The sequence below is a fragment of the Bos mutus genome, unplaced genomic scaffold (genome assembly GCF_027580195.1).
Source record: "Bos mutus isolate GX-2022 unplaced genomic scaffold, NWIPB_WYAK_1.1 CTG218, whole genome shotgun sequence".
NCBI classification, from domain to species: domain Eukaryota; kingdom Metazoa; phylum Chordata; class Mammalia; order Artiodactyla; family Bovidae; genus Bos; species Bos mutus.
In genome coordinates, this window is record NW_027219635.1 from 272,606 (window position 1) to 344,694 (window position 72,089).

General features: G+C 40.5%; 2 pseudogenes; both read left to right on the forward strand.

Annotated features, from left to right (window-relative positions):
- Positions 1-339: 339 nt before the first annotated feature.
- Positions 340-4,234, forward strand: LOC138986864 (melanoma antigen preferentially expressed in tumors-like; annotated as a pseudogene).
- A 15,910-nt stretch (positions 4,235-20,144) lies between these two features.
- On the forward strand, positions 20,145-34,422 carry LOC138986859 (heat shock transcription factor, Y-linked-like; annotated as a pseudogene).
- Positions 34,423-72,089: the final 37,667 nt, after the last annotated feature.

A 72,089-nucleotide genomic window follows, 5' to 3' on the forward strand; every position in this document is an offset into this window, starting at 1 on the left:
GCCTAAGAAAAGTCTCTGAATTCCTCCAAACACAACACACGTGTCTTGGGTAGTTTCCTTGGTTTCACTCTAAATGTCTGGTCCTTCTGTTCTCCTGGCCAGGTCCCAGGTGTCATTTTGATCTGACCAGTTCCAGGGAAGCCTGGACCCTCAAAATCTGGAGGACCCACCACCCCTCCATTACACCTCTTTCCCCATGAATGAGCACATGAGTCACTGTCTGGCGTAATGTGTAAGCAACAGTATAATACTTGGGAGTCTTACTCTCTTTCTGTTTCTTCTGGGGTGACACCACCATCCTCACAAAGCTGTCTGAACGTGAACATTTGGGTGATTTTGATGTGGCCCAAAGTCCCCCAATGAATGTACCTTCAGGTTGGTTTTCTTCTTTTATATTTTGCTTTTGTGAACAGATGGAGGATTCCATCAGTTGTACGTAGTGAGAAGATAAAAACCCCACTCAGCCTTTAGCTGGATGGAGATCTAGTAGTAAGATAGCACTTTTGCTGGAAATGGAAATTTCAGCCAGAATCTGAAAAGCGTGTCCTGGAAGGAGAAGAAGGATTCAGGCCTGAGCACACTGTTCCACGCTGGAGTCTCAGGTTCTGACAGCTGTACCTGCCAGGGTATTCATGGGACAGGCCACACAGGCCACAATCCTGTAGAGAATTTTCTTTGCCTTTCCATTCACCTTGGCAACTGCACACTTTGCCTTTGCTTCTGCATGCAGTTTTACGTTTATCCCAGACAGTTTGGTTTCTTCTCTGATTTTCGCCACTTATACAGACCATTAACAACATTTCTTAACCAAATAGGATTTGGTAGAGGGTGGAGCGGGAGGGATGGGGTAGCACGGGGTGAGAGTGAGGGCATTGGGCCACACTGAACAGCATCTGGGGTCCTAGTTCCCTGATAGGGATAGAACTTATGGCCCTGCAGTGAAAGCACGGAGTCCTTCTCACTGAACAGCCAGGGACGTTCCTGGAATTGATTTAATGAAAGACATCTAATTAGGAAGAACTTTTGAGTGACATTTTACATTTTAGTGTGTGAACAATGATTATATTTCATATCATGTTACAGTTTTGTGGTTTAACTAGCTTAAAGGATATTGGGGGTTTCTGTTTGTTTTAAAAGGTCGAAAATCTTTTTAAGTCCATGGAATATAAAAAAACAAAATCTGTAGAATATTTTAAAGAGTGGAGGCTTTTTTTCTGAATGAGAGCACTTTGCTCCACTGAACTGAATGGTAATAACATTTATAAAAGAGACACACAATGAAAGGTATGTCTTTTTATTGAGTGACATGACAGCACCCATTGTGTGAGTTATTGGCTGGAGTTTAGAGATAGGCCATGTTGAGCTAAATTCCTTATTGCTATTTTCAGCCCTTGAGTAATAATCAGAAGCTTTCTTTGAAGAGAGTGGGGTCGCTGTCAGACTCCTATGTATCTACCAGCCAGCAAGGCTGGGATTAAATGCAGCAGCCAGTAGATACGGGTTGGGGCAAGAGGTCACCTTGTCCCTTTATTGCTGCCGGGAGAGAGGCTTGTCCTGGTGCCAGTGGGGCCAAAGCTGTGACTTGGTAGCCAGAAGATGTCACTGACCCTGCCTTGGGTTCCCTGAGGTTGGAGGGACAGCAGGGTCTCCCCCATTCCTTGGCCAGAAAAGGACCCACCCCAATGCTCTCTGACATCCCCCCAGGATGCGTTCCAGAGTAGGTTCCTCAGAATAGGCGTCTGGGCCCCACCCCAACTCCTGGAGCTGGCTGGCCAGAGCCTGCTGCAGAATGAGGCCTTGGCCATCGCAGCCCTGGAGGAGCTGCCCGTCGAGCTCTTCCCTCCGCTGTTTACAGCGGCCTTTGCCGGGAGGCACACCCATACCGTGAAGGTGATGTGCAGGCTTGGCCCTTTGCCTGCCTCCCTCTGGGCGCCCTGATGAAGGACCACCAGCCTCATCTGGAGACCTTCCAGGCTGCGCTCGACGGCCTGGACCTCCTGCTTGCTCAGGAGGTGCGCCCCAGGTAAGGTCGACCTGGCAGAGTGGTGGGGCCTAGGGGTGTGAGCAAGATGCAGCCAGGCCAGGAGGATCATCTGGGAATAGGCATTCAGGTGTACAGGACTGAAGAAGGCCAAGCAGAGGAGGAGCCTGCTGAACCTGCGCTGCCAGAGCTGAGAATCTTCACCATCCCCGTGCAGAGCATCAGGAGGATCCTGAAGCTGATGCAGCTGGACTCCATCCAGGAGTGAACTGGAGGTGAACTGCACCTGGAACCTGACCATGCTGAGCAGCTTCCTGCCACACCTGGGCTGGATGGGCAACCTGCGCTGGCTGCTGCTTTCACACATCCACGTGTTGCCACGCACCGCCCCTGACCAGGAGGAGCACTGCATGGGCCAGCTCACCACCCAGTTCCTGAACCTGCCCCACCTACAGGAGCTCTACCTGGACTCCATCTCCTTCTTCAAGGGTTGCCTGCACCATGTGCTCAGGTGAGGCATGGCACCAGGTCCACAGACAGACCTGGCCTCTCTCATTTCGTGCCCGCTGGGAACATTGTTAGGGTGCACGGGTTGCTCAGAAGTCCTCACGATGCCGCCTCTCTGTCCACGGGCGTCTTGTCAGGTCACCTCCCTGGTCAGGGTCAGAGGCGTGGCCTAGGTTAGATGTTGTCAAAGGGGACATCTTGCTGGCAGTCCACATAGTGGGGGACAGGTGTGATGCCCATGGGCATTCTTTCCGAGAGAGTGATGTCTTAGCGGAGACGATGACAGAGAACTCAACGAGAAGGATGTTGGTCCATCAGGCATGAGGTTAGAAGTCCGAAGTGCTGTCTCTTCCTCCCACCTTCCGCTTCTGTCCTGAGCTGCTTTAGGCTGAGGGAGAGCTGTGGAAAGTGGGTGATTCTGGAGATGACAAGGAGGGATCAGGAGGGGAAACTTGTGGCTCCTAAGCAGTCCAGAGAAGAGAGAAAGTCAAATGAGCATCATTGTTGAAGTGGCTCCATTCTTTTCATTCCAAATTACAACTATTATTTTCCTTTCAGACTTCTGAATACATAGGAAATCCTCAGTAACAGGTTATGACTCTGCCTTGAACACAGTGATAAAAGCTAAGAGGATGCAGCCTAGTTTGGCTGTATGAATGAGTTGCATTGATTCCCTTTTTGGCAGCTGCAAACTCCAAGCACTGGTGATAAATATGTTCACTGAGAAACCAGAAGAAGGAAAGAAGAAAAAAGAAGGTAAAAAAAGGATGGAAGGTCTAGGAACCCCAGGGGATATTTGGCCAGTGATCGTGTGTAACCCCAGCCCATGTCCACTGCGTCCAGCCTGCTAGTGAATTCAACTAGTTGGGTTTTGTAAAAACATCTTAATTACTGCTAACCAAATACTAATAAGCTGAAATAGGCAAATAACATTTGTTTACTGTTTGTTTCCCACATTGAAAATAGTTCATCATTTTGTGCAGGGGAGGTCATACCCATGTGAGCATGACCACCTCCCCGGAAGACCCCCTGCCTTCCAGTCAAAAAGGTTAGAGGCGAGCTCCAAGCCATTGAGATGCCCTGCATTCCCGGTGAAACAGGCCTCTCCTCCCCACATCCCTCTGCCCACCACCTCTGCCTCTAGGAGTGACTGCCCTGTCTCTCTCCAGGTGCCTGAAGACCCCTCTGGAGACCCTGTGCATCACCAACTACCTGATTTCAGAGTCAGACCTGGTGTACCTGTTGCAGTACCCACGCGTCAGCCTCCTGAAGGACCTGGGCCTCAGTGGGGTCAACCTGACCAGCCTCAGCCTGGAGCCCCTGCAGGTCCTGATCAACAGGACCTCGGCCACCATGCAGGACCTGGACCTTGGTGAGTGCGGCATCATGGACTCACAGTTCAGCTACCTCCTGCCCTCCCTGAGCCACTGCTCCCAGCTCACCACCTTCCACTTCTGCGGCAACATCATCTCCATGACCGTGCTGTAGAGCCTGTTGCACCACACCGTGGGGCTGAGCAAGCTGAGTCTGGTGCTGTACCCCACACCCCTGGAGAGCTATGAGGATGTGCCTGGCACCCTGCACCCGGGCCTCCTGGCTCAGCTGCACACCCAGCTCAAGCAGCTGCTGTGCGTGTCTGGGCGGGCCAGCATGGTCTGGTTCAGCACCAACCCCTGTCCACACTGTGGTGACAAGATCTTCTATAGCATCGAGCCCATTCTGTGTCCCTGCTACATGCCCGCCTAGCCCAGGTCACGAGTTGCAGGCTTTGTCCCCAGCACTGGGACCCTGCCACCCAGACCACAGTGCATCTAGAAGGAAGACAAACCAGTTTCAGGCAATTGTTCAGTGCATGCGGGAAAAGGAAAGGTGATTTAGAGTCAGCAGGGTGGGGGAGGGGTTGGTGGTATTTTTTTGGAGAGATGTGTTCCTACAAAGCTGGAAATGTGAATCTGAATTTTGGAGGGGGAGTTTTGGGCTTGGGAGTTTATTGGCATCGTTATCCCTGTGTTGGATTGTTAACAAAGAAATAAAGGGAACTTCAGTGTCAATCATTTGGTGTCCTCTGTGATCTGTGACCATGATTTTCCCCTTTAAACTCTTGAGTCTCCTGTTAGTGGTTAAATAAAGGGCATGAGCATGAGTGAGGCCTAGATGCTCTCCGATAGGCAAGGATCGGCTACAGGAATTCAGGGCACTATTTACCCGCTCCCTGTGGTTCTCATTTCCAGGGCATCCACCTCCTCACTTATTTTGGAGGCTGTTCAATCTGTCATCATATACAAGGTGCGTCCTCAGGGCCTGGAATGAACTTAGTGTCCAGGAGCGAGCACTATAGGAGGGAACCATTTTCCACGGGCACTCCCTGCTAACCCCACCCAGGCCCTGGACTCCTGCATTTTCCCCAGTGGATCCAGCAGATGTGAAGCCTCCATCTCAGACCCCGGGCAGTGCCAAGACAGGTTCACTGTGCAAAGTCAGGCATGGAGTCCTGGGGATATTCACCAGCAGACCGTCTGGAGCTTCTGGGACCCAGCAGCCTGTTCCCACCTTCCCAATGCTCTGCCATATCTGACACTCTGGGACTCCATGGACTGTAGCCTGCCGGGCTTCTCTGCCCATGGCATCCTACAGGTGAGAATACTGCAGTGGGTAGCCGTCCTCTTTTCCAGGAGATCTCCCCAACCCAGGGATTGAACTTGGGTCTCCTGCATTGCAGGCAGATTCTTTACTATCTGAGCTACCAGGGAAGCCTCCAGGTTCTAAGAGACAACCCAATATCCCTGAATCCATTGTCTATATGTGCTTTTATTCCACTAATATCCCTACAGGTTTTATTTTGTTTTCACATCAATAAAAATTTTCACACACAATTATTTATTCAAAATCTGAAGGAAACCATTCCCGATTGTCAAAAAAGTCACCTCTAAGTTCAGTATTTCAGTGTTGAGTGTAACGTGGCATTTTTCTCCTTGGTGTGATTCATCTGTGATTTTTTCTTTTAAACCTTAATCCTTAAGTTTTTTACCTTAAGCCACATGCTAAAGATAGAATGTCCTTCAAATCCTGGTTCTCTGCCAGTCTGGCAGCACTAGGCTCTTAAAGCACTAGGAATGTTACTCATTCTCTTTCCCACCAGAGCTCTTTTCTGAGACCAAGTCCTCTAAGATTCAAAGCATATTTAGCAGCTAAACAAAATGACAGCACCCTTTGAGAGTGGAGGGATCCAAGTATACCCGTTCATATGACAGAAGGAGCTGGGACCGGCATGGACCACCAAATTTTGGTTTAGGAATGTCCTGAAATCAGAATCACCTTGATCTTCGCTTTCTGGTGGCTCAGATGGTAAAAAGAATCCACGTGCCATTCAGGAGATTCAGGTTTAGTCCCTGAATGGACAAGATCCCCTGGAGAAGGGAGTGGCTACCCACTCGAGTATTCTTTCCTGGAGAATTCTATAGAAGAGCCTGTCTGGCTACAGTACATGGAGTCACAGCGAATCAGACAAGACTGACCGACACTTTCACTTCCCCTTTAATACTGTGGCTAAGCAGGTGGTGCAGGTGGTCACTGATTGAGTTTTTCAATGTGTCCTAGTCCCTTATATTTTGGTCCCTCTCTGTCCCACCCTTGCATTTAAACTGCAAAACCAGCCTTTTGTGATTTCTTACTCACGGAATTAGAACTGAGAGCAGAAGTATTAGGAAGCCAGACACTGCACTGATTAGGTGAGGAAAAAGGAGAGTGAAAGAGGCAGCTTAAAACTAAGTATTAAAAAAACTAAGAATGTGGCCTCTGGCCCCAACACTCCATGGCCAATAGAAGGGGAAAAGGTGGAAGTACTGACAGATTTCCTCTTCTTTGGCTGTGTACAATCACTGCAATTTTGATGGCGACCATGAAATCAAAAGATGGTTGCTTCTTGGCAGGAAAGCAGTGACAACCCTAGACAGTGTGTGGAAAAGCAGCGACAAGTTACTCTGCTGACAAAGGTCTGTTTAGTCATGGCTATGGTCTTCCTAGTATTCATGAACAGCTGTGAGAGCTGCTGCCCAAGGAAGCAGAGCACCAAAGAATTGTTGCCTTCAAGTTGCGGTGCTAGTGAAGACTCCTGAAAGTCCCTTGGACAGCATGGAGATCTAACCAGTCAATCTTAATGGAGATAAATCCTGAATACTTGGTAGAAGGACTGATGCTGAAGCTGAAGTTCCCCTGTATTGGTCATGTGATGTGAACAGCTGACTCCTGGAAATGTCCCTGATACTGGGCAAGACTGAGGGCAGGAGGAGCAGAGGGTGACGGAGAGTTAGACAGCTGATGACATCACCAATGCAATGGACATGAACTTGGGCAAACTTGAGGAATTGGTGAGGGACAGTGAGGTCTGGCACGCTGCAGTCCATGGGGTTGCAGATACAACTGTGCATATGAACAACCGTCTCTTGAGATAAAGCTGTCCCTGGGAGAGTAGAAAATGCAAAGGTTTGTGAGAACAACGGGGCGCCAAGCTGTCCCAGAGAGACATAGGAGGTGGGTAGAACCTGGCCACCTGGATGAGTGCCCGCTTGAATGGTGGGCCTTCTGGTCACCTTGTAGAGTCCACTTCTCACACAGCCCTGATATGTAGGTCAGCAGGCACCAGCCTGTGTCCTCGGGGCCTGATCTCCTCCTGGGTACCAGGTCAGTTGGTGTGAGATGCCCAGCCCTGTTGGTGGACACTCAGGCTGACCACATGTCACTCCATGGCCACAAGCCCCAGAGAGCTTCCTCCTTGAGCACAGCAATGGACCTGGACTGGAGTTGGCCTTGGGGTTGTCCATGGAAGGAAAGGTGGGAACGGGTCATATCTGTATTTCTGTTGTTGTTTCTTAGGTGGCCTGCCAATGCAGCTTGCAGGATCTTAGTTCCTCAACTGAGGATAGAATCCACACCCTCAGCAGTGAAATTGCAGAGTCCTAACCACTCCAGGACTACCAGAGAGTTCCCAGTAGGTCATTTCTTGAGCCTGGCAGATGGCCCAGAAGTCTAACGTTGGCTGCTGAGAGGCAGCCTTCTATGGGTCAGGCTTTGATGAAGTCACCAAACATTCCTCTCTCACTGACCTCTGGGAGCCCTGTGACCATGGTCCATAGCATAGAAACTTCTGGAGGGAGAGAGAACTGAAGGATGACACACCCACCCCCACCACTCATATTCCTTTCCTTGCTACATACCCAAATGCCTTCCAATAAATTCATCTGCTCTCAATCCATCAACACAAAACATGCTGTCCTCCTTCCTGGAAACCTTCCCAGCAGAAGAGGTTGAACTAATATCCTCCTTCTTCATAACTTAACATAGGAAGGTTTTTCTATACATCTGTTGTGAGTACATCTCTCCATGGATCCATCAGGCATACACCTTCAAACACAGAATAGTAATCAGAACATCAGCTGAAAACAGACAGGAGTACCTGACCAGTGGAAAAGAATATATAGAAGCATGCAAAACTCAGTAGGATGAAAGAACTGGGGGTTAAAAACAGGAGTGTTAGTAGGATTGGATCTGCCCTGAGTGCGTGAAGGAACTGAAGAAGTGGTCTAATCCCACAGTGGGGAACTGTCTGAATCATAGAATAAACATAAGCTGAGAGTGAAACAGCTGATCTGTGGAAACCTAGATGCAACGAGAATCAGAGAGTCCTTGCTATAGCCGTACATACCCCAGACAAGGGCATGTGTCCCCTGAAAGGCACAGTGGCTGGGAGCTGGAGTTTAGGTATTCTGGAGCAATTCCTGGGTGAAGGCTGCTGTTTACTGTGGAGAGATGGAGAGAGGGGTTGTGAGGGAGGAGACTGTGGTAGGATACACCTGTAGAGGAAAGCCAGGCAGCCATGGAAGCAAGGCGATATCACTGAGTCACATGTGTGGGGTGAAGCAATCACCATAGCCTCTCTCTCCCCACATGCTAGCATCAGCAGTTACTACAATAGTGAGGCTGATCCATCAAATGCTTAACATACTTAAATACAGAGCTGGACACCACCATGGGTGCTCCTTTAAGTGCCTGATGCACAAAACTAGAGTAGAACCCCACTCACGATACTCCTTTAAGTGCCTGATGCACTGATCTACAGAGTAGGATCCCAGCCAAGGGCGTCTCTCTATGTGCTGACACATTGAACAACAGGGAAGGATCCCAGGCAAGGAAGCCTTCTAAGTGCCTGAATGGGTGGAACTAGGGAGAAGGATTGGCCAAAGAGGGCTTCTGATCACCAGCTACAAGAAGCTCAAAAAGACTCTGATAGGGCCATAACTCCTGTGGTCTAATCAGTCTGTGTCCCTGCACCCTGTACATTTGGTGCCACCAGAGTCCCTGAAAGCAAAGCACCTGCTCCACCTTCACAGTTAATTCTCACTAGAGAAAAAGCTGCCACAGGTTAAAAAAAAAAATCTTGCAACTACTGCACAAGATTGCTTCAATCCTGTCTAACTCTTTGTGGGACACATTTCACCGCTACAGAGAACAAGCTCTAAAATACATATACTGGAACAACTGACCTTTTCCAGTCTTGTTGCCACTGATATGTTTTCCAATTTGCTGGCAGATTGAATTCAGCACTTTCACAGCACTATCTTTTACGATTTGAAATCACTCAACTGGGGTTCCATATCTCCACTAGCTTTGTATTGATGCTTCCTAAGGTTAGGGCAGACAAACTGAAACCATACTCACAGAAAACTAGTCAATATAATCACACTAGGACTACAGTCTTGTCTAACTCAATGAAACTAAGCCATGCCTGTGGGGCAACCCAAGATGGGCGGGTCATTGTGGAGAGATCTGATAGAATGTGGTCCACTGGAGAAGGGAATGGCAAACCACTTCAGTATTATTGCCTTGAGAACCCCATGAACAGTATGAAAAGGCAAAATGATAGGATACTGAAAGAGGAACTCCCCAGGTCAGTAGGTGCCCAATAGGCTACTGGAGATCAGTGGAAAAATAACTCCAGAAATAATTAAGGGATGGAGCCAAAGCAAAAGAATACCCAGTTGTGGATGTGACTGGTCATAGAAGCAAGGTCCAATGCTGTAAAGAGCAATATTGCATAGGAACCTGGAATGTCAGGTCCATGAATCAAGGCAAATTGGAAGTGGTCAAACAAGAGATGGTAAGAGTGAATGTCGACATTCTAGGACTCAGTGAACTAAAATGGACTGGAATGGGTGAATTTAACTCAGATGACCATTATATCTACTACTGCAGGCAGGAATCCCTAAGAAGAAATGGAGTAGCCATCATGGTCAACAAAAGAGTCTGAAATGCAGTACTTGGATACCATCTCAAAAACAACAGAATGATCTCTGTTCATTTCCAAGGCAAACCATTCAATATCACAGTAATCCAAGTCTATGCCCCAACCAATAACCCTGAAGAAGCTGAAGTTGAATGGTTCTATAAAGACCTATGAGACCTTTTAGAACTAACACCAAAAAAAAAAGATGTCTTTTTCATTATAGGGGACTGGAATGCAAAAGTAGGAAGTCAAGAAACACCTGGAGTACCAGGCAAATTTGGCCTTGTAATACAGAATGAAGCAGGGCAAAGACTAATAGAGTTTTGCCAATAAAATTCACTGGTCATAACAAAAACCCTCTTACAACAACACAAGAGAAGACTCTACACATGGACATCACCAGATGGTCAACACCCAAATCACACTGATTATATTCTTTGCAGCCAAAGATGGAGAAGCTCCATACAGTCAACAAAAACAAGACGAGGAGCTGACTGTGGCTCAGATCATGAACTGCTTATTGCCAAATTCAGACTTAAATTACAAAGTAGGGAAAACCACTAGACCATTCAGTTATGATCTAAATCAAGTCCCTTATGATTATACAGTGCAAGTGAGAAATAGATTTAAGGGCCTAGATCTGATAGATAGAGTGCCTGATGAATTATGGAATGAGGTTTGTGGTATTGTACAGGAGACAGGGATCAAGACCATCCCCATGGAAAGGAAATGCAATAAAGCAAAATGGCTGCCTGGGGAGGTCTTACAAATAGCTGTGAAAAGAAGAGAAGTCAAAAGCAAAGGAGAAAAGGAAAGCTATAAGCATCTGAATGCAGAGTTCCAAAGAAAAGCAAGAAGAGATAAGAAAGCCTTCCTCACAGATCAATGCAAATAAATAGAGGAAAATAACAGAATTGGAAAGACTAGTGATCTTTTCAAGAAAATTAGAGATACCAAGGGAACATTTCATGCAAAGATGGGCTTGATAAAGGACAGAAATGGTATGGACCTAACAGAAGCAGAAGATATTAAGAAGAGGTGGCAAGAATACACAGAAGAACTGTACAAAAAAGATCTTCATGACCCACATAATCACGATGGTGTGATCACTGACCTAGAGCCAGACATCCTGGAATGTGAAGTCAAGTGGGCCTTAAAAGCATCACTATGAACAAAGTTAGTGCAGGTGATGGAATTCCAGTTGAGCTATTTCAAATCCTGAAAGATAAGGCTGTGAAAGTGCTGCACTCAATATGCCAGGAAAACTCAGCAGTGGCCACAGGACTGGAAAACGTGAGTTTTCATTCCAATCCCAAAGAAAGGCAATGCCAAAGAATGCTCAAACTACCGCACAATTGCACTTATCTCACCTGCTAGTAAAGTAATGCTCAAAATTCTCCAATCCAGGCTTCAGCAATATGTGAACCATGAACTTCCTGATGTTCAAGCTGGTTTTAGAAAAGGCAGAGGAACCAAAGATCAAATTGCCATCATCTGCTGGATCATGGAAAAAGCAAGAGAGTTCCAGAAAAACATCTAGTTCTGCTTTATTGACTATGCCAAAGCCTTTGACTGTGTGGATCACAATAAACTGAAACATTCTGAAAGTGATGGGAATGCCAGACCATCTGACCTGCCTCTTGAGAAATCTGTATGCAGGTCAGGAAGCAACAGTTAGAACTGGACATGGAACACTTACTGGTTCCAAACAGGAAAAGGAGTACTTCAAGGCTGTATATTGTCACCCTGCTTATTTAACTTCTATGCACAGTACATCATGAGAAACTCTGGACTGGAAGAAACACAAGCTGGAGTCAAGTTTGCTGGGAGAAATATCAATAACCTCAGATATGCAGATGACACCACCCTTATGGTAGAAAGTGAAGAGGAACTAAAAAGCCTCTTGATGGAAGTGAAAGTGGAGAGTGAAAAAGTTGGCTTAAATTTCAACATTTAAAAACAAAGATCATGGCATCTGGTCCCATCACTTCATGGGAAATAGATGGGGAAACAGTGAAACAGTGTCAGACTTTATTTTTCTGGGCTCCAAAAAACTGCAGATGGTGACTGCAGCAAAAGAAATTAAAGACACTTACTCCTTGGAAGGAAAGTTATGATCAACCTAGATAGCATATTCAAAAGCAGAGACATTACTTTGCCAACAAAGGTTTATCTAGTCAAGGCTATGGTTTTTCCTGTGCTCGTGTATGGATGTGAGAGTTGGACTGTGAAGAAGGCTGAAGAATCGATGCTTTTGAACTGTGGTGTTGGAGAAGACTCTTGAGGGTCCCCTGTATTGCAAGGACATCCAACCTGTGCATTCTGAAGGAGATCAGCCCTGGGATTTCTTTGGAAGGACTGATGCTAAAGCTAAAACTCCAGTACTTTGGCCACCTCATGCAAAGAGTTGACTCATTGGAAAAGACTCTGATGCTGGGAGGGATTGGGGGCTGGAGGAGAAAGGGATGACAGAGGATGAGATGGCTGGAATGCATCACTGACTTGATGAATGTGAGTCTGGGTGAACTCCAGGAGTTGGTGATAGACAGGGAGGCCTGGTGTGCTGCAATTCATGGGGTCACAAAGAGTCGGACATATCTGAGCGACTGAACTGAATTGAAAGAAGGTTCACTTGACTTCATGTTCCAGGATGTCTGGCTCTAGGTGAGTGATCACATCATCATGATTATGTGGATCATGAAGATCTTTTCTGTCGGGTTCTTCAATCTTTTTCTGTATAGATTCTTGCTATCTCTTCTTAATATCTTCTGCTTCTGTTAGGTCCATACCATTTCTGTAATTTATTGTGTCCATCTTTTCATTAAATGTTTCCTTGGTATCTCTAATTTTCTTGAAGAGATCACTAGTCTTTTACATTCTATTGTTTTCCTCTATGTCTTTGCATTGATCACCGAGGAAGGCTTTCTTATCTCTCCTGCTATTCTTTGGTAAACTGCATTCATATGGGTATATCTTCCCTTTTTCTCCTTTGCCTTTCGCTTCTCTTCTTTTCTTAACTATTTGTAAGTCCTCCTCAGACAACCATTTTGCCTTTTTGCATTTATTTTCTTGGGGATGGTCTTGATCACTGCCTCCTCTACAATTTCATGATTCTCCATCTCTAGTTCTTCAGGCACTCTATCAAATCTAATACCTTAAATCTTTTGTCACATCCACTGTATAATCATAAGGGATCTGATTTAGGTCATACCTGAATTATCTAGTGGTCTTCCCTACTTTCTTCAATTTAAGTCTATAGCATTAGTCCCACAAATACTGAGCTTCCACTCTGAACCTTCCTTCTTACCAGTATTTGTCCAACATTTTAGAGAACTTTTGCTGCACCTATTTATCTTCACTCTGAAACACATGTACCGTCACTCCTGAAAGGATGCTCAAGTGCATGCATTTAACTCATACTGAGCCTATGCTCCAGAGTAGGCATCCCAATCTACTAAGCTTGCATTCTGCCACATGCATCTTCCACTACTTAGACTATGATACTGAGGTCATGCTCCAAATACATAGTTGCAATCTCAAGCTTATCTTCTTTGACTTTCAGCTTCTACACCAGCACACATGTTCTGCCCCTCCTAAGCCCACTTTCTTGAATAGGTATGAAACAACTGTTGAGGTTGTGTTCTAGAGCTTGTCATTGCTATTTCTGAATGCATTTTTAAAAAATTTCTTCATATTTCTTTTAAAATGATTTATTTTAATTAGAATAGAATTACTGTGTATTACTGTGATGGTTTTTGATATATACATCAACATGAACCCGCCACATGAAAACATGTGTCCTCAATACCTGAACACAACTCAAACCTCCTGTGTTACCCCATGCTTCTGGTTCTTCCACAGCACAAGCGCTGGGTGCATCTTTCATGCATTGAACTTGCACTGGTCGTCTCTTTTATATATGATAATGTACCTGTTTCAATTCTATGTTCTCAAATCATCCCATCCTTGAACTCTCCCATTGAGTCTGAGTCTGTTCTTTACATGTGGATCTTCTTTACTAGCCTCCATGTAGGATCATTGTCACTGTCTGCCTAAATTCCATTTATATGCATTATATATGCATTAATAAACAATATTTGCCTCTCTCTAACTTTTTTCACTCTGAATAATAGGCTGCAGGTTGAACTGCCTCATTAAAAGTGACACAAATATATACCTTTCTGTAACTGAGTAATATTCCATTTGTACATATACCACAACTTCCTTTATATATTCATCTGCTGATGTGCATCTAGATTACTTCATGTCATAGCTACTGTAAAAAGAATTGCAATAAACGTTTGGGGTACATGTGTTTCTTTCAATCCTAATTCCTCTGGGTATATGCAAAGAAATGGGTTTGCTGGGTCATATGACAGTTCTAGTCCAAGTTTCTCAAGGAATCTCAAACTCTTCTGCATACAGGTTGTACCAGTTTGTGTTACCAGCAACAGTGTATTAGGGATAACTTTTCTCCACACCCTTTCCATGATTTCTTTTTAATTTAATTTAATTTTTAACTTTACAATATTGTATTGGTTTTGCCAAATATCAACATGAATCCACCATAGGTATACATGTGTTCCCCATCCTGAACCCTCCTCCTCCCCATATCATCCTTCTGGGTCATCCCAGTGCACCAGCCCCAAGCATCCAGTATTGTGCATCAAATCTGGACTGGTGAGTCATTTCATATATGATATTATACATGTTTCAATACCATTCTCCCAAATCTTCCTATCCTCTTCCGCTCTCACAGAGTCCAAAGTCCAAACACTGATGTTTTATATATCAGTGTCTCTTTTACTGTCTTGTTATTGTTACCATCTTTCTAAATTCCATATATATATATATGTTAATATACTGTATTGGTGTTTTTCTTTCTGGCTTACTTCACTCTTGCTTGTAGAATTTCTGGTGGTGGCCACTCTGAACAGTGTGAGATGAATACTCATTTCAATTTTAATTTATCTAATAATGAATTATTTTTAGCATATTTCATGTGTTTATTAGACATCTGTATGTCTTCTTTATTTATTTTTATTTAATTTTATTTAACTTTACAATATTGTATTGGTTTTTGCCATATATCAAAGTGAATCTGCCACAGATATACATGTGTTCCCCATCCTGAACCTTCCTCCCTCCTCCCTTCTCCTCCCCATACCATCCTCTGTATGTCTTCTTTAAAGAAATGTCTGTTTAGGCTTTTGTCCCTTTTAATGATGCTGTGAAAGTGGTGCAGTCAATATGCCAGCAAATTTGGAAAACTCAGCAGTGGCCAAAGGACTGGAAAAGGTCAGTTTTCATTCCAATCCCAAAGAAAGGTAATGCCAAAGAATGCTCAAATCACCACACAATTGCACTCATCTCACACACTAGTAAAGTAATGCTCAAAATTCTCCAAGCCAGGCTTCAGCAATACATGAACTGTGAACTTCCAGATGTTCAAGCTGGTTTTAGATAAGGCAGAGGAACCAGAGATCAAATTGCCAACATCTGCTGGATCATGGAAAAAGCAAGAGAGTTCCAGAAAAACATGTATTTCTGCTTTATTGACTATGCCAAAGCCTTTGACTGTGTGGATCACAATAAACTGTGGAAAATTCTGAAAGAGATGGAAATACCAGACCACCTGGCCTGCCTCCTGAGAAACCTATATACAGGTCAGGAAGCAATATTTAGAACTATGCATGGAACACATACTGGTTCCAAATAGGAAAAGGAGTACATCAAGGCTATATATTGTCACCCTGATTGTTTAACTTATATGCAGAGTACATCGTGAGAAATGCTGGGCTGGAAGATGCACAAGCTGGAATCAATAATCAAGATTGCTGGGAGAAGTATCAATAACCTCAGATATGCAGATGACACCACCTGATGGCAGAAAGTGAAGAGGAACTACAAAGCCTCTTTTTTTTTTGGGGGCGGTGAATGAAGGAACAATATTTATTTTTTTCTTTTGTTATAACATAAATCTTACATTAAAAAAGAAAGTTAAATGACACAGGTGTCAGACTCATTTTGGAGTGGCAAGTGATAGTGTTACCCATTAGGCTTTGATGTCAAAGTAAATTTTAAGTTTACCAGTATTTATACTAAGATTTTACCTCTTCAAATATTCTGCCAGTGAAAACTTCAATCTTTTGACTTTTATATTAAGATTTTTTTTTTGTTTTATGCAACTTTCAAAGGTTACACTCCATTTACAATTATTATAAATTGTAATTTTGAGTATGGCTATTTCTCTCTGTGGTACAGTACATCATTTTTAGAGTGAAAAGTTGGTTTCAAGCTCAACATTCAGAAAGTAAAGGTCATGGCATCTAGTCCCATCAGTTCATGGGAAATAGATGGGGAAACAGTGGAAAAAGTGTCAGACTTTATTTTCTGGGCTCCAAAATCACTACAGATGGTGACTGCAGCCATGAAATTAAAAGATGCTTACTCCTTGGAAGGAAAGTTATGACCAAACTTGATAGCATATTCAAAGGCAGAGACATTACTCTGCCAACAAAGATCCATCTAGTCAAGACTATGGTTTTTCCAGTAGTCATGTATAGATGTAAGAGTTGGACAGTGAAGAAAGCTGAGCATGGAAGAATTGATGCTTTTGAACTGTAGTGTTGGAAAAGACTCTTGAGAGGCCCTTGGACTACAAGGAGATCCAACCAGTCCATTCTACAGGAGATTAGTCCTGGGTGTTCTTTGGAAGGAATGATGCTAAAGCTGAAACTCCAGTACTTTGTCCACCTCATGCGAAGACTTGACTCATTGGAAAAGGCTCTGATGCTGGGAGGAATTGGGGGCAGGAGGATAAAGGGATGAGAGAGGATGAGATGGCTGGATGGCATCACCGACTCAATGGATGTGAATTTGAGTGAACTGCAGGAGTTGGTGATGGACAGGGAGGCCCGGCTTGCTGTGATTTATGGGGTTGCAAAGAGTTAGACATGACTGAGCAACTGAACTGAACTGAATTGAACTGAACTGAAGCAACTGACATAGAATTAATCTCAAAAATAGATAAGCAACTCCTGAAGCTCCTTCCAGGAAAATAAACGACCCAATGAAAAAATGGGCCAAACGACTAAACAGACATTTCTCCAAAGAGACAGATGGCTAAGAAACATGAAAAGATGCTCAACATCACTCATTATCAGAGAAATGCAAATCAAAACCACAATGAGGTACCATTTCATGCCAATCAGATTAGTTGTGCTCCAAAAGTCAACAAGCAATAAATGCTGGAGAGGGTGTGGAGAAAAAGGGACCCCTCTTACACTCTTGGTAGGAATGCAAACTAGTACAGCCACTATGGAGAACACTGTGGAGATTCCTAAAAAAAAAAAAAACCTGGAAATAGTACTGCCATATGAGCCAGCAATCCCACTGCTGGGCATACACACCGAGGAAACCAGAATTGAAAGAGACACGTGTACCCCAGTGTTCATCACAGCACTGTTTCTAATAGCCAGGACATGGAAGCAACCTAGATGTCAATCAGAGATGAATGGATATGAAATCTGTGGTACATATAAACAATGTAGTATTATTCAGCCATTGAAATGAATACATTTCAATCAGTTCTAATGAGGTGGATGAAACTAAAGCCTATTATACAGAATGAAGTTATCCAGAAAAAAAAACACCAATAGAGTAAACTAACGCATATATGTGGAATTTAGAAAGATGATAACAATAACCATGTATGTGAGAATGCAAAAGAGACACAGATGTATAGAAACAGTCTTTTGGACCCTGTGAGAGAAGGCGAGGGTGGGATGATTTGGGAGAATGCACTGAAACATGTATAATATCATATGTCAAATGAACCGCCAGTCCAGGTTTGATGCATGATACAGGATGTTGGGGCTGGTGCACTGGGATAACCAGGAGGGATGGTAGGAGGAGGAGGGAGGAGGCAAGGGGTTCAGGATGGGGCACACGTGTACACCCGTGGCAGATTCATGTTGATGTATGGAAAAACCAATACAATATTGTAAAGCAATTGGACTCCAATGAAAATAAATATATTTATATTAAAAATTAAAATTGTGTCCAACGTGAGAAGAGCAACAGCTTTCTTTGAACAATATCTCTAAGTAAATGAGAGTTGTGATTTTATGGGTTCAAGGTGTCCTCATAAGTATGAGCCTTACCTCTTATTACAGAAAGAATAGTGGAAGATGAGCTAGATTAAAGGAGAGCTTTTCAGACACAGGATCTGAATGGTTTAGCAAGAAAGTTATTAAGTAATGTAGGGCTTTTCAAACAGTTCATTTAAGATCTTGGGAGCAAGCAATGAGTTTGGTCACCTAAATAAAGATGCCTAAAATTATATTTTGACATATATACACCTGTGTGTGCGTGAGTGTGTGTATAAAAAAAAGTGCAATGGCTTTTAATTCCTGTTAGGTATAATAGAAATGGAAAAAACTAAAAGCCAAATGTAGAATGATTCAAAAGTCTACTGTTTGTTGAATATATGTAAGTGGAAATACTTCCAAATATGTTTTCTTGGCTGCATGTAAAATATGAGGACTGTTTTATATCACTCACCTCTCTGCTTTTAATAAAGATCTACCAATTTTCAAATGTTTGTCCAGTTTATGACAAAAATAGGCAGATATAGAAATATATATATATATATATAGATATATATAGATATATATAGATATATGTTTTCATATCAGAAAATATTGATACCAAGATTAGATTCCAAAATTATTTCCAACTCCATGGTCCAGCTCAACAGGAAATAGCCAAAGTTGTTGCTGACTCAAACACTCCAAGAGCTGGGAAACCTGAAAAAGAAATCGAACCTGCAACTGAGATTTTCTGTCACATTTATGATCGAGCTCTAAGTCCAACACTTTATTTCCTCTCCTGTTCTAAGCAGCCCTTCTTAAATTGAAAAGTATGAAAAGTGAGAGAGAGAGGTAGGAGATTGTAGATTTCCTTGTGTTCAAAAGTAATTTTAATCAGCAAAGCTATAAAGACAGAATCTAGTGATTAATCAAGTGATAGAGAATAATAATGATTTAGCCATTAAGCAAATTCAAGGGTCTTTAGTTCCTCCTCAAGGGCCATCGATAACATCCTGAGCAATATCCTGTGAACAGATTTAGAGATGCTGAAGCCCCAAGCAGGCTGAAAGTTAAGTACATAGACCACAGAGTAATTGAAACCAGGCAGTTGATAGATTTTATTGCACAGAAGCCAGTAGACCAAGTTTGCTTGGCTAACAGTACTGAATATTAAGAATGTGTGTATAGAAGGGTGATGAATCACCTTTATTTCAGAAACCAAGTAGATTTTGATGTGATTTTTCTGTGTAAAAATTCTTTAGGAATGAGATTTTGCATGCTTCATGGTTTTGGTTACTATTTCTGTAAGCAGGCTGTATTTTTAAGTTGATGCTGAAGTAATGTTCACAGGTTGAACATTACCCTTCAATGGCTAGGAGACCAGTGACTTTGTGATGTTACAGCTACCCTTTGATGTAGCTAGGAGACATCACAGATTTTGTGATGTCACAGCTTTTTTTTTTTTTTTTTTTTTTTAGAATGCATCAGTTTATTTCTCAACATTAATTTAATGCTATTTACTTTTTTTTTCTAATTTTATTTTTTAAACTTTACATAATTGTATTAGTTTTGCCAAATATCAAAATGAATCCGCCACAGGTATACATGTGTTCCCCATCCTGAACCCTCCTCCCTCCTCCCCTCCACATACCATCCCTCTGGGTCGTCCCAGTGCACTAGCCCCAAGCATCCAGTATCGTGCATCAAACCTGGACTGGCAACTCGTTTCTTACATGATATTTTACATGTTTCAATGCCATTCTCCCAAATCTTCCCACCCTCTCCCTCTCCCACAGAGTCCATAAGACTGTTCTATACATCAGTGTCTCTTTTGCTGTCTCATACACGGGTTATTGTTACCATCTTTCTAAATTCCATATATATGCGTTAGTATACTGTATTTATGTTTTTCCTTCTGGCTTACTTCACTCTGTATAATAGGCTCCAGTTTCATCCACCTCATTAGAACTGATTCAAATGTATTCTTTTTTTAATGGCTGAGTAATACTCCATTGTGTATATGTACCACAGCTTTCTTATCCATTCATCTGCTGATGGACATCTAGGTTGCTTCCATGTCCTGGCTATTATAAACAGTGCTGCAATGAACATTGGGGTACACGTGTCTCTTTCCCTTCTGGTTTCCTCAGTGTATGCGTTGACTTTGAGGTCCTCTGTGATGGTCCAGAGAGTTTCTCTCTGTAGGCCAGCCAAGCAGCATTTGAAGTTTCAGTGTGTAAAATCAGACAAATGAGAAAAGTATCTGAAGAAAGATTTCTCTGAGATGGTACATATTCCTTCAGAAATTCAAGATGGGCCTCTAAGGATGAATCAACTGATTCAGAAGCCTCTGTTAGATCTTCTTTGTATGACTATACACTTACTAGGGACCCAGTTTTGAGATCAATGATTGAAGAATATGCTCTTCAGACTTTGTCTGAGGATCTTGTGATAAAAAGTCCATGCTACAAATATTCTGTCTCTGAAACAGATGAGGTGAAAGATTTTTTTTCACTCACATTTCCACAAAAACTTTGGAATATAGTTGAAAGTGATCAGTTTGAATCTATTTGTGGGATGAGAGAGGCAATGTATAGTGATCAATGAAGAACTCTTTAAGAAAGAAGTCTTGGAAAGAAAGGCATCTTTAGAAACCAAGAATATGAAAAGTTTAATTTGACAGCTTAACCCTTACGGATTTAGTAAAAAAGCGACAAACTTTTCAAAGATCAGCTGCACTACCTGTCTTTCTGGAAGAAGAAAACATCTCTCTTTTGAGTAGGGTATTCCAACATTTTCACTTATTGGCAATATGTAAGATTAAATCATGTGACCTAGAAAGCATGTTCACATATGTAGCTAAAACAAAATTTAAACTTGAGCTAACAAATTGTTGAAAAGTTTTATTTTTTGAAGTTGAGAACAGCTGAAGGTTAAAATATTGAATGCTTAAAAAGCTTTCCTAGCAATATGAAACCAGATACAAGTCCTAAAGCTACTTAAAGTAGTATGTACTGTATATATACAACATATTTTTAGTTGAGGAGCATATTCTTTCTAACATGTTACCTGTTAGTTTTAAAACTACTAATGGAGGTGTTTTATTTGATGCTATTTAATTGACTTCATTAAAGGAATACATTTTTATAACTTAGCTTTGCTTGTCAGTTTTACCTTGGTTTATGAAGAAACTAAATAATTTAATCCTTTGATTTTAGTTACAGACCTACTATAATCCAAATTTCAAGAGATCATCCTCAACTTTTATTAAGAATGCAAAGAAGAGTTTGGGATTAACAATGTGTCTCCAATATCTTCATTAGTTCAAGTTAACAAGAAGCAAGTTAAAGCAAGTGTCAACAAAGATGACTGTAACTCTGAATTTCTTCCAGAAACTAGTGGAGAGAGTGCATTTTCAGCCTCCATATGTTTAAGTGTGCCTTTCATACAAGAGCCTCATACCAGCCAGATAGTCACTAATACAAATGCCCTATCTCCATGTGACTTACCTAACCCATCACCAATATTAGTTAGACAAACAGACCAGATTGTGGTAGATCAACCTGCTGTTTTAAAAAAGTTGAGCATTTTTAATTGGTACTCACATAGCAGCCACACTCAAGTAAATGGCCACGTTGAGCACTTTGCTACAACAGCTACATCTACTTCTCAGAATCACTTTGTATCCCCATTACAGAGCAGTTATTCCAGACTGATGGTTGAACCTTCTAAATTTCCAGTCAGGCATAGCGATATGTCAGGCCATGACAGTCCTTTTCCTAACCTGCAAGAGAGAGGCAACTCATGGTTCTCAGTGCCAACAACTGCCTCTTCTCTTTCAAGTCAGCTCATCAACAAGCATTATATGAAAACCATGCTAATTAAAACTGACCTATCAAATACATGTCAGATTATGGAGCCTAAGGAAGATTGAACTTTTACGTTGGGAGATGTCAACAAATACCTACAATTCCTGTATTTGAACAATAAATTTACATGTTCATCTTCATAGTTTCATTTTCTCTTTTAAAACAAAGAAGAGTAAAATGAGGCTTTAGTTCAATGGTAGCCTATTTTACTGCATGGTTTTCCAAACTCTTCAGTTCAAGAAAACATTTGTTATGCATCCTAGGTAAATGACACCTGATATAATATTTGTAAGCAAGAAAATGAGAACCAAGGGAAAAGAGGTAATGGATGAGGTAATGGATGTAAAGAGATTTCTGAAATCATCCCTGCTGAAATGAAGGGGTGTCTAAATTATCATGGTATGGGTGAAGAAAAAGATGCAAATAAAATTAGAAAATGAAAATACACAGTATGAACTTCAGTGCATTCACATATTATATTCTATTAGTTACTGGTAGAGTCTTAAAAGATTGGACATCAGATTGTTTCATTATAGAAATTCATTTCATCCTTGAAAATATAGATATTGTAGCACATCCAAAATCATGATCACAATTATACCATCACTGTGATACCAAAGATAGCATGACATTAGCAGTGACTGGCCCATGGTCAGCACAAGATATGTACTTTACAAGTGGTATTCTATAGGGTCATTTTTGCTCTGCTGTCCTTAAGGCACATCTTTATTTCCTGACACAAAAATTCCACCCTGTAATTCCAAATGCATGTTCAGATGTTGCTTATCAGTCCCCACAGAGACAGAATAAATTCCTGCAGCACATCAGCATGGTTAAAAAGTTCTTGGATGATATCTGTTTCCCTTAGTAATTTCATTATCTTTCTCTTCTGAAGCTACAATCACACATATTATTTTCAGTCATGCTAAGTCCCTTCTCACAACTTGGTCTCAACTCTTCCTTGGGGTTGGAAGGAACTTCTGTTTGCCCTCCTACGAAGGACAGCACAGATATCTTCAATGTGTTTTGGGCCTACCCTCTTTACTTTATGTATCTTTCGCAACAGCTGAAACATAGAGCCTGCATATGACACATTTTAAGTGCTTACTGAATTATCAATAAAGAAATGTAATAACCAATCAAATGCTCTACACGTTACTCAACAACATTCTATAACCTGCACTACTATCATAATTCACCTTTTCTACTTACTGAGAAATTTTTCCAAGTTGATAAATATTTATTATATTTACATGGATGTAAGATATCTCAGGAGGCATGTATTCCCATGTTTTGAAGAATATTCCACGTTTTGATGTGATTTTTTTTCTTGTGTCGTTTTGTTGTGTCAATCAAAGTCTTTGGCATAGTCAAATAGGACTAGCTGCTTTCCTGGAGTTCTCTTGCTTTTGGAGGACCCAATAGGTGTTGACAATTTAATCTTGGGTTCCTCTCCCTTTGTAAACCCAGCTTGAACATCTGGAAGCTCATGGTTCACATTCTGTTGAAGCCTGGCTTGGGGAATTCCGAGCAGTTCTTTGCTAGTGTGTCAGATGTGTGCAATTAAGTGGCAGTCTGGACATTCTTTGGATTGCCTTTCTTTGTGGTTGGAATGAAAACTGACCATTTCCAGTTCTCTGGCCACAGCTGAGTCTCCCAAATTTGCTGGCATATTGAGGGCAGCACATTCACAGCATCATCTTTTAGAATTTGAAATATCTCAACTGAATTCCATCACCTCCACGAGCTTTGTTTGTAGTTATGCTTCCTAAGTCCCACTAGACTTCGCATTCCAGGACTGCAGGCCCTCAGGTAAATGATCACACCATCGTGCTTAACTAGGTCATGAAGACCTTTTGTGTATAGTTCATCCATGTATTCTTCCCATTTCTTCTTAATAGTTTCTGCTTCTGTTACATCCGTAGCATTTCTGTCTTTTATTGTGTCCATCTTTGCATGAAATTTTCCCTTGGTATCTGTGATTTTTTTGAAGAGATCATTAGGCTTTCCAATTCTATTGATTTGCTTTATTTATTGGCATTGATAACTGAGGAAGGTTTTATCTCTCCTTGCAATTCTTTGGGGCTCTTCATCCAAATGTGCATAGTGTTCTTTTTCCCCTTTTCATTTAGCTTCGCTCCTCTTCTCAGCTCTTTGTGAGGCCTTATAACTTTACTATTTTGCATTTCTTTTTCATGTGGATGGTCTTGATCACTGCTTTCTGTACAATATCACAAACCTCCATCCATAGGTCTTCAGGCACTCATCTATCAGGTTGAATCCCTGAATCTATTTATCACTTCCACTGTATAATCATAAGGGTTTTGATTTTACATGTGTAAAATATATTAATTCCTATGTCTTGTAGGGAAATCTTCACCCAGATTTTCATCAAAGAAATAACAGAAAACCCCATATGTATTTCCCATAGGTATTGGGAAATACCATTTCCCATAGGTATTTGGGAAATACATGAAATACAGCTGTTTGATGATTGAGGTTTAGCTCAGATGTTAATTTCTGAATCATGGAAAATTCTCTTTCCTGTGTACAAATCTGGAAAGTGTTTCACATGTGAAAATTGAGAATTCATATTTCATATGAGAACATTTCTCCCCAGATTGTCAAATGGGATATACACAGAATTCCAAATCTCGTATCAGAAGACCTTCCAAACATTCTTAATGAAAATATAGAGAATTTAAGAGCCCAAGCATGAAAATCTGTGGGAAAATTCTATATTTCTTGTAGGAAAATTAACACAGGTTTTTCAAATGTTAAATAGACAGTATTCAATATTTCATGAAGGAAAGACCTCACAAATATTTTCATATGACAATTATGAAAAAATTCCATGTTTCATGTGATCATGTTTGGATATGTGAAATAGACATTTTTGTATTACCTGTCAAACACTTGTTGAAGACACCCGCAAATGCTGCTGAGCCCACATCTCGGTCCTTGCACTGAAATAGGCTGTGTCCTGCCCTTGTTCAATCCCCTGACAAACACTCCTGAACTTGCATCTCGGTCCCTGTACTGAACTAGGCTGGGTCCTGCCCTTGTTAAAGACCCTGACAAATACTCCAGGACCCACATGTCGGGCTCTGCACTGAAGCAGATGGGTCCTGCCCAAGTTCAAGCCCCTAGAAATACTCCTGAGCCCACATTGGGTTCCTGCACTGAAGCAGGTTGGACCTGCCTTTGTTCAAGCCCCAGGCAAACAATCGTGAGCCTACAATTTGCTCCCTTACCATGAACTTAGGTATGTCCTGGGAACCCCACTCCAGTACACTTTCCTGGAAAATCGCATCGACAGAGGAGCCTGGGGTGCTGCAGTCCATGGGGTCTCTAAGATTGGATACGACTGGGTGACTTTACTTTGACTTTTCACTTTCATGCATTGGAGGAGGAAATGGAAATCCACTCCAGCGTTCTTGCCTGGAGAATCCTATGGACAGAGGAGCCTGGTGGGCTGCCGTCTATGGGGTCACACAGAGTCGGACACGACTGAAGCGACTTAGCAGAAGCAGCAACAGCCCTTGTTCAATCGCCAGGAAAATATCCTGATCCTCCCTCTCACTCACTGCATTGAACACGCCTGGGTCTTGCCCTTGTTCAAAACCCCGAGAAATACTCCTGAACCTACATCTCGGTCCTTACACTGAACCAGTCTAGGTCATGCCCTTGTTAGATCCCCCAACAGATACTCCTGAGCCCACATATCAGTCGCTGCACTGAACTAGGCTGGGACAAGCACTTGATGAAGCCACCGGCAAATGTTCCTGAGCCAACATCTCGGACACTGCACTGAACGAGTCTAAGTTCTGCACTTGTTAGTGGCCCAACACATACTCTTGAGCCCACATCTCGGTCCCTGCACTGAACCAGCCTAGGTCTTGCCTTTGTTACATCCCACAACAAATACTCCTGAGACCACATCTTGGTCCCTGCACGGAAATAGGCTGGGTCCTGCCCTTGCTCAAATTCCCTAACAAACGCTCCTGAGCTTGCATCTCGGTCCCTGCACTGAACTAGGCTGGGTCCTGCCCTTCTTTAAATCCCTGACAAACACTCCTGAACCAACATCTCTGTCCCTGCACTGAACTAGGCTGGGTCTTTCCCTTCTTCAAATCCATGACAAACACTCCTGAGCCAACATCTCCGTCCCTGCACTGAACCACGATTGTTTCTGCCTCTGTTCAAGCCCCCGACAAACAATCTTGAACCGAAAACTCACTCCCTGCCCCTGAACTAAGGTGAATCCTTCCCTTGTTCAACCCCCAGAAACACTACTGAGACCTCATCTCACGCGCTGCACTGAACAAGGCTGGGTTCTGCCCTTATTGATATGCCCGAAAAAACTTCTGACTCTACATCTCAGTCCCTGCACTGAAGCAGGCTGGGTACTTTCCATGTTCAAGCCCCCCAAAAATACTCCTGAGAGCACCTCTCAGTCCCTGCACTGAAGCAGGCTGGGTCCTTCCCATGTTCAAGCCCCGAGAAGCACTCCTGAGCCCACATCTTGTTCCCTGCACTAAATTAGGCTGAGCCCTGCCCTTGTACAACCCCCTGACAAACACTCCTGAGCCCGCTTCGGTCCCTGTGTCCTGCGCTTGTTCACAACCCTAACAAATACTTCTGAGCCAACATCTCGGTCCCTGCACTGAACCAGCCTAGGTCTTGACTTTGTTAGATCCCCCAACACATACTCCTGAGTCCACATCTCGATTCCTGCACTTCTCCAGTCTAGGTCTTGCCCTTCTTATATCCCCCAACACATACTCCTGAGTGCACATCTCAATCCCGGCACTGAACCAGGCTGGGTTCTACCCTTGTTCAAGACATGCACAAACACTCCCGAGCCAACATTTTATTCCCTGCACTGAATGAGGCTGGGTCAAGCACTTTCTGAAGCCAGCAAATGCTCCTGGGCCACATCTCGGTCGCTGCACTGAAGTAGGCTGGCTCAAGCACTTGAGCAAGCCACCAGCAAATACTCCTGAGCCCATATCTTGGTCCCTGTAATTCAGCAGTCTAGGTCTTGCCCTTGTTAGAGCCCCCAAACACATACTCCTTAGCTCACATCTAGTTCCCTGCACTGAACTAGGCTGAGTCTTGCTCTTTTTCACACCCCCAACAAACACTCCTGAACCTGCCTCGCCATCCCTATACTGAACTAGGCCAGGTGGTGCCCTTGTTCAAGACGCTGACATACACTCCTGAGCCAACATATTTTTCCCTGCACTGAACTAGCTGGCTATAGCACTTGCTCAAGCCCCCTGAAAATACTCCTGAGCACACATCCGGGTCACTGCACAGAACAAGTCTAGGTTCTATCCTTGTTAGTCGCCCAACATATACTCCTGAGCAGACATCTCTGTCCCTGAACTGAACCAGTCTAGGTCTTGCCCTAGTTAGATCCACAAACACATACTCCTGAGCCCCCATCTCGGTCCCTACACTGAACTAGGCTGGGTCCTGCCCATGTTCAAGCCCCGACAAATAATCCTGGACCCACATGTTGGTCCCTGCACTGAACTAGGCTGGGTCCTGCTCTTGTTTAAGACCCTGACAAATATTCCTTGGCCCACATGTCAGTCCCTGCAATGAACTAGGCTGGGTCAAGCACTTGGTCAAGCCACTGGCAAATGCTACTGAGCCCAATTCGGTCCCTGCACTTCACCAGTCTAGGTCTTGCCCTTGTTAGATCCCCCAACACATACTCCTGAGCCCTCTTCTTGGCCCCTTCACTGAACTAGGCTGGGTCCTGCTCTTTCTCAGACCCCCGACAAATACTCCTGAACCCGCATCTCTGTCCCTGCCGTGAACCAGTGTGGGTCCTTCTCTCGTTCAAGCCCATGACAGCTGTAGTTAGTTGTTAACAACAGTTACAGTGTAGTTAACGTTAGTATCCAAACAAAAGTGAAATGTACTTACATTCCTGGTAAGAAACTTATAGTTAGCAAATGGTGTCACTGAGTGAGAAGCTGAGAGGTGAAGACTGCAATAGACTTATTCCCATGAATATCTACGCAATTCATAATCCACACAGACCTCCTGTATTGAGACATGTCCTCAACAGATTCTGAAAACATAGCTGTGACAATAACTGCAGCTGAATACCTCCAGGTATCTGTAGAAGGGAAGGAGAAACTGTTTACCTGCAATAACTACAATGGTGTAAATAGTCTTAAATAAGACATAGAACTTTACTTAAAGAAAATAAAAACCTTAAAGGCTAAAGAGACAAAAGCTTTTGGTGGCTTCCTCTTTCTTATTTTACTCTCATTTACAACCAGGCCTGGGATAACCACAGAGGCTGCTGTTACCATAAAAACAACAGGAGGGCATGAAGAAATGCTGGCGTCTTGTGGACATTTTTTCTAACAGCAATCTTAAAATGCTTGCTGATGGACACAGTATTCCATGGGTGCTGAGCTCCAACTGATTCCCACCCATAACAAATTACTAGAGCTCACAGGGGAAAAATAACGTAAAGGGAAAAAATGACATAAACACAGGAGAAGCTAAAAGGAAGAGGATGTGGACAGGTAAACACAGTTTCATGTTTATTTAAGAAAGCACATGGCAATTTGCACATTGGGTGAATTCTAAGAGACACAAACATTGAAGGTGTGTACATTATCACTTCTGCCTGAGCATGGAACAAGACCTGTCAAAAGCTGGACATGGTATCAATGGTAGAGTAACATTACTACAGTGGACACTTTAGAGTACTGGTGGGATAGACCTGGTAAGAGCCATATGAGCATAACTAGAAAAGTGCACTCCCATGAGAGAGAAATAAATAAATAAACAAAGAGGTAGAGACAGTTTGATTAATTAGATCCTCTCCTGGAATATTTCAGAAATGAAGAGATTTTGCATACAACACACTCCAAACCTCCCGTGGCACCATTCAGAACATTGAAGAGATGAAAGCAAAGTTTAGCATACCTGGAGAGAGCAATGGATATACAAACATGATACAGGTCTAGAATGATTTTTGAATCAAGGATTGAAATATGAACATAGGCCATCTTCTGAGAGAGAGATCAATCCAGAGATCATCACACTGAGTGAAGGAGGGTTGATTCAAGAAACATTATGGGATGCAACGGACAGATGGGATACAAAAATTAAGAGCAGTGAGCACCCACACAAAGGTGATGTGAACATCCAACCTGGCATGAAATTTATGGGTAGCAGAGGACCCTGGTTGGATCGAAGAGATACACCTGGAACTTGGTATTAATTTCTTCCCATAGATACATAAAAAATACAGAATCCATGCAAACCTAGTTCAGCAAGAGTGGTAGATGAAACACTTTCTAATAACAAGTAGGTGAAAAAAGCACAGCTGAATATCTAGTATTCTCAGTCCCATGGAACAAGAACATGTACAAGTAAAACAAATGTACCCTTGTCAATCAATTTAAATAGAATAGGAACTTTTACTTAAAATAAAATCCAAGTGTGAGCAGTCACCAGGTTTGCTGGAATCCTCTGGCTCATTCTACTTTAATGTACAACCAGGCCTGAATAAAACTCTCAGGTGGTGCAGGCCATCCTAAAAGAGGACAGAATAAAGAAACTTTTCAGCATGGAAGATTTTCTCTGCAACTGCAGCATGAAAACTATTGCTGATGGACATCTGATATTCACAAGGCCTCTGGACTTGACATGACACCTACCCTTGACCATGTCAGGGTTCACACACCCAAAATTAATTAAATAATTAAACACACACACACACACACACACATAAAAACAAAACTGGAACACTCTCAGGAAGAAAACATCCACAGGTAAATACAACTCAAAGTGCTTTCTAAAAAGCAAAAAGCCCATGAATAGTACTCCACAAGGTTTCTTATCAGAGATACAAAATCCAAACTGCCACAAGACATCAACTCTGACCACTGGAAAAGGCCACCGTGGAAAACAGACCAGGCCAGAAATGGTAGATTAACATTAGTCAGTGGGATCCTTTCACAGTGGTGGGGTATGTCAGTGGGAGGAGCCAGTATAAGAATCATTGTCCATGTGACTTTATACAAAATAAATAGACAGAAAATATGACAGGGCTTCTCCACGCCTATGATATTTCAGAAATACAGAGACTTTGAAAATCACATGCCCAAGAACATGCACTGTAGCAGGATTCCCAATGCCCAGGGATGAAATTAAAGGAAGTACACGGGGACAGAGAGATGAATGGATAAAAGAATGGGGTATGGGTTCATGACAGAATATGACTCAAGCATTGAAACAAGGAAATAATGACATTGTCAGAGGTACAGACAATTGTGGTAATAATCAGAGTCAGTGAAGAAGGGCAGATGAGAGTTGTGTTATAGAATTTACCTTTCAAATGGGACAGACAATATTGCTGGTAGTGAGTACCCCAACCGAGGTAAAATGGAACTCCCTGATGCTTCGCAAAAAGAATGGGTGAGAGGAAGGCTTACATTGGTAGGCTGAAATTCACTGATTCCCACAAATACCTGTCACATACATAATCCACAGGGACAGACTTAGCAAGAGTAATGTAGTACACACTTCCTGAGAGCAGGTCAGAGAAAATAAACACTGCTGACTGCCTCTGTGTATCAATGTAAGGGAGCAAGAATCAGTACAGCCATGACAAAGGCAGCTCTGTACAGCTTCATCAAAGAAGAAATATGAACTATAATAAAACTGAGAAGGAAGGAGACACAAGCTCCAGGAGTTAGTGATTGACAGGGAAAGCGGAGCATGCTACAGTCCATGGGGTTCCAAACCATCAGACACAACTGAGCAATTGAAGTGGTTGACTTGTCCATATAAAATCCTAATACAGACTCAAAATGGATGTACTATACCAAGAGTGATGTACTACACACATTTAAAAAATATATACAGGAAAATAATTGCCAGTAAATACCTCTAGGTATAGTTAAAGGATACAAGAATATGTACAACTACAAAAATAAGGCCATTTGAATTAACATGCATGGCCCGAGAGATGATCATACTAAATGAAGTGAGGCACACCGAGAAAGACGAATACCAAATGATATCATTCAAATGTAGAATCTAAGATATGACACAAATGAACATATGTATGAAACAGACACATGCTCATGGACATGTAGAACAGACCTGAGGCTTCCAAGCCAGAGAGAATTGGGGGAGCAATGGAGTAAGAGATTGGGGTGAGGAGATATAAACTAGAGTACATGGAATGGATTGACAAGTTCCTACTGGAGAGCACAGAGAAATATTTTCAGTATCCCATGATAAATTATAATGGAAACAAATATATATGGGGGTACCCTGGCAGTCCAGCAGTTAAGACTCCACACTTCCACTCCAGTGGATACATGTTCAAATCCTGGTTATGGAACTAATCCCACATGCTACAGTGTAGAAAAAATAAATAAATAAAAGAATGCATGTGTATACACACACACACGTACACTCACATACACACACAATGTATTTACACACATATATGTGCATAACTGAATCACTTTGCTGTAAAGCAGACATTCACACAATGTTGTAAATCAACTATACTTCAGTTAAAAAGTAACATGACTGAAAAGAAAAGATTGCAATATTTCATTGTATCTAAAATTAATATCCAAAGAAAATTGCTATAAACAAACTTGGCTTACTACTTAATGGCAGGCTTGCTGAAATACCTAAGGAGACATATACTGATGTCTGCAATTTAACACAAAAGCAACAAGGAAAATGATCGACTGTTCATTGGAAAGAGGGATGGACAAATGGATAGATAGGGTGAAAAAAGTATTGTAAAATGGTTACAAAACCAGACCCTTATATATGCTGTCTACAAGAGAACCACTTTTAAGCCAAGGTACACATACAGTGTGAATTTGGAAGGCTGGGAAAAGGTATTTCATGAAAACGGAGACCAAAAGAATGCAGGAGTAGCAATATTCATATCAGATAAAATAGACTGAAATAAAGGCTGTGAAATGAGAAAGTGAAGGCCACTACATAATGATCAAAAGATAAATACAAGAAGAAGATATAATAATTATAAATATACACGTACCCAACATAGGAGTACCTCAGTACATAAGGCAGATGCTAACAAATTTGAAAGGGAAATTAAAAGTAATGCAGTAATAGTCGCAACTTTAATATCCCACTTACATGTATGTATAGATCAACCAAGCAGAAAATTAGCAAGAAAACACAAACTTCAAATGATAGAATGGACCAGTTAGACCTGATTGATATCTATAGGACACTTCACCCCAAAACAATGAATCTCATCTTTTTCTCAAGTGCACATGGAACATTTCCAGGATAGATCACATACTGGGCCATAAATCTAGTCTTTGTAAATTAGATAAAGAAAACAAAAATGAAATCATTTCAAGCATCATTTATGATTACAATGCAGTAAGATTAGATGTTGTATCTCAGTCAGCAAAGAATCTGCCTGCAATGCAGGACCCAGGTTTGATTCCTGGGTTGGGAAGATTCTCTGGAGAAGGAAATGGCAACCCACTCCAGTATTCTGGCCTGGAGAGCTCCACGGACAGAGGAGCCTGGCAGGCTACAGTCCATGGGGCCACAAGAGTCAGACATGACTTAATGACTAAATAACCAACAACAACAGGAAAAATAAAACTATTAAAAATACAAACAAATGGAGGCTAAACAACATGCTTCTGAATAATCAACATATAACAGAAGGAATCAGAAAAGAAATGAAAATATGCATAGAAACAAACAAAAATGAAAACACAATAATCCAAAACCTATGGGACTCAGAAGGCAGTGCTAAGGGGAAGACTCATAAAAATACAAGCTTATCTCAAGAAACAAGAGAAACCTCAAATAAATGACCTAACTTCACAGCTAAAGCAACGAGAAACGTAAGAAATGAAGAACCCTGGGATTAGCAGAAGGAAAGAAATAATAAAAATTAGGGCAGAAAAAAAGTGAAAAGAAAAGAGACTATAGCAAAAATCAGCAAAAGGAAGAGACAGCTCTTTAAGAAGATTAAAAAAAGAGGGAGAGAGAGAAGCCATTAGCCAGATTCATCAAGAAAGAAATGGAGAAGAATCAGTTCAACAAATTAGAAATGAAAATGGAGAAATCACAACAGACAACACAGAAATAGAAAGAATCCTGAGACTACTATCAACAGCTATATCACAATAAAATGGACAACTTGGAAGAAATGGATGAATACTCAGTAAAGTATAACCTTCCAAAACTGAACCAGGAAGGAATAGGTAATCTTAACAGACCCATCACAAACATGGAAAACAAAACTGTAATCAAAAATCTTTCAACCACAAGAAAAAATAAGCTCAGGACAAGATGGCTTATTCACCCTCATGGTTACCCTGGCCACCTGGATAAAACAAGAAAGGGAGTGCAGAGTGGCGGTTGGTTTGGGGAAGTGGGTGAAGATGGATGGGAAAAATGGCTTCAGGAGAAAGGGTGTGGGCAAAGAAGGGGTAAGGCCTGGCAAGGACAAGGGGAGGTGTCTTATGGGGTCGTGTCAATGGGCAAGAGGACCTTGCATGGGTTCAGCTCACCTTGGCATTTCTTTGGACAACTGTTGACAGGAGGTCTTTATCTTTCCCTCCTGGGTATCTGGAGTCCTCTGTTCCATAACTTCTCTAGAGCCTTGTCACCTTAGTAATTTTGAAGGGTCACAGTGTTCTGCTCCAGAGCCCCTGAGCAGCCCTATGTATACCCCTCCCAGGGGGCCACAGCCTTATGCTTTATGAGGTCAGCAACTCACTTCCCCAGCCAGTGGTGGCCCTGGGTAGGCCTTGACATCACAAAGCCCCATTCTGTCACCTCTAGGGGAGGATGGGGAGCAACTCATATGATTTGGTGTGGAAAATGTAGGATTTTAATGGTTCTTAGGAGCCTCCAAACTCACCTGCCATCCTCATCTCTCTAAGTCTACATGCAGGGCCACATGGCAGGGGAGACTGTGTCTCTCCAAACCTTGCCCTGCAGCCACAGTATTCAGGCTTTCATTCTTTTCTCTTTCACATTTCACCATTATCTAGTTTTTAATATCCTGCCTAAAATTCCTCCATGATAATTAGGTTCTATTGAAGTATCTGTGAAAAGAGAATCATTCTACTTTCCTCCTATGTGGTGGTCTTAAAGCACCTTGAGCACCATTTAATTCTGGGACACCTACCAGGAATCTTTTACATCCCACTTCCTTTGCTCAGTTTGCACATAGCTGTCCTCAGTTTTCTAGTTTCCAGTCTGAAACCCCTGTCTTCAGGCTGTGAGAATGCACTGAATACATTTGCTCTTGGTCCACTTGGAACTGTCTTGTTTCAAGTCTAGGACTCATGCTCACCTCACTAGGTGTACTACCCAAGTTTGGGTTTATGCAGGGTCATGGGGATGAGACAGGTAAATGCATGCTTCAGGTTGTGTTGAAGCACAAGAAGGGAATGACGACCTATGACTGATTAGTATTCCCAGGAGGGGGCAGTGCTTGCTCAGAGGTGTGTGAGCCTGGTGCAGAAAGGTCTTCTCAACATGTGCCATCACAAATCTGTTTTCTCATCTTGTTTTCCAGCTGGCATCTCCATTGATGCTTACCTCACAGTTGAGACCATGGTGGAATTCATTTCCATGAAGAGCTACCACAAGATTCCAGCTTCCTGGAAGAAACACTGAGTAATCATGTCTCCCCATCTAGTTCCCAAGGTCTCTCATTGAGGTGGTTGGCTCTGGAGGAAAGGGGAATGAGGTGTCTGCTTCATCTCAGTCCTTGTGTTCCTAACTGACAAGCAGGGTCAGCCAGCCTGAGGTGTGTGCTGGGGTACACAGTTTTTTGTCTTAGTGGGACTTCCTGGTTTTTCCTGTGAAGTGCTCGCTTCCTGGTGTACACTGGTTCCTTATTCACCCTGGATGCATGACACTACTTCAAATTTTAAGAGGTAGGAAAAAGCACACCATAAACAAACCCAAAAGATGACTCTTAAAATTTTAGAACAAAGAACCTAAAAATGATAGAAAAACATGAAAAGACACAAGCCAACAATTTCTAAGAAAGATATAGTCCTAAACACTCGCTATATTACGAGATGTTTAAAAGACATGAGAAGCCATTTGACAAGAAAGATAAGGGACTAGAAACTAAGTACATTAAAAAGATATTTAATCTCACTAAGATAAGAAAAAATCATATTAAAATTCCTTGAGAAATCAAACTAACCCAGAAGTGGCATAGATTTCAGAAATTGCAGACAGAGACATTAAAATACCTGGAATAACTGCGTTTTGCATGTTGTAAAATTAAGTAGAGACATGCAAATAATAAAATAGACCAATATCATCTTGTAGATAGGAAAACTATAGTGTCAGATGACAAACACAGTTCATAGAATAAATGGCATATTAGACAGGACAGCAGGAGAAATTTGTGCACTTGAAGAGGTAGCAACAGAAAGTGTTCAGAGTGAAGCACAGACTATACCAATATACACAAAGACAACACAGCATAATCTATTAATTTTTGTCCCCTAAGAATGGAGGATTGGTTAACTGTTTGAAAATCAATCAGTGTAATTCAAAGGACTAAAGAACAAAAACAAACAAACAAACAAAAACACAGTAGGGTCATCTCGATATGCTGAAAAATAATTTGATAAAGTCTAATATCTACTCCAGGGTTGGGACAATCCCCTGGCGGAGGGCATGGCAACCAACTCCAATATTCTTGCTTGTAGAATCCTCAAGGCCAGAGGAACCATTTGGGCTTAAACTCCACGGGCTCACAAAGATCTGGACACATCTGAGCGAATGAACACATTCTTTATAAAAACTCTTAGCACACTAGAAATAGAAAACTTCCTCAACCTGATGATGGTAATAAACTGTATAACTAACATCACACTTTATAGTAGAACAGCACACCAGGCCTCCCTGTCCCTGTTTATCACCAACTTCTGGAGCTTGCTAAAACTCATGTGTATTGAGTTGGTGATGCCATCCAACTATCTTGTTTTCTATCGTCCCCTTCTCTTCTGGCCTTAGATCTTTTCCAGCATCAGGGTCTTTTAAAATGATTTACTTCTTTCATCAGGTTGCCAAAGTTTTGGAGCTTCAGTCCTTTCAATGTATGTTCAGGACTGATTTTCTTGGGATTGACTAGTTTGATATCCTTGCAGGCCAAGGGACCCTCAAGAGTTTTCTCCAACACCACAGTTCAAAAGGATTAATTCTTAGGCAATCAGCTTTCTTTCTCCTCCAACTCTCACATCAATACACGAATATTGGAAAAAGGATTGCTTTGACATGTTGGTTGATTGTTGGTAAAGTAATGTCCTGGTTTTAATGCTTTTAAGTAAGTCATAGTTTTTCTTCCAAGGAGCAAGCATCTTTTAATTTCGTGACTGCAATCAACATCTGTAGTGATTTGCCTCCCCACTCAAAAAAAAAGTCTGACATGATTTCCATTGTTTCCTCATCTATTTGCTATGAAGTGATGTGCCTGGATGCCATGATATTAGTTTTCTGAATGTTGAGCTTTAAGCCAACTTTTTCACTGTCCTCTTTCACTTTCATCAAGAGGCTCTTTAGTTCCTCACTTTCTGCCATAAGGGTGGTGGTATCTTCATATATGATATCATTGATATTTCTCTTGACAATCTTGATTCCAGCTTGTGCTTCATCCAACTTGGCATTTAGCATGAAGTCCTTTGCTTATAAGTTAAATAAGCAGGGTGATGAAATACAGCCTTGATATACTCCTTTCCCGATTTGCAACGAGTCTGTTGTTTCATGTTCAGTTCTAACTGATGCTTCTTGACCTGCATACAGATTTCTCAGGAGGCAAGTCAGGTGGTCTGGTATTCCCCTTTCTTTTAGAATTTTCCACAGTTTATTTTGACCCACACACTCAGAGGCTTTGGTATATTCAATAAAGCAGAAATATATGTTTTTCCTGAAACTCTCTTGCTTTTTTGACGATCCAGTAGATGTTGGCAATTTGATCTCTGGTTCCTCTGCCTATTCAAAGTCCACTTTTAACATCTGGAAGTTTACAGTTCATGTATTGTTGAAGCCTGGCTTGAGAATTTTGAGCATTACTTGACTAGCATGTGAGATGAGTGCAACTGTGTGGTTGTTTTAGCATTCTTTGGCATTATCTCCCTTTGAAACTGGGATGAAAACTGACATTTTCCAGTCCTGTGGCCACTGCTGAGTTCTGCAACTTTTCTGGCATATTGCGTGTGGTACTTTCACAGCATGAAATTTTAGGATTTCAAATAGCTCAACTAGAATTCCATAACTTCCACTAGCTTTGTTCATAGTGATGCTTCCTAAGCCCCACTGGATTTCACATTCCAGGATGTCTGGCTCTAGGTGAGTGATCACACTATCCTGGTTATTTGCATCATGAAGATCTTTTTTATATAATTCTTCTGTGCATTGTTGCCATCAATTCTTAATATCTTTTGCTTCTTTTATGACCATACCACTTCTGTCCATTATTGTGCCCATCTTTACATGAAATGCTCCCTTAGTATCTGTAATTTTCTTGACGTGATCTCTAGTCTTTCCCATTCTATTGTTTTCCTCTGTTCTTTGCATTGATTGCTGAGGAAGACTTTCTTATCTCTACTTGCAATTCTTTGGAACTCTTCATTCAAATGGGTATGCATTTCCTTTTCTCCTTTGCCTTTTGCTTCTTTTCTTTTCTCAACAATTTGTAAGGCCTCCTCAGAGAACCATTTTGACTTTTTGCATTTGTTTTTCTTGGATTTGGTCTTGATCACTGCCAGCATGTCACGCGTCCCTGTCCATCACCAACTTGGAGAATTTTGAGCATCACTATATTTGCACGTAAAAATGTAGGTACTTCTGCATTTGAGTTCAATTCAGTTGTCTCTCAGTCATGTTCAACTTTTATGACCCCATGTACTGCAGCATGTCATGTGTCCCTGTCCATCACCAACTCCCAGAACCTCCACAAACTCATGTCCATAGAGTTGATGATGCCATCTAACCATCTAATCCTCTGTCGTCCTCTTCTCTTATTGCCTTCAATGATTCCCAGCATCAGGATCTTGTCCAATGAGTCCATTCTTCCCATCAGGGGTCCAGACTATTGGAGTTTCAGCTTCAGGATCAGTGCTTCCAATGTATATTCAGGACTGATTTCCTTTAGCATCCTTGCAGTCGAAGTGACTCTCAAGAGTCTTCACCAACACCACATTTTAAAAGCATCAATTCCTCCATGCTCAGCTGTCTTTCCAGTCGAAATATCATATTCGTACATGACCTCTGGAAAAACCATAGCTTTGACCAGGTAGACCTTTGCTGGCAAAGCAACGTCTCTGCTTTTGAATATGCAGTCTATGTAGTACACAGCTTTTCATCCAAGCAGTAAGTGCCTTTTAATTTCATGGCTGCAGTCACAATCTGCAATAACTTTGGAGCCCCCCAAAATAAAATCTTTTGGTATTTCCATTGTTTCTCCATCCATTTGCTAAGCAGTGATGGGACCAGGTATCATGATCTTACTTTTGTGAATGTTGAGTATTAACCCACATTTTTCACTCTTCTCTTTCATTTTCATCAAGAGATTCTTTACATCTTCTTCACTTTTGCCATAAGAGTGATTTCATCTAAGCATCTTAGGCTGTTGATATTTCTACCAGCAATCTTGATTCATGCTTGTGCTTCTTCAAGCCTGGCATTTAGCATGTTGTACATGACATATGAATTATGGACGGAGGTTTGTGACATTGTACAGGAAAGGGAATCAAGACCATCCCCAAGAAAAAAAAAAAAAAAAGCAAAGTGGCTGTCTGAGAAGGCCTTACAAAGAACTGTGAAAAGAAGACAAGACAAAAGAAAAGGAGAAAAGGAAAGATTTATCCATTTCAATGCAGAGTTCCAAAGAATATCAGGGATAGTTAGAAAGTCTTCCTCAGCAATCAATGCAAAGAAATAGAGGAGAACAATAGAATGGGAAAGACTAGAGTCCCTTCAAAAAATTAGACATACCAAGGAGCATTTATTGCCAAGATGGGCTCAATAAAGAACACAAATGGTATGGACCTAACAGAAGCAGAAAATATAAAGAGGTGGCAAATTACACACAATAACTATACAAAAACATCTTCACAACCTAGATAATCATAATGGTGTTATCACTTAGCCTCACCTAGAGCCAGACATTCTGGAATGGTAAGTTAAGTGGGCCTTAGGAAACATCACTATGAACAAAGCCAGTAGAGGTGATGGAATTCCAGTTCAGCTATGAGAAATCCTAAAAGATGCTGCTGTGAAAGTGTTGCACTCAATATGTTAGCAAATTTGGAAAACTCAGCAGTGGTCACAGGACTGGAAATGGTCAGCATTCATTCCAATCCCAAAGAAAGGCAATGCCAAAGAATGCTCAAACTACCACACAATTGCACTCACCTCACACGCTAGTAAATAATGCTCAAATTCTCAAGCCAGGGTTCAACAATGTGTGACCATGAAGTCCCAGACGTTTAAAGTGGTTTTAGAAAAGGCAGATGAACCAGAGATCAAATTGCCAACATCAAGGCAATGGCACCCCCACTCCAGTACTCCTGCCTGGAAAATCCCATGGATGGAGGAGCCTGGATGGCTGCAGTCCATGGGGTCACTGAGTGTCAGACACAACTGAGTGACTTCACTTTGACTTTTCACTTTCAGGTATTGGAGAAGGAAATGGCAACCCACTCCAGTGTTCTTGCCTGGAGAATCCCAGGGATGGGGAAGACTGGTGGGCTGCTGTCTATGGGGTCACACAGAGTCAGACATGACTGAAGTGACTTAGCAGCAGCAGCAGCTGTTACCATCGAAAAAAGCAAGCGAGTTTGAGGAAAATATATATTTCTGCTTGATTGACTATGCCAAAGCCTTTGACTGTGTGGATCACAATAAACTATGGAAAATTCTGAAAGAGATGGGAATACCAGACCACCTGACCTGACTCCTGGGAAACTTGTATGCAGGTCAGGAAGCAACAGCTAGTGCTGGACATGGAACAGCATTTTGGTTCCAAATAGGAAAAGGAGTATGTTGTATATTGTCACCCTGTTTATTATATAGGTTGTATATAGGTTGTATATTGTGTCACCGTGCTTATTTAACTTAAATGCAGAGTACATCATGAGAAATGCTAGGCTGAAAGAAACACAAGCTGGAAACAAGATTGCTGGAAGGAATATCAATAACCTCAGATGTGAAGACGACACCACACATATGGCAGAAAGTGACGAACAACTAAAGAGCTTCTTGATTAAAGTGATGAGGAAAGTGAGAAATTTGGCTTAAACCCCAGCATTTACAAAAACTAAGGTCATGGCCTCTGGCCCCATCACTTTATGGCAAATAGAAGGAGAAATGGTGAAAAAGAGTGCCTGCCATTATTTTAATTTTTATTTATTTATTTATTTTTTGTGGTGCGTCTCCAAATCACTGCAGATGATGATTGAAGCCATGAAATTAAAAAAGCTTACTCCTTGGAAGGAAAGTTATCACCAAACTAGACAGCATATTAAAAAGCAGAAACACTAGTTTGTGAACAAAGGTCAGTCTAGTCAAGGCTATGGTTTTTCCAGTAGTCATGTATGGATGTGTTATTTGGACTATAAAGAAAGCTGAGAACCAAGAATTGATACTTTTGAAATGTGATGTTAGAGGAGACTCTTGAAAGTGCCTTTGACTGCAAGGAGGTCCAACCAGTCCATCCTAAAGGAGATCAGTCCTGGGTTTTCATTGGAAGGACTGATGTTGAAGCTGAAACTGAAATACTTTGGCGACCTGATGCAAACAAGTGACTCATGGAAAAGATCCTGATGCTGCAAAATATTGAGGGCAGAAAAGGATTTCAGAGGATGAGATGGTTAGATAGCATCACCAACACAATGGACATGAGTTTGGGTAAATTCAAGTAGCTGGTCACAGACAAGGAGGCCTGGCATGCTGTGGTTCATGGGGTCAAAAAGAGTGGGACACCACTGAGCTATTGAAGTGAATATTACATACAATTTAAATAAACAGGGTGACAGTATGCAGCCTTGTCGTATCCTTTCCCTATTTGGAAGCATTCGGTTGTTTAACATCCAGTTCTAACTGTTGCTTCTTGAGATGCAACAGATTTCCTGGAGGCAGGAAAGGTGATCCAGTATTCATATCACTTTAAGAATTTTCCACAGTTTCTTTTGACCCACACAGTCAAAAGCTTTGGTATAAACAATGAAGAATTAGATTTTTCCCCACTCTGGAGCTCTCTTGTCACTTTGATAATCCCACACATGTTGGATATTTGATTTTTAGTTCCTCTGCCTTTATTAAATCCAGCTTGAACATCTGGAATTTCATGGTTCATGTACTGTTGCAGCCTGGTTTGGGAATTTTGAACATTACTTTGCTTACGTTTGAGATGAGAGCAATTATATGGTTGTGTGAATGGTCTTTGGCATTGCCTTTCTATGGAATTTGATGAACTTTCCAAGTTCTGTGTCCACTGTTGAGTTTTCCAAATTTTCTGGCATATTGAATGAAGCACTTACATAGCTATGAAATAACTCAATTAGAATTCCATCAATTCCACAAGCTTTGTTCATATGGATGCTTCATAAGGACTCCTTGACTTCACATTCTAAGATGTCTGGCTCTAGGTGAGTGGTCACAACATTTTGGCTATCTGGTTCATGAGTACTTTTTGTGCAGTTCTTCTGTGTATTCTTGCCACCTCTTCTTAATATCTTCTGCTTCCATTAGGTCCATGAATTTTTTTTTTATTTTGACCAATTTTGCAAGAAATATTCCCTTGGTATCTCTAATTTTCTTGGAGAGACCTCAAGTCGTTCCCATTCTATTCTTCTTCTCTATTTCTTTGCATTGATCACTGAGGAAGCCTTTCTTATCTCCCTTTCCTATCCTTTGGAACACTGCCTTAAAATGGGTATATCTTTTCTCCCTTTTCTCTTTCCTTTTCTTCCTTTTCTCTTTCCTGTTCTTCCTTTTCTCCTTTCAGCTTCTATTCTTTTCTCATCTACTTGTAAGGCATCTTTAGAAAACCATTTTGCCTTTTTTTGCATTTCTTTGTCTTGAGGATGGTCTTGATCACTGCTTCTTGTACAATGTCACAAACCTCTGTCCGTAGTTCCTCAGGCACTCTTTCTATCAGATCTAATCCCACGAATCTATTTGTCAATTTCACTGTGTAAACTTATGGGATTTGATTTAGGTCATATCTGAATAGTCTAATGTTTTTCTCTACTTTAAAATTTTAAGTCTGAATTTGGCAATAAGGAGTTCATGGTCTGAGCCATAGTCAGCTCACCATTCTGTTTTTGCTGACTATATATAGCTTCTCCATTTTGGCTGCAAAGAAAAGAATCAATGTGATGTCAGTCCTGAACATCTGGTGATTCCATGTGTAGAGTCTTCTCTTGTGTTGCTGGGCCAGGGTGTGTGCTATATGTTGTGTGTTCTCTTGGCAGAACTGTGTTAGACTTTGACTGGATTCCTTTTGCACTCCAATGCCAAATCTGTCTGTTATTCCAGGTATCTCTTAACTTTCTACATTTATGTTCCATTCCTCTATGGTGAAAAGGATGTCTTTTTTGGATGTTAGTTCTAGATGGTCTTTTAAGTCTTCATACAACTGTTCCACTTCAGCTACTTCAGCATAACTGGTCAGGGCACAGACTTGGTTTACTGTGCTGTTGAATTGTTTGTCTTGGAAATGAAGAGAGATCCTTCTGCTTCTTACACGTCTTGTGATCTGTCAGCTTCATCTCTTCATCAGCTGTGGAAGGACACACAACCACACAGAAAAATACACAAAAAAGAGTCATCAATCTCACATATACAGACACAAACTAATATTCAAGGCACATGAAAACAGGCAAACAGGAAACATAGGTGTTTCTGTAGCTGAAGAACCAGTGCTTTGTATGAAATATAGAGATTTCCATGTTTTTATGGGAAAATCTCCCTTCTGATCTCAAATATGATATCAGTTCAGTTCAGTTCAGTTCACTCAGTCATGTCTGACTCTTTGCGACTCCATGAATTGCAGCATGCCAGGCCTCCCTGTCTATCACCAACCCCTGGAGTTCACTTAAACTCAAGTCTATTGAGTTGGTGATGCCATCCAGCCATCTCATCCTCTGTCATCCCCTTCTTCTCCTGCCCCCAATCCCTCCCAGCATCAGAGTCTTTTCCAATGAGTCAACTAACTCTTCACAAGAGGTGGGAAAAGTACTGGAGTTTCAGCTTTAGCATCATTCCTTCCAAAGTAAACAGGACTGATTTCCTTTGGAATGGACTGGTTGGATCTCCTTGCAGTCCAAAGCACTCTCAAGAGTCTTCTCCAACACCACAGTTCAAAAGCATCAATTCTTCGGGACTCAGCTTTCTTCACAGTCCAACTCTGACATCCATACATGACTAATGGAAAAACCATAGCCTTGACTAGATGGACCTTTGTTGGCAAAGTAATGTCTCTGCTTTTCAATATGCTATCTAGGTTGGTCACAACTTTTCTTCCAAGGAATAAGCATCTTTTAATTTCATGGCTGCAGTCACCATCTGCAGTGATTTTGGAGCCCCCCCAAATAAAGTCTGACACTGTTTCCACTGTTTCCCCATCTATTTCCCATGAACTGATGGGGCCAGATGCCATGATTTTAGTTTTCTGAATGTTGAGCTTTAAGCCAACATTGTCACTCTCCTCTTTCACTTTCATCAAGAGGCTTTTTAGTTCCACTTCACTTTCCCCCATAGAAGTCCAAAATCCTAGATGAAAAATCAGCACCTAAGTTGTGATACAGCTGATACCGAACATTACATATTTCATCGAACAAACTCTTTGTTTGGATATATGTTTGAGAAATGCAAACACTCTTTACTTTATGAAGAAACAGTTTTGTCCAGATTTTCATTTGTGAAATAAAGAGAATTGAAATTTCATACTGGTTCTCTTATCTTCAGATCCAAGATTCAAATCTTCAGTGCCATGATTTTCATATGTGAAATAAACATATTTCCATATTTAATGGTAGAGAACCACCACCCAAATTTTCATGCATGAGGTGGAGAGTATTCCACATTTCATGTAAGAAAAACAGAAAGTAGCTGGTGACTTGCATAAGGCTCAACAGTCACTAGATCTTATCCAGTCAAAAATAGTAAAAGCTGCTGGAGACACTACTGTTATTGAGAATAGTGATGTTTCCCAAGAAACGGAATCTTCTGAGAAGGAGACAATGTCTGTAAGTCTAAATCAGACTGTAACACAGTTACAACAGTTGCTTCAGGCAGTAAACCAACAGCTCACAAAGGAGAAAGAACACTATCAGGTATTAGAGTGAAGTAATTGGGAAGCTGTTCATTCAAGGAAAACAGAAGGCATTGTATTATATTTTGCCAAATTAAAGCCTTATTTATGTTTTCACCCTTTCTACTTTGTCAGAAACACTGAACAGAGTTTTGTCTTTTCTAATCCTTGTTAGACTACTGATTTAAAGAGAAAAAAAGCCAACTCTGTAGACACCTTCAGAGTTTAGTTTTATAATAAAAACTGTTTGAATAATTAGACCTTTACATTCCTGAAGATAAAATAAACATGTAATCTTTTATCTTATTTTGCTCAATAAAATTGTTCAGAAGATCAAAAGTGGTAAAGACAATGTAAAATTTAACATTTTAATACTGATGTTGTACACTGTTTTACTTAACATTTTGGGAGTAACTGCCTCTGACTTCAACTCAAGAAAACACTTTTTTGTTGCTAATGTAATCGTTTTTTGTAACGGCGTCAGCAAATAAAGGGATGCTTATTAAAAAAAAAAAAGAAAAACAGCTTAAAAATATGAAAGTATTTTCATGAAGTGAAATAAAAAATGCAATACATCATGTGGTAAATCCAGCATCATTATATTGGCCTGTAAAAATATAAGTGAGTCTACATTTGAGTTTAGTTTAGTTCAGTTCAGGCTCTGGATCTTGTCCAACTCTTTGCGACCCCATATACTGCAGCACACCATGCTTCCGTGTTCATCAACACTTCCTGGAGCATACTCAAACTCATGTCCATCGAGTCGGTGATTCCATCCAACCATCTCTCATCTCATTTTCTGTCATCCTCTACTCCTCCTGCTGTCAATGTTTCCAAGCATCAGGGTCTTTTCAAATGAGTCATTCATTTGAATCACATGGCCAAATTATTGAAGTATCACCTTCAGAATCAGTCCTTCCAGTGAATATTCAGGATTGATTTCCTTTAGTCAGCTTAAGGCTAAGAGACACTTAAGAGTCTTCCCCAACAGCACAGATCAAAAGCATCAATTCTTCCGCCTCAGCTATCTTTATCGCCCAAATCTCACATCCATACATGACTGCTAGAAAAACCATAGCTTTGACTATGTGGGCCTTTGTTGGCAAAGCAATGTCTCTGCTTTTCAGTATGCTGTCTGGTTCAGTCATAGCTTTCTTCCAAGGAGGATGTTTTAATTTCATGGTGAAGTCAACATCTTCAGCAATTTTGGACCCCCAAAATAATGTCTTTTGGTCTTTCCATTGTTTCTCCATCCCTTTGCTAAGCAGTGATTGGATCAGAAGTAGTGATCTTAGTTCTTTGAATGTTGAATTTTTAAGCCAGGTTTTTAACTCTTCTCTTTCATTTTCATCAAGAGGCTCTTTAGTTCTTCTTCACTTTCTGCCATAAGGCTGATGTCACCTACTTCTCTGAGTTTATTGATATTTCTCCCAGCAGTATTATTTCAAGCTTGTGCTTCATCCAGCCTGGCATTTCTCATGTTGTACACTGCATTGAAATTAAATAAGCAGGGTGACAATATACAGCCTTGTATAATCCTTTCCTTATTTGAAAGCACCCTGTTGCCCCCCATAGCCCGTTGCTTCTTGACCTGGATACAGATTTCTCTGGAGGCAGGTCAGGTGGTCTGGTTTTCCCAGAACTTTAAGTTTATTTAACAAGTTTTTGTAATCCCCTCAGGCAAAGGCATCTGTATAAAGAATGAAATAGAAATAGGAGGAGGAGCCAAGATGGTGGAGGAGTAGGATGGGAGAACACTTTCTCCCCACAAGTTCATCAAAAGAGCATTTAAAAGCCAAGTAAATTCCACAAAACAACTTCTGAATGCTGGCAGAGGACATCAGGCACCCAGAAAAGCAACCCAAGTCTTCAAAAGAAGGTAGAAAAAAAAATAAAAAAAAAAAAAAGAGACAAAGGCGGGAGGGATGGAGTTCCATCCTGGGAAGGAGTCTTAAAAATAAAGAAGTTTCCAACATCAGGAAACATCACCGCTGAACCTGTGCCGAGCTTTGGAAGCACAGAGGGGCAACATAACAGCGAGAAAAATAAACAATTAAAACTCGCAGATTGCGAGCCCTACGGTAACTCCTCCAGTGGAGAAGCAGCGCAGATGCCTACATAGGCCATTAGCAAGCGGGGGCTGGGCAGGGAGACCCGGCACGGGCTGCATAGCTTAGAGTAAGGACCTGGCCTGAATACCCTGAGCGCTATCTGAGCGAAATAATCTGGGCTAGCAAACCAGACTGTGGGATATCTATCACGTGAAAAGCCAGCCCTAACCCAAGACACAGCCAGGCCCGTGCACAAAACAAAGGACTGAACAGAGATAGCTGGCTGCAGACCTTCCCCCTCTGGTGACGTGCAGCCAGAGCTGGAAGGGGGCAATCGCAGCCTCAGAGAGACATTATCTATGAAACTGTAAGCAGGCTTCTTTGCTAACTAAAACTTCTTGGGGGTCTGGATGGTCAACATCTCCCTGAGAAGGTGTGCCAGTTGTACACCTAGATAACCGAGTGGCGGGGAGGCAATAAGTTGCAGCAATCGTGCTCGCTAAACACCTCATCACCTGAGCTGCTTGGACCTGGGAAGAGCACAAAACGCAGGCCCAACCAAGTCTGCCTCTGAGGACTACCCGAGTCCCTGAACCTGAGCGGCTTGGACCTGGGAAGTGCAGGCAGCGCAGGGCCAGCCACGGATGGTTCCCGGCGGAGCAAACTAGAGCCTGAGCAGTGTGGGCAGGAAGGCTACATGCCCCATGAGTGGGGGCAGACCCAATGTGGCTGAGGCACTGCGAGCACACGCCAGTGTTATTTGTTTGCAGCATCCCTCCCTCCCTCCCCACAGCGTGACTGAACAAGTGAGCCTAAAAAAAAAAAAAAAAAGTGTCCTCCACTGTCCCCTTTGTGTCAGGGCAGAAACCAGACACTGAAGAGTCCAGCAAACAGAAGAAGCTATAACAGAGGGAACTGCCTTGGAAGCTACAGGCAATAGATTAAAACCCTGTGGTTACTACCGACTACATAGGAAGGGGCCTATAGATCTTGAGAAATAAAAGTCGGACCAAGGAACTAGCCAAAAATGAGATGAACCCACAATACTCACAACAAAACCAGAGAAAGTCCTAGATATATTTTTACTATTTTTATGATCATTCTTTCTTTTTTTTAATTAAGAAAAAATTAAGTCCTATATTTTCCTTTAATTTTCACTTTTATAACCTATTACTTTGCAGAAAAAGACCTATTTTTTTTTTTCTTCAGCAAACTTCATATATATATATATTATAATTTTTTGACCTTTTTTTTTCCCCTTCTTTTCTTTAACATTGTATTTTTGAAATTCCAAACTCTACTCTAGATTTTTAATTTTAGCTTTTTTGGTATTTGCTATCAATTTTGTACCTATAGTTTTTTATAATTTCTGTGACTTTTTTTCTGTTTTTCTTTCTTTTCTTCTTTTATATAACATGTATATCTGAAATTCCAAACTCTACTCTAGATTTTTAATTTATGCTTTTTGGTATTTGATATCAATTTTGTACCTGTATTTTCTTTACAATTTTTTGACAGTGTTTGTTTTTTTTTTTTCTTTTTTTTTCTTCTTCTTTTTTAACATTGTATTTTTGAAATTCTAAACTCTAGATTTTTAACTTTTGCTTTTTGGTATTTGTTATCAATTTTGTACCTATATTTTCTTAATAATTTTCATGACCTTGTTTGTTTTTGTTTATTTTTTTTTCTTTTTTTCTTCTTGTTTTCTTTAACATCATGTTTTTAAAATTCCAAACTCTACTCTAGATTTTTAATTTTTGCTTTTATGTACTTGTTACCAATTTTGTACCTTTAAGAACCCAATCTTCAGTACCCATTTTTCCCTAGGGAATGAAATTACTGGCTTAACTGCTCTCTCTTCCTTTGGACTCTCCTTTTTCTCCACCAGGTCGCCTGTGTCTCCTCCCTAACCCCTCTCTACTCTACCCAACTCTGTGAATTTCTGTGTGTTCCAGACAGTGGAGAACACTTAGGGAACTGATTACTTGCTGGATCTGTCTCCCTCCTTTTCATTCCCCGCCTTTTATCCTGGCCACCTCTGTCTCCTTCCTCCATCTTCTCTTCTCTGTATAATTCCATGAACATCTCTGAAAGGTCCAGTTGTGGAGTGCACATAAGGAAGTGATTATTGGCTAGCCCACTCTCTCCACTATTGATTCCACCTCATCTCATTCGGGTCACCTCTAACTCCCTCCTCCCTCTTCTCTTCTCCATGTAACGCTGTGAACCTCTCTGGGTGACCCTCACGGTAGAGAAACTTTTCATCTTTAACTTTAACGTAGATGTTTGATCAATGGTGCTGTATAGAAGGAGAAGTTTTGAAACTACTGTAAAAATAAGACTAATAACTGGAAGCAGGAGGCTTAAATCCAAACCCTGACTCCAGGGAACTCCTGATTCCAAGGAACATTAATTGACAGGAGCTCATCAAACGCCTCCATACTAACACTGAAACCAAGCAACACACAAGGGCCAAAAGTTCCAGGGCAAGACATACCAAGCAAATTATCCAGCAACAAAGGAACACAGCCCTGAGCTTCAAGATACAGGCTGCCCAAAGTCACCTCAAAACCATAGACATCTCATAACTCATTACTGGACACTTCATTGCACTCCAGAGAAGAAATACAGCTCCACCCACCAGAACACCAACACAAGCTTCCCTAACCAGGAAAATTTGACAAGCCACCTACAAATCCACACATAGCGAGGAAATGCCACAATAAAGAGAACTCCACAAACTGCCAGAATACAGAAAGGACACCCCAAAATCAGCAATTTAAACAAGATGAAGAGACATAGGAATACCCAGCAGATAAAGGAACAGGATAAATGCCCACCAAACCAAAGAAAAGAGGAAGAGATAGGGAATCCACTTGATAAAGAATTCCAGATGATAGTGAAATTGATCCAAAATCTTAAAATCAAAATGGAATCACAGATAAATAGCCTGGAGACAAGGATTGAGAGAATGCAAGACAGGTTTAACGAGGATCTAGAAGAAATAAAAGAGAGTCAATATATAATGAATAATGCAATAAATGAAATTAAAAACACTCTGGAGGCAACAAATAGTAGAATAACAGAGGCAGAAGATAGGATTAGTGAATTAAAGATAGAATGGCAGAAATAAATGAATCAGAGAGGATAAAAGAAAAATGAATTAAAAGAAATGAAGACAATCTCAGAGACCTCCAGGACAATATCAAATGCTACAACATTCGAATCATAGGGGTCCAAGAAGAAGACAAAAAGAAAGATCATGAGAAAATACTTGAGGAGATAATAGTTGAAAACTTCCTAAAATGGGGAAAGAAATAATCACCCAAGTCCAAGAAACCCAGAGAGTCCCAAACAGGATAAACCCAAGGTGAAACACCCCAAGAAACATATTAATCAAATTAACAAAGGCCAAATACAAAGAACAAATATTAAAAGCAGCAAGGGAAAAACAACAAATAACACACAAGGGAATTCCATAAGGGTAACAACTGATCTTTCAATAGAAACTCTTCAAGCCAGGAGGGAATGGAAAGACATACTTAAAATGATGAAAGAAAATAACCTACAGCCCAGATTATTGTACCCAGCAAGGATCTCATTCAAGTACAAAGGAGAAATCAAAAGCTTTTCAGACAAGCAAAAGCTGAGAGAATTCAGCACCACCAAACCAGCTCTCCAACAAATACTAAAGGATATTCTCTAGACAGAAAACACAAAAATGGTGTATAAATTCAAACCCAAAATAGTAAAGTAAATGGCAATGGGATCATACTTATCAGTAATTACCTTAAACGTAAATGGGTTGAATGCCCCAACCAAAAGACAAAGACTGGCTGAATGGATACAAAAATAAGACCCCTACATATGTTGTCTACAAGAAACCCACCTCAAAACAGGGGACACATACGGACTGAAAATGAAGGGCTGGAAAAAGATTTTCCATGCAAATAGGGACCAAAAGAAAAGCAGGAGTAGCAATACTCATATCAGATAAAATAGACTTTAAAACAAAGGCTATGAAAAGAGACAAAGATGGTCACTACATAATGATCAAAGGATCAATCCAAGAAGAAGATATAACAATTATAAATATATATGCACCCAAAATGGGAGTACCACAGTATGTAAGATAAATGCTAACAAGTATGAAAGGAGAAATTAACAATAACACAATGATAGTGGCAGACTTTAATACCCCACTCACACCTCTGGATAGATCAACTAAACAGAAAATTAACAAGGAAACACAAACTTTAAATGATACAATAGACCAGTTAGACCTAATTGATATCTATAGAACATTTCATCCCAAAACAATGAATTTCACCTTTTCTCAGTGGCACATGGAACCTTTTCCAGGATACATCACATCCTGGGCCATAAAGCTAGCCTTGGTAAATTCAAAAAAATAGAAATCATTCCAAGCATCTTTACTGACCACAATGCAATAACATTAGATCTCAATTACAGGAGAATAACTATAAAAATTCCAACATATGGAGGATGAAAAACACCCTGCTGAATAACCAACAAATCACAGAAGAAATCAAAAAGAAATCAAAATTTGCATAGAAACGAATGAAAATGAAAACACAACAACCTAAAACCTGTGGGACACGGTAAAAGCAGTCTTAAGGGGAAAGTTCATAGCAATACAGGCATACCTCAAGAAACAAGAAAAAGTCAAATAAGTAAACTAACTCTACACCTAAAGCAACTGGAAAAGGAAGAAATGAAGAACCCCAGGGTTAGTAGAAGGAAAGAAATCTTAAAAATTAGGGCACAAATAAATGCAAAAGAAACAAAAGAGACCATATAAAAAAAAATCAACAAAGCCAAAAGCCGGTTTTTGAAAGGATAAATGAAATTGACAAACAATTAGCCAGACTCATCAAGAAACAAAGGAGAAAAATCAAATCAATAAAATTAGAAATGAAAATGGAGAGATCACAACAGACAACACAGAAATACAAAGGATCATAAGAGACTACTATCAACAATTATATGCCAATAAAATGGACAACGTGGAAGAAATGGACAAATTCTTAGAAAAGTACAACTTTCCAAAACTGGACTAGGAAGAAATAGAAAATCGTAACAGACCCATCACAAGCACAGAAATTGAAACTGTAATCAAAAATCTTCCAGCAAACAAAAGCCCAGGTCCAGACGGCTTCACAGCTGAATTCTACCAAAAATTTAGAGAAGAGCTAACACCTATCCTGCTCAAACTCTTCCAGAAAATTGCAGAGGAAGGTAAACTTCCAAACTCATTCTATGAGGCCACCATCACCCTAATACCAAAACCTGATAAAGATCCCACAAAAAAGAAAACTACAGGCCAATATCACTGATGAACATAGATGCAAAAATCCTTAACAAAATTCTAGCAATCAGAATGCAACAACACATTAAAAAGATCATAAACCATGATCAAGTGGGCTTTATCCCAGGATGCAAGGATCTTCAATATCTGCAAATCAATCAATGTAATACACCACATTAACAAATTGAAAAACAAAACCATATGATTATCTCAATAGATGCAGAGAAATCTTTTGACAAAATCCAACATCCATTTATGATAAAAAAAAAAAAACTCTCCAGGAAGCAGGAATAGAAGGAACATACCTCAATATAATAACAGCTATATATGACAAACCCACAGCAAACATTATCCTCAATGGTGAAAAATTGAAAGCATTCCCTCTGAAGTCAGGAATAAGACAAGGGTGCCCACTTTCACCATTACTATTCAACATACTTTTGGAAGTTTTGGCCACAGCAATCAAAGCAGAAAAAGAAATAAAAAGAATCCAAATTGGAAAAGAAGAAGTAAAACTCTCACTATTTGCAGATGACATGATCCTCTACATAGAAAACCCTAAAGACTCCACCAGAAAATTAATAGAACTAATCAATGATTATAGTAAAGTTGCAGGATATAAAATCAACACACAGAAATCCCTTGCATTCCTATACACTAATAATGAGAAAACAGAAAGAGAAATTAAGGAAACAATTCCATTCACCATTGCAACGGAAAGAATAAAATACTTAGGAATATATCTACCTAGAGAAACTAAAGACCTATACATAGAAAACTATAAAACACTGGTGAAAGAAATCAAAGAGGACACTAATAGATGGAGAAATATACCATGTTCACGGATTGGAAGAATCAATACAGTGAAAATGAGTATACTACCCAAAGCAATTTATAGATTCAATGCAATCCCTATCAAGCTACCAACGGTATTCTTCACAGAGCTAGAACAAATAATTTCACAATTTGTATGGAAATACAAAAAACCTCGAATAGCCAAAGCTATCTTGAGAAAGAAGAATGGAACTGGAGGAATCAACCTGCCTGACTTCAGGCTCTACTACAAAGCCACAGTTATCAAGACAGTATGGTACTGGCACAAAGACAGAAATATAGATCAATGGAACAAAATAGAAAGCCCAGAGGTAAATCCACACACATAAGGACACCTTATCTTTGACAAAAGAGGCAAGAATATACAATGGATTAAAGACAATCTCTTTAACAAGTGGTGCTGGGGAATCTGGTCAACCACTTGTAAAAGAATGAAACTAGACCACTTTCTAACACCATACACAAAAATAAACTCAAAATGGATTAAAGATCTCAACGTAAGACCAGAAACTATAAAACTCCTAGAGGAGAACATAGGCAAAACACTCTCTGACATACATCACAGCAGGATCCTCTATGACCCACTACCCAGAATATTGGAAATAAAAGCAAAAAAATAAACAAATGGGACCTAATTAAACTTAAAAGCTTCTGCACATCAAAGGAAACTATTAGCAAGGTGAAAAGGCAGCTTTCAGAACGGGAGAAAATGATAGCAAATTAATCAACTGACAAACAACTAATCTCAAAAATATACAAGCAACTCCTACAGCTTAACTCCAGAAAACTAAATGACCCAATCAAAAAATGGGCCAAAGAACTAAATAGACATTTCTCCAAAGAATACATATAGATGGCTAACAAACACATGAAAAGATGCTCAACATCACTCATTATCAGAGAAATGCAAATCAAAACCACTATGAGGTACCATTTCACACCAGTCAGAATGGCTGTGATCCAAAAGTCTACAAGCAATAAATGCTGAGAGGGTGTGGAGAAAAGGAACCCTCTTACACTGTTGGATGGAATGCAAACAAGTACAGCCACTGTGGAGAACAGTGTGGAGATTCCTTAAAAACTGGAAATAGAACTGCCTTATGATCCAGCAATCCCACTGCTGGGCATACACACTGATGAAAACAGAAGGGAAAGAGACACGTGTACCCCAATGTTCATCGCAGCACTGTTTCTAATAGCCAGGATGTGGAAGCAACCTAGATGCCCATCAGCAGATGAATAGATAAGAGAGCTGTGGTACAAATACACAATGGAGTATTACTCAGCCATTAAAAAGAATACATTTGAATCAGTTCTAATGAGGTGGATGAAACTGGAGCCTATTATACAGAGGGAAGTAAGCCAGAAAGAAAAACACCAATACAGTATACTAATGCATATATATGGAATTTAGAAAGATGGTAACAATAACCTGTGTATGAGACAGCAAAAGAGACACTGATGTATAGAACAGTCTTATGGACTCTGTGGGAGAGGGAGAGGGTGGGAAGATTTGGGAGAATGGCATTGAAACATGTATAATATCATGTATGAAACGAATAGCCAGTCCAGGTTTGATGCTCGGTACTGGATGCTTGGGGCTAGTGCACTGGAACGACCCAGAGGGATGGTATGGGGGAGGAGGAGGAGGAGGGCTCAGGATGGGGAACACATGTATACCTGTGGTGGATTCATTTTGATATTTGGCAAAACTAATGCAATATTTTAAAGTTAAAAAAATAGAAATACAATTTTTAAAAATATATTTCTTACTTTTTGATGACCCCGTGGATTTTGGCAATTTGATCTTTCATTCCTCACACTTTTCTAAATCCAGCTGGAACATGTGGAAGTTCATTGTTCAGGAACTGTTGAAGCCTGGATTGAGAATTTTGAGCATTACTTCTCTACTATTTGACATGGGGCAAATGTGTGATAGTGTGGACATTCTTTGGTAATGCCTTTCTTTAGGATTGCACTGAAAACTGAAATTTTCCAGTCCTGTGGCAACTGGTGAGTTTTTCAAATTTGCTGGCATATTGAGTGTAGCGCTTTCATAGAATCATCTGTTAGTCTGTGAAATAGCTCTACTGGAATTCCATCGGTTCCACTAGTTTTCTCCATAGTGATAATTCATAAGGATGGTTTGACTTTACATTCCAAGATGTCTGGCTCTAGGTGAGCGATCATACCATCGTGGTTATCTGGGTATTGAAGATCATTTTTGTATAGTTCTTCTGTGTATTCTTGACACCTCTTCTTGATGCATTCTGCTTCTGTTAAGTCAGCACCATTTCTGTTCTTTATTTCGCCATCTTTGCATTGAATGTTCCCTCAGTATCTCTAATTTTCTTGAAGGTATCTTGTCTTTGCCATTCCATTATTTTCCTCTATTTCTTTGCATTGTTCACTGAAGACAGTTTTCTTATCTCTCCTTCCTCTTCTTTGGAACTCTGCATTCACATGGATATATCTTTGCCTTTCTCCTTTGTTTTAACTTCTCTTTTTTCTCAGTAACTTGTAAGGTATATTCAGACACCCATTTTGGCTTTGCATTTTTTTGTTTCTTGAGGATGGTCTTGTTTACTGCCTTTTGTACAGTTTCACAAACCTCTGTCCATAGTTACTCAGGAACTCTTTCTATCAGATCTAATCCCTTGGATCTATTTGTCCCTTACTGTGTAATCATATGGGTTATTATTTAGGTCCTACCTGAAAAGTCTAGTGGTTTCCCTTTTTTTCAATTTAAGCCTGAAATTGGCAACAAGGAGGTCATGATCTGAGCTACAATAGATCCCAGTCTTGTTTTGCTGATTGTATATAGTTTCTCCATGTTTGGCTGCAAATGAAAGAATCAATCGGATTTCAGTATGAGCATCTGGTAATGTCCTTGTGTAGAGTCTTCTCTGGTGTTCCTGGAAGTGAGTGCTTTGTATGAGCCGTGTGTTCCCTAGGCAAAACTCTATTTCTTTTGAGTGGCTTCTTTTTGTCCTCCAAGGCCAAATTTGCGTGTTACTCCAGGTGTCTCTTGACTTCCTACTTTTGCATTCCATTCCCCTGTGATGAAAAGGACATATTTTATGGATGTACATTCTAGAAGTTCTTGTAGGTCTTCATAGAAGAAGAAACTACTACTTCACTTTCTTCAGCATTACGATTACTAATAGTGGCATAGAACTAGATGACTGTAATATTGTTTGTTTTGAAAATGAACAGAGATCATTCTGTCATTTTTGAGATTGCCTCAAGTACTACATTTCAGATTCTTTGTTGACTATGTCTGCTACTCCATTTTTTCTAAGGGCTTGCCCACAGTAGTAGACATAATGGTCATCTGACTTAAATTCACCCATTCCAGTCCACTTTAATTCACTGATTCCTAAAATATCGATGCTCACTCTTGGCATCCCCTTTTTGACCCCTTGCAATTCTCCTTAATTCATAGACATAACCTTCCAGGTTCCTATGTAACATTACTCTTTTTTTAATTTTTTTAAATTTTATTTTATTTTTAAACTTTACATAATTGTATTAGTTTTGCCAAATATCAAAATGAATCCGCCACAGGTATACCTGTGTTCTCCATCCTGAACCCTCCTCCCTCCTCCCTCCCCATACCATCCCTCTGGGTCGTCCCAGTGCACTAGCCCCAACCATCCAGTATCGTCGTCAAACCTGGACTGGCATCTCATTTTTAAATTAAATTTATTTATTTTAATTAGAGTCTAATTACTTTACAATATTGTATTTGTTTTGCCATACATCAACATGAATTCACCACGGGTGTACATGTGTTCCCCATCCTGAATACCCCTCCCATCTCCCTCCCCATACCATCCTCTGGGTCATCCCACTGCACCAGCCCCTGGCTTCCTGTATCCTGCATCAAACCTGGACTGGCGATTCTTTTCTTATATGATATTATATATGTTTCAATGCCATTCTCCCAAATTATTCCCCCTCCCTCTCCCACAGAGTCCAAAAGACTGTTCTATACATCTGTGTCTCTTTTGCCATCTCACATACAGGGTTGCTATTACCATCTTTCAAAATTCCATATATATGCATTAGTATACTGTATTGGTGTTTTTCTTTCTGGCTTACTTCCCTCTGTATAATAGGCTCCAGTTTCATCCACCTCATTAGAACTGATTCAAATGTATTCTTTTTAATGGCTGAGTAATACTCCATTGCGTATTTGTACCACAGCTTTCTTATCCATTCATCTGCTGATGGACATCTAGGTTGCTTCCATGTCCTGGCTATTAGAAACACTGCTGGGATTAACATTGGTGTACATGTGTCTCTTTCAATTCTGGCTTGTTTGGTGTGTATGCCCAGAAGTGGGATTGCTGGGTCGTATGGCAGCATTACTCTTTACAGCATCAGACTTCATTCCATCACCAGTCATATCTGCAACTGGGTGCTGTTTTTGCTCCGGGTCAATGCCTTCATTCTTTCTGTAGTTTCTTCTCAACTGATCTCCTGTGGCATATCAGGCACCTGCCACCCTTGGGAGTTCCTCTTTCTGTATGCTATATTTTGCCATAACATGCTGATAATGGGTTTCTTAAACCAGGAATACTGAAGAGGTTTTCTGCCTGGGTCCAGCCCCAGCTGATCCAGGGAATTCGAAGGGGAGACGGCTTCGATGAACTGGATACAATAGCTTTAATTAAATATTAATCAAAGATATAAAGAGTAATAGAATTAGGATAGCTCAGCAGGAAAATTCAGTGGAGAAAAGAGGCTGAGTAGCTTGGTTTACGCGGAAAACCAATAAAACTTCAAACCAAGAAGTTTGCACCACTTACATAGGCCACAGGTGTCCTTCTGTTCTCCCGTGGGTGAGGAGACACTGAGGCCTCCCTGGTCGGATCTTAGAAGCCCCAGCAAAATTAGTAAGCTTGGCGGGCCACCACGCTCCAGATGGAGACTCAGCCAGAGGCTGAGAGAGAGAGAGAATGACATGGGGAGGCCAAGCTCCAATGAGCAAGGCCCATAGCTTTATTTTTAACAGAGGCTTTTATACCAAAAGTTGTACATAGAGGATAATAGAGGGTGTGAAATCATGCAAAGTCAGCAGTCTTTGATCCTTATCGAAACCAGGTTTCTTTTCTGCCAATTTATCATATACAAATGGTTTAGGTGATTTACATCATCTTCTGGCCAGAAGGCATATTAACATTTTATGACTCTGACAAAGGTTTGTCAACCATAATACTTATTTTCTCTAAGAGTAATTATTTTAAGGTTTGGCACCATCCTCCGAAGGTGTTAGATAAAGTTGCATTCCTATAGGGCAGAGGTGCAGTGTGTTTACAACAAAGGAAAGAATTTATTACCTTAAGGATCTAAAGTTGCTAACACCAAGGCCACTACTTATTTTTTCTACATACCAACTATATTAATTAATACACTTCCAAGGATACAATACAGGGGATGTTGAAACTTGGCAGCAAGCATTGGCTCCTCAATGAAATCTTATACTAGTTTTATTCTGACAATTTCTAACTCTCTGAGAGGCTCTAAGCTATTTGAATATCTCGCGGTTGGGAGACTGTAAACAATCATATGCATATCTGTAGGAGTCCGGGTAAACTTCTCAGGCAAGTTAGAGAGCCATCTGAGGGGTTTGGATTTAAACACTCCTATTATTCCCAGGAACTTTATTAACTGGACCTGTAAGTTAACTTCTTTTCAGAGAGAGTGAAATGGTGATGGGAGACAGCCCCCGTAAAATCAGAGGGGAGAGCACAAAGCAGTAAAGTAGTCAGACTCTGGTTTTGGGGGTAGATGTTCAAGAATATCCAGGGGATTCCTGAGGCTCCATCCCACCTTTGCATATGCCGAGCCTCCTTCCTCATGACCTTTGCCATGGGCGGAGTTCCTCACGCTGGCTCCCAGCAGTTTTCCATTTCCTTTCCAAGGACCACGTTTTTTTAGAACCGTTCATCATGACCTGTCCATCTTGGGTGGCCATACACCCATGACTCATAGTTTCATTGAGTTAGACAAGGCTATGGACCATGTGATCAGTTTGGTTAGTTTTCTGTGATTATGATTTTCATTCTGTCTTCCCTCTGATGGATAAGAATAAGAGGCTTGTGGAAGCTTTCTGATGGGAGAGACTAACTGAGGGGGAAGCTGATTCTTGTTCTGATGGGCAGGGCCATGTTCAGTTCAGTTCAGTTTTGTGGCTCAGTCATGTTCAAATCTTTGTGTCCACATAAATTGCAGCATGCCAGGCCTCCCTGTCCATCACCAGCACACTGAGTTTACTCAAACTCATGTCCATTGATTCAGTGCCATCCAATCTTCTCATCCTCTGTTGTCCCTTCTACTCCTGCCTTGAACATTTCGCAGCATCAGGATCCTTTCCAATGTGTCAGTTCTTCACATCAGGTGGCCAAAGTATTGGAGTTTCATCTTTTTTTTTTTTAAATTAATTTTATTCTATTCTCAAACTTTACATAATTGTATTAGTTCTGCCAAACATCAAAATGAATCCACCACGGGTATACATGTGTTCCCCATCCTGAACCCCCCTCCCTCCTCCCTCCCCACACCATCCCTCTGGGTCGTCCCAGTGCACCAGCCCCAAGCATAGTCCCAGTCCTTGGAAAGAATATTCAGGATTGATGTCCTTTAGGATGGACTGGTTGGACTTCTCCTAGCCATCCAAGAGACTCTCAAGAGCCTTCTCCAACACCACTGTTCAAAAGCATTAATTTTCCTGCTCATCTTACTTTATAGTCCATCTCTTACATCCATACATGACTTCTGGATAAACAAAGGCTTTGACTAAATGTATATTTCATGTAAAATTGCTTCATTCAAATTTTTATATCTGAGATATGTACAGTTAATATCTTATAAGACAAATTGTAGCCTTGTTTTCACATGTGAAAAGAACAAAAATCCCACTTTGCCATGTACAAGATTCCTCAGCAGTTTTTCTTATGTCAAATATAGAGAATTCACTACTGCCTATTGGAGACTCTGCTTGCAGATTTACATACATGAAATATAGAGAATTTCCTATTTCAGTTAGATACATCTAGATGATGAAATAAAAAATATAAGGAATACTATGTTTTGAGCAACTTTGTTAGTATATATTTTCAACTGATGGATATTTATTTTACAGAATTTTGTTTGGTATTAAACTTTAACATTCAGTTGAGAATACCATATTTCATGCAAGAAAATATGTGCCTTGATTTTATACATGAAATAACGTGCATTCCATAATTCATGTTAGATTGTCAAGGACCCAGCTTTTAATGCATGAATTCACAAATTCCATCTATCATACTGGAAAGTTTAAACCCATATTTCAAAAGGGAAAGAAAAACAATTACATATTTCATGTAACAAAAACTGTACTCAGTTTCTAGTCTTGAAATACAGAGAATTTCATCTTTAATACAGGAAAATGGACACCCAGATTTTTCTAATGGCATGTCCCATAAGGACATGTATACCCTGATTTTCACATTTGAAGTGTACAATACTCCATATTACATGTAAACATAGTTGTATTAAAATTTGGTTCCTGAATACTTGAATCTCTCATAGATTAAGAAATGAAATATCCACCCAGACTTTCATGAATGAAATGGAGAGATGTCCATAATGGATAAAGAAGCATCTAATTTTCCTAAGGGGATATAGAAAATTCCATATTTCAGGTTCGAAAATCTCCTCCTGATTGACATATATGTGACAGAGTTTTTGCTGATTTTCAGTTGACCAGCCAGTTCCAACTCTGTAACACCTTGGGCAGCAGCACTGCAGCCTTCCCAACTCTTCCCTGTCTCCAACACTTTACTCAGACTCATCTTTGTTGAGTCAACAGATTCCAGCATGTCCAAGGAACTCAACTTCTGTTGCCCTCTTTTTCTCCTGCATTCAATCTTTCCCACATGAGAGCCAATAATGTTTCATGACAAGGTAGAGTGGCAGTCTTTTCTCATGAGTCCTTTAGCCAAAATATTGGAGCTTGAGCTTCAGCATCAGACCTTCAATGAACATTTACAGTTAGTTTCTTTTAGGATTGACTGGGTTGAACTCCTGCTGTCCAAGGGATTCTCAGTAATCACCTTCAAAACAGTTTCAAAACCTCAGTCTTTGGCACTCAGCCTTCTTTATAGTCGAACTCTCACATCCATACATTGGCTCAGATCAGTTCAGTTCATTCTCGCAGTCATATCTGACTCTTTGTGACTACATGGACCACAGGAGTCCAGGTCTCCTGTCCATCACCAAGTCCCAGAGTCTACCCAAACTCATGCCCATTGAGTCTGCTATGCCATCCAACCATTTCATCCTCTATCATCCTCTTGTCCTCCTGCCCTCAATCTTTCCCAGCATCAGGGTCTTTTCCCATGAGTCAGCTCTTCTCAGTAGTTGGGCAAAGTATTGGAGTTTCAGCTTCAACAGCAGTTTTTCAAATTAACACCAGGGCTGATCTCCTTAAGATGGAATGATTGGATCTCCTGCAGTCGAAGGATTTCTCAAGAGTCTTCTCCGAAATCACAGTTCAAAAGCATCATTTATTCTTCTTCTCAGCTTTCTACATAGTCCAACTCTCACATCCATATTGACTACTAGAGAAACAATAGCCTTGACTAGACAGACCTTTGTTGGCAAACTAATGTCTCTGCTTTTAAAGAGAGTGTAGGTTGCTTATAAATTTTCTTACAAAGAGGAAGCATCTTTTAATTTCATGGCTACAGTCACCATCTGCAGTGATTTGGACCCACCATCCACCAACAAAATAAATAAAGTCTAACATTGTTTCCCTATCTATTTGCCATGAAGTTATGGGACCAGATACCATGATCTTAGTTTCCTGAATGTTGAATTTTAAGTCATTTTTTCACTCTCTCTTTCACTTTCATCAAAAGCTTTTAGCTCTTCCACTTTTTCTGCCATAAGGGTTGTGTCATCTGCATATTTGCATTTATTGATATTTCTCCGTGCAATCTTGATTCCAGCTTGTACTTCATATAACCCAGTATTTCTCACGATGTATTATGCATATAAGTTAAATAAGCAGGGTGACAATACAGCCTTGACCTACTTCATTTCCTATTTGAATCAGCCTGTTTTCCGTGCCTTGTTCTAACTGTTGCTTACTGACCTGCATCCAGATTTATCAAGAGACAGGTCCGGTGGTCTGATATTCCCATTTCTTGTAGAATTTTTTCACAGTTTATTGTGATCCATAGAGTCAAAGTCTTTGGCATAGTCAATAAAGCAGAAATAGATGTTTTTTTTCTGGAACTATCTTGCTTTTCCAGAGATCTAGCAGATGTTTGCAATTTGATCTCTGTTTCCTCTGTCTTTTTCAAAACTAGCTTGAACATCTGGAAGTTCACAGTTCACATATTGTTGAAGCCTGTCTTGAAGAATTTTGAGTATTACTTTACTAGTGCATGAGATGAAGGCAATTGTGTAGTAGTTTGAATATTCTTTGTCATTACCTCGCTTTGGGATTGGAATGAAAACTGACATTCCATTCGGTGGCCATTATTGAGTTTTCCTAATTAGCTAGAGCAGTGAGCTGTGGCTCTGTGTCTCTGGAGCAGCCAGCAGTCAAGAGGAGATATCCCACGTCCAAGGTAAGGATCAAGCGGCTGTGCTTTGCAGTAGCAGCAGTGAAGAGATACTCCACATCCAAGGTAAGAGAAATCCCAGTAAGATGATAAGTGCTGAGAAAGGGCATTAGAGGGCAGAAACACTGAAACCACCATCACAGAAACTTAACCAATCCATCACATGAACCCCCGCTTGTCTAACTCAGTGGAACTAAGCCATGCTTTGTAGGGTCACACAAGATGGACATCCATACATATCCCCTGGGGCGGGGTGGGGTGGGGTTGTGTGTGGAAACTAGCTTTGCCTAAATGGACCTTTGTAGACAAAGTGATGTCTCTGCTTCTCAGCACATTGTGTCTAGGTTTGTCATAGCTTTTCTTCCTTGGAGCAAGAGTGTTCTATTTTCATGGCTGTAATCACTGTCCCCAATGATTTTGAGCCCAAGAACACTGTCGTGTTTCCATGTTTAACCTTTGTATTTGGAAAATTCTGCATTTAGCCTTTGTTCTGCATCATTTCGTACCCAAGTCCTAACTTGCCTGTTACCCACGATCTCCTAACGTCCTGTTTTACATCACAGTCAGCTATCATGAAAAGGGCATCTCTTTTGGGTGTTAATTGTAGAAATTTTAGGATGTTTTCCTAAAACTGTTAAAGTTCCTGGTAGCTTCAACGGTAAAGATTTGAAATACAGAATTTTGCATTGTTCATCTATGAAAATCTACATCCAAATTTTCATACAAAATTAAGGAATTCCACATTTGCAGTAGGAAGCATAATCATCCTGAATTTCAAATGTGAATTATAGAGAATTCCAACTTTCAAATAGAATTGACACCTATATTTTCCTATGTGAAATTTAGAGACTTATATAGGAAAATCTATACCAAAAAATACTTATATGTGAAATATATAGAATTTATATTTCATTTAGAAATAGTGCCCTTGATTTTTATATTTGAAATATAGAATTCCATATTTCAAGCAGTCAACTCAACATATGGATATTCAATGAAATACAGTAAATTCATATTACATGGAAGAAATTTAAAAATCTAGAATTTATTTATTTATAATTTTTTTAGAATTTATTTATTTATGACTGCACTTTCTTCATTGCTGTGCACAAACTTTCTCAAGTTGCAGTAAGTGGGACTACCCGTCATTGCAGTGAGCTAGCATCTCATGGTACTCCCTTCTATTGCAAAGCAGAAGCCCTAGGGTGCCCAGATTAGGCAGTTGTGGCAAAAAGGGTTATCTACTTTGGTAGCATGTGCCATCTCCTCAGACCAAGGATAAAACTCATGTCCCCTGCATTGGCAGGAAAATTCTAAAGCCACTGGATCAATGGAGAAACCCAGCAGGCTTTTTTTTTTTTTTTTAAAGTACATTAAAAAAATTTATTTATCTTAATTGGGGCTAATTACTTTAAAATATTGTAGTGGGTTTTCCATACACTGACATGAATCCGACATGGGTTTATATGTGTTCCTGATGCTGAACATTCCTTCTACCTCTTTCCCCATCCCATCCCTCAGGATCATCCCAGTGCACCAGCCCTGAGGACCTTCTCTCATGTATCAAATCCAAACTGGAGATCTGTTTTTCTTATGATAATATAAATGTTTCAGTGCTAACTTCTCAAATCATCCCACCTCGCCTTCTCTAACAGAGTCCAAAAGACTGTTCTGTACATTTGTGTCTATATTGCTGTCTCACATATAAGGTCATCATTAACATCTTTCTAAATTCCATATACATGCGTTAGTATACTGTATTGGTGTTTTTCGTTCTGACTTACTTCCGTAGGTATAATAGGCCCCAGTTTAGTCCACCTCATTAGAACGGATTCAAATGAATTACTTTTAATGGCTGAGTAATATTCCATTGTGCATATGTATCAAATATTTCTTATCCATTCGTCAGCCAATGGACATCTAGGTTGCACCCATGTCCAGGCTATTATAAACAGTGCTTTGACGAACATTGGGGTACATGTGTTTCTTTCAACTCTGGTTTCCTTGGTGTGTATGCCCACCAGTGGGATTGCTAGGTCACATGGAGGTTCTGTTTCCAGTTTTTAAACTAATATCCACACTGTTCTCCATAGTTCTGTCCTAGTTTACAGTCCCACCAACAGTGTAAAAGGGTTCCCTTCCTGCACACCCTCTCCAGAATTTATTGTTTGTATACTTTTGGATAGTATCCATTCTGACTGGTATGACATTGTACTTCATTGACAGTTTCATTCCTTTATACGTGGTTGACCAGTTTTCCGAGCACCACTTGTTAAAAAGATTGTCTTTTTTCTATTGTATATAATTGCCTCCCTTGTCAAAGAGAGATTGACCATAGTTGTGTGGCTTTATCTCTGGGCATTCTATTTTTGTTCCATTGATCTGTTTCTGTCTTTGAGCCAATACCATACTGTCTTGATGATTACAGCTTTGTAGTACAGCTTGAAGTCAAGCAGATTGATTCCTTCAGGTCCATTCTTCTTTCTCAAGATTGCTTTGGTTATTAGAGGTTTTTGCTATTTCCATACAAAATGTGAAATTATTTGTTACAGTTCTGTGAAAAATACCATTGGTAGCTTGATAGGGATTGCTTTGAATCTATCGATTGCTTTAGGCAGTATACTTATTTTCACTATATTGATACTTCGAATCCATGAACATGGTATATTTCTCCATCTATTTATGTCCTCTTTGATTTCTTTCATCAGTGTTTTATAGTTTTCTATATGTAGGTATTTTGTTTTCTTAGGTAGATTTATTCCTAAGTATTTTCTTCTTTTTGTTACAAAGGTGAATGGAAATGTTTCCTTATTGTTTTTCTCTTTTCTAACTGTTAGTGTATAGGTATGATAGGGACTTCTGGGTGTTAACTTTATATCCTGAAACTTTACTATATTCATTGCTTAGCTCTAGTAATTTTATGTTGGAGTCTTTAGGGTTTGATATGTAGAGGATAATGATATCAGCAAAGAGTGGGAGTTTTCATTCTTCTTTTCCAATCTGGATTCCTTTTGTTTCTTTTTCTTCTCTGATTGCTATGGTTAAAACTTCCAAAACTATGTTGAATAGTAGTGGTAAGAGTGGCCACTGTTTTCTTGTTCTTGACTTTAGGGGATGCTTTCAATTTTTCACCATTGACAGTCATCCCTTGTTGTTTTTTGTCATATATAGCTTTTTATTATTTGAGATATATTCATTCTATTCCTTCTTTCTGGAGGTTGTCATCATAAATGGATGCTGAATTTTTTCAAAGGCCTTCTTTGCATCTATTGAGATAATCACATGGTTTCATCTTTCAATTTGTTAAGGCGGTGTATTACACTGATTGACTTGTGAACATTAAAGAATCCTTAGAACCCTGTGATAAAGCCCACTTGGTCATGATGTATGATCTTTTTAATATGGTGTTGGATTATATTTGCTAGGATTTTGTTAAGGAATTTTGAATCTATGTTCATCAGTGTTATTGGCCTGTAGTTTTTTTTTGTGTGTCAGCTTTGTCTGGTTTTGGTGTTAGGGTGATGGTGGCCTCATAGAATGAGTTTAGAAGTTTTCCCTCCTCTGAAATTTTCTGGAAGAGTTTGAGTAGAATAGGTGTTAGCTCTTCTCAAAATTTTTGGTAGAATTCAGCTGTGAAGCCATCTTGTCCTGGGATTTTGTCTGCTGGAAGATTTCTGATTATAGTTTCAATTTCCATGCTTGCTGGATCATCAAAAAAAGCAAAGAGTTAGAGAAAAAACATATATTTCTGCTTTATTTACTATGCCAAAACCTTTGAGTGTATGGATCATAATAAACTGTGGAAAATTCTTCAAGAGATGGGAATACCAGACCACCTGATCTGCCTCTTGAGAAACCTATATGCAGGTCAGGAAGCAACAGTTAGAACTGGACATGGAACAACAGAATGGTTTCAAATAGGAAAAGGAGTACATCAAGGCTGTATATTGTCACCCTGCTTATTTAACTTATATGCAGAGTAAATCATGAACAACGCTGGGCTTGAAGAAGCACAAGATGGAATCAAGATTGCTGGGAGAAATATCAATAGCCTCAGATATGCAGATGACACCACCCTTATGGCAGAAAGGGAAGAGGAACTCAAAAGCCTCTTGATGAAAGTGAAAGTGGAGAGTGAAAAAGTTGGCTTAAAGCTCAACGTTCAGAAAATGAAGATCATGGCATCGGTCCCATCACTTCATGGGAAATAGATGGGGAAAACAGTGGGAACAGTGTCAGACTTTAATTTTTGGGCTCCAAAATCACTACAGATGGTGACTGCAGCTATGAAATTAAAAGACGCTTACTCCTCAGAAGAAAAGTTATGACCAACCTAGATAGCATATTGAAAAGCAGAGACATTACTTTGCCAACAGAGATCCGTCTAGTCAAGGCTATGTTTTTCCAGTGGTCATGTGTGAATGTGAGAGTTGGACTGAGAAGAAAGCTGAGAGCCAAAGAATAGATGCTTTTGAACTGTGGTGTTGGAGAAGACTCTTGAGAGTCTCTTGGACTGCAAGGAGATCCAACCAGTCCATTCTGAAGGATATAAGCCCTGGGATTTTTTAGGGGGAAATGATGCTAAAGCTGAAACTCCAGTACTTTGGCCATCTCATGCGAAAAAATTGACTCATTGGAAAAGACTGTGATGCTGGGAGGGATTGGGGACAGGAGGAGAAGGGTCGACGGAGGATGAGATGGCTGGATGGCATCACTGACTCGATGGATGTGAGTCTGTGTGAACTCTGGGAGTTGGTGATGGACAGGGAGGCCTGGTGTGCTGCGCGATTCACGGGGTCGCAAAGAGTCGGACACGACTGAGTGACTGAACTGAACTGATATGTCTGTTAAGATTTTCTATTTTCTCCTGCTTCAGTTTTGGAAAGTTATACAGTTCTAAGAATTTGTCCATATCTTCCAAATAGTCCATTTTTTTTGGCATATAGTTCCTGATAATAGTCTCTTATGATCCTTTGTATTTCTATGTTGCCAGTTAGAATTCCTCCATTTTAATTTCTAATTTTGTTGATTTGATTGTTCTCCTTTGTTTCTTGATGACTCTGGTTAATGGTTTTCAATTTATTTATCTTCTCAAAGAACCAGCTTTTAGCTTTCTTAAATTTTTGTTTGGTCTATTTATTTCTTTTGAATTTACTTCTGTCCTTTTTTTTTTTTTTTTTACATTTATTTCCTTCTACTTGCCCTGGCATTCTTAATTTCTTTCTTTTCTAGTTGCTTTATATGTATGATTAATTGATTTATTTGACTTATTTCTTGTTTCTGGAGGTAAGCCTGTATTGCTATGATCCTTCTCCTTATTACTGCTTTTACAGTATCCCATAGACTTGGGGTATTTGTGTTTTCCTTTTCGTTCATTTCTATGCATATGTTGATTTTGTTTTTAAATCTTCTGTGATTTGTTGGTTATACAGAATTTTGTTGTTCAGCTTACATATATTGGGATTTTTAAAGTTATTTTCCCCCTGTAATTGATATCTAATCTTGGAGCACTGTGGTAAGAAAAGATGCTTGGAATGATTTCATTTTTTTTTTTTTAATTTACCAAAGCTAGATTTATGGTCCAGGATGTGATCTATCCTGGAGTGCCTAGAGTTTAAAAGGCCAAAAATAGAGAAATCCGTATTTCATGTACCAAAATCTATGCTGAGATTTTCACTTTTGAAGTATAGAGAAGGAATATTTCATGTAGGAAAATCATGACCTATATTTTCCTGAATGATATATAGAAAATTGGACATTTGATGGGTTAAATCTCTGCCTAGATTTTCATACATGTAATATAGAATATTCCATATTTAATAGAGGAATATCAGTGCCCCAATTTATATATGAGAAAAAATAAAAATTCAATCTTTTGTGTGCTAAAATCAATAGCCAGATGTTCATAAGGGAAACAAGCAAATTCCACAATACCTGATAAATGATAAGACCCAGTTTTTCACATGAGTAAAACATAAAATTCCTAATTTCAAGTGTGAAAACATGCAAGAAGACAATTCCAATTTTGTTTTCAAAAGCTTTTACTGTCATTTTCCCAAGTGAAATATGGAGAATTTCATATTTCCCAGAGGAATATTACATGCATGTATTCATATGTGAAATATTGAGTTCTATGCTTCATGTAGCAAAATTTTGCCTACATGTCAGTATGTGACATTCAGAGAATTCCATATTTAAAAATGGAATTCTCTCTATGGAGAGAAATTTACAGATGAAGCATCACTAAATATGGAGATACAAAGGGACAATGCCATGCCTAGTGCTATAACTCACTGATGCCACAAGAATGGACATCTGTCATTTACTGTACAGAGGCCCTTTCAAAGTGGTTCTGTTTCCTTCCAGCATCCAGGTGAGAACACATCCCAGCCTATGCTGTCATCATAGCACTGTGGGGCCAAGAGCAGAGAGAGGGTCAACTGAAGCCATCCTTTGCAGAGTCCTGATACCCAAGCCAAGATTTAACGTACTAGATCTGATAGACAGAGTGCCTGATGAACTATGGATGGTAGTTCGTGACATTGTACAGCAGACAACAATCCAGACCACCCCTAAGAAAAAGAAATGCAAGAAAGCAAAATGCCTGTTTCAGATCAGATCAGATCAGTCGCTCAGTCGTGTCTGACTCTTTGCGACCCCATGAATCACAGGACGCCAGGCCTCCCGTCTATCACCAACTCCCCGAGTTCACTCAGACTCACGTCCATCGAGTCAGTGATGTCATCCAGCCATCTCATCCTCTGTCGTCCCCTTCTCCTCCTGCCCCCAATCCCTCCCAGCATCAGAGACTTTTCCAATGAGTCAACTCTTTGCATGAGGTGGCCAAAGTACTGGAGTTTCAGCTTTAGCATCATTCCTTCCAAAGAAATCCCAGGGCTGATCTCCTTCAGAATGGACTGGTTGGATCTCCTTGCAGTCCAAGGGACTCTCAAGAGTCTTCTCCAACACACAGTTCAAAAGCATCAATTCTTTGGCACTCAGCCTTCTTCACAGTCCGACTCTCACATCCGTACATGACCACTGGAAAAACCATAGCCTTGACTAGATGAAACTTTGGTGGCAATGTGATGTCTCTGCTTTTGAATATGCTATCTAGCTTAGTCATAACTTGCCTTCCAAGGACTAAGCATCTTTTAATTTCATGGCTGCAGTCACCATCTGTAGTGATTTTGGAGCCCAGAAAAACAAAGTCTGACACTGTTTCCACTGTATCCCCATCTATTTCCCGTGAAGTGGTGGGAATGGATGCCATGATCTTCGTTTTCTGAATGTTGAGCTTTAAGCCAACTTTTCACTCTCCACTTTCACTTTCATCAAGAGGCTTTTGAGTTCCTCTTCACTTTCTGCCATAAGGGTGGTATCATCTGCATATCTGAGGTGATTGATGTTTCTCCCAGCAATCTTAATTCCAGCTTGTGTTTCTTCCAGTCCAGCGTTGTTCATGATGTACTCTGCATATAAGTTAAATAAACAGGGTGACAATATACAGCCTCAATGTACTCCTTTTCCTATTTGGAACCAGTCTGTTGTTCTACGTCCGGTTCTAACTGTTGCTTCCTGACCTAAATATAGGCTTCTCAAGAGGCAGATCAGGTGGTCTGGTATTCCCATCTCTTTCAGAATTTTCCACAGTTTATTGTGATCCACACAGTCAAAGGCTTTGGCATAGTCAATAAAGCAGAAATAGATGTTTTTCTGGAACTCTCTTGCTTTTTCTATGATCCAGCAGATGTTGGCAATTTGATCTCTGGTTCCTCTGCCTTTTCTAAAACCAGCTTGAACATCGGGAAGTTCGCAGTTAGTATATTGCTGAAGCCTGGCTTGGAGAATTTTGAGCATTACTGTACTAGTGTGTGAAATGAGTGCAATTGTGCAGTAGTTTGAGCATTCTTTGGCATTGTCTTTCTTTGGGATTGGAATGAAAACTGACCTTTTCCAGTCCTGTGGCCACTGCCAAATTTGCTGGCATATTGAGTGCAGCACTTTCACAGCATCATCTTTCAGGATTTGGAATAGCTCAACTGGAATTCCATCACCTCCACAAGCTTTGTTCATAGTGATGCTTTCTAAGGCCCACTTGACTTCACATTCCTGGATGTCTGGCTCTAGGTCAGTGATCACACCATCGTGATTATCTGGGTCATGAAGATCTTTTTGTACAGTTCTTCTGTGTATTCTCACCATCTCTTCTTATTATCTTCGGCTTCTTTTAGGTCCATACAATTTCTGTCCTTTACCAAGCTCATCTTTGCATGAAATGTTCCTTTGTTATCTCTGATTTTCTTGACGAGATCCCTAGTCTTTCCCATTCTGTTGTTTTCCTCTATTTCTTTGCATTGATCGTTGAAGAAGGCTTTCTTATCTCTTCTTGCTATTCTTTGGAACTCTGCATTCAGATGTTTATATCTTTCCTTTTCTACTTTGATTTTCCCTTCTCCTCTTTTCACAGCTATTTGTAAGGCCTCCCCAGACAGCCATTTTGCTCTTTTTGCATTTCTTTTCTATCGGAATGGTCTTGATCCCTGTCTCCTGTCACGAACCTCATTCCATAGCTCATCAGGTACTCTATCTATCAGATCTAGGTCCTTAAATCTATTTCTCACTTCCACTGTATAATCATAAGGGATTTGATTTAGGTCATACCTGAATGGTCTGGTGGTTTTCCCTACTTTGTTCAATTTAAGTCTGAATTTGGCAATAAGTAGTTCATGGTCTGAGCCACAGTCAGCTCCTGGTCTTGTTTTTGCTGACTGTGCAGAGCTTCTCTATCTTTGGCTGCAAAGAATATAATCAGTGTGATTTGGGTGTTGACCATCTGGTGACGTCCATGTGTAGAGTCTTCTCTTGTGTTGTTGTAAAAGGGTTTTTGTTTTTACCAGTGAATTTTATTGGCAAAACTCTATTAGTCTTTGCGGTGCTTCATTCTGTATTCAAGACCAAATTTGCCAGTTACTCCAGGTGTTTCTTGACTTCCTAGTTTTGCATTCCAGTCCCCTACAATGAAAAGGACATCTTTTTTGGGTGTTAATTCTAAAAAGTCTTATAGGTCTTCATAGAACCGTTCAACTTCAGCTTCTTCAGCATTACTGTTTGGGGCATAGTCTTGGATTACTGTAATATTGAATGGTTTGCCTTGGAAACGAACAGAGATCATTCTGTCGCTTTTTAAAAAATTTTTATTTTTAAACTTTACAATATTGTATTAGTTTTGCCAAATATCGAAATGAATCCACCACAGGTATACCCGTGTTCCCCATCCTGAACCCTCCACCCTCCTCCCTCCCCTCCCCTCCCTCTGGGTCGTCCCAGTGCACCAGCCCCAAGCATCCAGTACCATGCATCGAACCTGGACTGGCGACTCGTTTCAAACATGATATTATACATGTTTCAATGCTATTTTCCCAAATATCCCACCCTCTCCCCCTCCTACAGAGTCCATAAGACTGATCTATACTTTGGTGTCTCTTTTGCTGTCTCGTACACAGGGTTATTGTTTCCATCTTTCTAAATTCCATATATATATGGCGTTAGTATACTGTATTGCTGTTTTTCTTTCTGGCTTACTTCACTCTGTATAATAGGTTCCAGTTTCATCCATCTCATTAGAACTGATTCAAATGTATTCTTTTTAATGGCTGAGTAATACTCCATTGTGTATATGTACCACAGCTTTCTTATCCATTCATCTGCTGATGGGCATCTAGGTTGCTTCCACATCCTGGCTATTAGAAACAGTGCTGCGATGAACATTGGGGTACACGTGTCTCTTTCCCTTCTGGTTTCCTCAGTGTGTATGCCCAGCAGTGGGATTGCTGGATCATAAGGCAGTTCTATTTCCAGTTTTTTAAGGAATCTCCACACAGTTCTCCATAGTGGCTGTACTAGTTTGCATTCCCACCAACAGTGCAAGAGAGTTCCCTTCTCTCCACACCCTCTCCAGCATTTATTGCTTGTAGACTTATGGATTGAAGCCATTCTGACTGGTGTGAAATGGTACCTCATAGTGGTTTTGATTTGCATTTCTCTGATAATGAGTGATGTTGAGCATCTTTTCATGTGTTTGTTAGCCATCTATATGTATTCTTTGGAGAAATGTCTATTTAGTTCTTTGGCCCATTTTTTGATTGGGTCATTTATTTTTCTGG